General features: G+C 28.3%; 2 protein-coding genes across 4 annotated transcripts in view; both read right to left on the minus strand.

Annotated features, from left to right (window-relative positions):
- Nucleotides 1-15,761: 15,761 nt before the first annotated feature.
- Nucleotides 15,762-57,015, minus strand: LOC100207650 (acid ceramidase). Of its 3 annotated transcripts, none has more exons than XM_065805877.1 (17): nucleotides 56,961-57,015; nucleotides 29,771-29,845; nucleotides 29,425-29,474; nucleotides 29,206-29,290; nucleotides 28,016-28,087; nucleotides 26,550-26,628; nucleotides 26,386-26,460; nucleotides 25,076-25,121; nucleotides 24,844-24,916; nucleotides 24,084-24,155; nucleotides 23,413-23,473; nucleotides 21,842-21,923; nucleotides 21,297-21,428; nucleotides 17,909-17,993; nucleotides 17,547-17,606; nucleotides 17,205-17,258; nucleotides 15,762-16,281 (listed from the first exon to the last, which is right to left on the minus strand). In XM_065805877.1, exons 2-17 carry the CDS (start codon nucleotides 29,825-29,827, stop codon nucleotides 16,192-16,194), a joined length of 1,173 nt encoding a protein of 390 aa, XP_065661949.1. In that variant the 5' UTR covers nucleotides 29,828-29,845; nucleotides 56,961-57,015; the 3' UTR covers nucleotides 15,762-16,191. The 3 variants fall into 3 exon arrangements, with proteins under 3 accessions (XP_065661949.1, XP_065661950.1, XP_065661948.1); XM_065805878.1 differs by lacking the exon at nucleotides 56,961-57,015 and adding an exon at nucleotides 56,896-56,940; XM_065805876.1 differs by lacking the exon at nucleotides 56,961-57,015 and adding an exon at nucleotides 32,038-32,158.
- Nucleotides 57,016-68,422: 11,407 nt separating this feature from the next.
- The window catches only part of LOC100200493 (BRO1 domain-containing protein BROX), a 23,499-nt gene continuing 19,832 nt past the window's right edge, over nucleotides 68,423-72,089 (minus strand). Inside the window, exons 8-11 of the mRNA XM_065805879.1 lie at nucleotides 71,269-71,350; nucleotides 70,783-70,933; nucleotides 69,006-69,156; nucleotides 68,423-68,860 (exon numbers count right to left, since the gene is read on the minus strand). Of these exons, the coding sequence (XP_065661951.1) occupies nucleotides 68,759-68,860; nucleotides 69,006-69,156; nucleotides 70,783-70,933; nucleotides 71,269-71,350 (486 nt within the window). The 3' untranslated portion in view covers nucleotides 68,423-68,758. The remainder of the gene's footprint in view (nucleotides 68,861-69,005; nucleotides 69,157-70,782; nucleotides 70,934-71,268; nucleotides 71,351-72,089) is intronic.

The raw sequence follows: 72,089 nt of genomic DNA on the forward strand, positions 1-72,089 counted from the left end.
CAGAGCCGCCCTTAGAGAACTCGAATGGGAAGTTCTACAGCACCCGCCTTACTCTCCAGACCTTTCGCCAAGCGATTACCACCACTTCCGCTCTATGTCAAACCATATGAGAGGCACTACCTTCAATGACGAAGAGGACCTTAAAAACTGGCTCAACAACTTCTTCGACACCAGACAGGCAATTTTTAGCGAGACGGCATCAACAAACTAGCCGAATGTTGGGAGGTCGTAAATAATAACGGAGAATACATAATTGGTTAGTTATATGTTATAATTAATGTTTTTTTGTTTAAATAAAATTGTCTAATAAAACCGAACGAACTTTCTTTACAACCCAATAGACAAAAGTTTTGCTGCAGTAATATATAGAATGGTCGCTTCAAACGTATTACCGTTTCACGTTTTTTATACTTCAGACGATTTAAAAAAACGTTTTATAATGGGCGGATTCGATGTTCCTAAATCACCCACCAGTATACAGAAGATTGTAATGGGCTTCAGCGAAAAAAATTCGCTATTCAATAATTGCCGAAATAATTTCTAAAAAAAAAGGAAAAATATATTTTTCAGTGTCACGCTTGACGACTTCTTCTTGTAACTGGCGTTTTATGAATGTTAACGCACATGGATCAGGAGGTCATGTTTAGAATTTGGGGCTGTCTCGTTTTAATGGCCAATTTGAGGCTAAGGGTTGTGTAAAAATGTTGGAAAAGAAGCTTGAAACTTGCTAATTAAATGTTTACAATGATATTTTGTGCATTGTGGCTGACTGTGCCTTAACGATGCAAAAAGTGGGTAGATTGGTACCTTGTGAAAAAAGTTTATATTTTCCCCATGTAATTCAAATTGCTATAGTGATTATATTCTATAAAAAGCAAACTGAACTAGAGGAAGAAGAATATAATAGTGAAAGTGGCCTAAATTTTGAATTTGTCTCTTGGTCCCGATGAAGAATCCGAATCTTGTTCCCGATCCCGATCCGAATCTTGGTCCCCATGAAGAAAATTTTACTGATGACGAGGATGGTAAAAATGGTAAGCGGATAAACATGGGAAATGAAACTGATGTTATAAATACCATCGAAAATTTCCAGCTACGAACACAGATCACTAAAATGTGAAAAGTTATTAAAGTATTCCGTCGCTTGCCTTTGAAAAATGCTTCAAAAATACGTAAAGCAAGATCGTAAAAAAGAGTTAAACTTTGTGTTAGATTTGAAAAGTAGATGGAGCAACATGCTGTTCATGTTACATCGTTTAAATGTTTTAAAATCTTCTTTAAAGAAAGCATTAATTGATATCAATGCAGACATACTTTTATATGAAACGGAATATGACACAGTGTCAAAGATATAAAAGAACTGATATTAGTAAAATTAACTTGCAAGATTGTAATCACCTTTGGCAATATTGCCATGATTACAAACACGAATGACAATATTGCCATTGGTGTCGCAGAGGTAACAAGTTTTCTTTTATCTACAATAAATCGGCAGCCGAGAACCAAGTTTTTTAAACAAGTAAATTTAATTTTTGGATTTACTTGTCTAAACAAAGTTTTAAAAGCCTTTTTAAATTAAAATTTAATTTATAAAGTCTTTCTGCCAAAATGTTTGACTAATTTTTTAAATATTTTTAAAAGTTGTATCATTCTTGTGACTAGATTTAGTGGCAGGGTTGGCGAAAACCCGGGTTTTTGAGCAAAAAACTAAACCAACTGAGTTTTTGGGTTTTTGAGTTTTTGCTAAAATTTGATGAAAATCTTCAGTTTTAGAGACAAGGCCATCTACATCTGCAGCATCAAATAAGTCTAACCAGTCAGATGATAATGAGCAAGATTGTTTAAGCTTTATTAGTGATTCTTATTATTCGTCAATTTTTCAGTCAACTGCAATGATGATGCAATGGCAAACACCCATTTCTAAACTTGTTACTACAACAACAAGTAATCAGAAGGATGAACTGGATTTGCAAGTTGCAAGGTTTTTTTTTCCAGCAAATATACCGTTCAAAGTAGTAGAAAATCTTGAATTTACCAAGCTGCTTAAAAAACTTAGACCTCGATACGAGCCACCAAACAGGAAACAGATATCTTCAGAACTCTTAGTAAGGATGCAATCAAAATTGCTAAAGAAACATTTAATAAAGTGTTAGATGTTTAGCTGTTTTATTTAATGTTTATATACAGGGCCGGCGCAAGGGACATGCAAATTATGCGGTCACTGGCGCAGCAAAACTTTTTTTTCTTTTTATTATAATTTTGGTTTTAAAAAAAGGACATATATTGAGTTGTTTACATATTAGGGGCGCCAAAGTTTAAACGCTTAACTATCAATTTTTTACATTTTTTCTCGGCACTTCAATGAAAAAATTAATAGATCGAGGATAGCAGTTAATTATTTGAAAGAATAAGTTTGTGTTTAATTTTTTAAATCATGTTTTTTTTGTATGTTAAATGTTTATTGTAATTGTAAACTCGCATTTAGAGGGCGCCAAAGTTTATATTTTAAACAGCTGATTTTGTATGTATTTGCTCTGCACTTCAATGAAAAAATAATTATAGCAAAAAGTAGCAGTTTGTTAATTCTTTGAAAGAATACATTTGTGTATCATCATTGCAGAAAAAAACAAACAAACTTCAGGTTTCTTTAATAGAAAACCCTAATCAGATACGGATAGACAAAAAACAAGCAAAGGCATTGATTAAATTTTTTTTTAGATTGGAAAAGCAAGATCTTAACGGTGATCAGCATCAATTGCATGTAAGATATGATATAAGAGTACATTTATAACTATCAAGTTTGTTAATAGATACAAAATAATAATAATTTAAGAGATAACAGATTATCCTTTATTTAAGCCTTAATAACCATTGTGTACTATTTTTATAATATTATTTTCTGTTAGGTTTTATAATATTATTTTATGTTAGGTGTTGAGTGTACCTTTAGCCATATTTAAAATCATAACAAATAGAAAAAACAACAACTTGTACTCTAAGAGCAAAAGACGCCAGGAGGAAATTCACAGTCTCAAGATTTAAGAGGCATTCTTGATGAAGCAGTTGAAGCTAAACCTTTTTTTTGTACAAGAGCGCTTTAATTTACAACCAAGTGCCAGTACGAGTACGTCAATTTCGTTTTTATTAAAGGTTAAGTATTTTCTTAAGAAAAATAAATTGTATAAAATTACAGTACAAAGTCTTGTTTGCTAAAACTTTAGTTTTAACTCCTCTCTTTGAGAGAACACGAGGGAACATTTTATTGAATTTGTTCAGGTCTTAGATACATCTGGGCAAAGGTTGAGAGGTTGCTTGTTCGACCCCAGTGGGCACAAGACGTAAAAAAGACGTCTTTTAAACGTCTTTTGAACGTTTTGGACGTCTTTTGAACGTTCAAAAGACGTCTTATTTAGGTCCTGTGCCCACTGGGGAACTTTTAAAAAAAGGAACATCCTTAAATAATATAGGTGACCAAGATTATGATAATTGATCACACATTAAGGGAAAGAACGTAGGCATAGAATAAATAATCCTTGTCCTTAACCCACAAGCTTTCTTCGTTCCTTGTGAAAGCCATTCATTAAACCTTGTTGTCAATGATGCAGCGTTTTTCTGTACTCTAGGTGTTGTCTTTTTCAGCAACATTCAGGAGGTTTATAACTTTTTTCTGAATCAACCCATATATGGAGTAAGCAAAACACTTAACTGTTATTCCGCAGAGCATTTTGTAACTTATTGAGAGTATCGAGACTTTTTGGAGAACATCAGATCGAAAAATGGTCTGTATATTGTTGTTACAGACGCCATAGAACTGACCAAAAACTGGACATTTATCAAAAGTTCTCTGATGAAGATGTGGTCAGGCCAAAATAGAACAAAAAGCAATTTCACTATGAAGGTAAAGATGAATCTGCATAGTCGACAATGGAGTCTTTTAAAGTAAATTTCAATTTTGTAGTTTGAGACACTGCTGTTAATTCTTTTTCAGAACGATTTGAACAGATGGAAAATTACAGCAAACATTTCAAATACCTCTATAACATTAAAAAATAAAAGGGGTCAATCGAAAAAAGCAATTTAACCTGGTGTTTAATTGCTATAATTTATAAAGAAAGCAATTGAACACCAGGTTCTGAGTACAATTAAAATCGATTCATTTTTGAAAGACTTTTCTAAGCTTAATGCAAGAAAGGTTTGTTACTTGATGATACGTTTTTATTTTTGTCAAAAAAAACTTAACGAGTTTGTTCATTTCTTTGTTTAAAAATGTACTTTATGACGCTTACAATTCTGTAGTCGGTTTTTATGTAGAGTACGGTAAATATATATTAGGATATTATGTTTTTATCGTATTTTAGGGGTTTTAATAAATATGCGCAATTAACCAAATCACATATGATTAATAAACATACCGTTAATAATAAACATACCGTTATATTTTGATTTTTTCATATTAATAATTGTCGTCAAAAATTATTAGTTTCATTAATATAATCTGCTTTACTGTTCATTTTAATTTTAAAGAAACATGTTAATATTACTTAGCCTATTATTTTAAAATTTGTAAAAATGTTAAACCCTCAAAATATTTCAGAATTTTCAAAGGATTCACTTTTTTTTTATTATAGCGGGCGCCAAACCTTGATCTCGCATATACCAAAAAAGTCCTTGAACCAGCCCTGTATGTATATACATGTAGATATGTGTGTGTGTGTGTATATGTATATATATATATATATATATATATATATATATATATATATATATATATATATATATATATATATATATATTTATATATATTTATATACATATATATATATATTTCACATATATATATATATATACACATATATATATATACATATATATATATTTCATATATATATATGTATATATATATATATGAAATATATATATATACATATATATATTTCATGCAGAGACAACAAAATAAAAAATGTCTAAAATGGGAAAACTTTTGCCGGCTGATGATTTTAAGTTAATAACATATGGTTGCTCTGCTCATTTTTTAAATTTGGTTGAAAAGGATGTTTCTCTGAAGTCTATAGTAAAGCATATTATAGCAGTTCATAAATATTTTCGCAATCTTCACCAACTACACGTATGTATTTAATTCTAGATTGTTATTAACTTATTGATCATGTTCTGTAATACATTACTATGAAATAAAACAGCTGTGTTAATGATATAAGCCTAATGATAATTATAGCAAAATAGATCCAATCTTTTTTTTAAAGAAATTATTTTTTAATATTTCTTTTGTTAAATTTTCTTAAACAACTGTATTATAGGGATGGTTATTGGAAAAAGGTGAACTGATGCCACAGCTGCCCAATGATACTCGCTGGTAATCCCAATTAGATAGTTTACAGACATACATTTCTAATCATTCTCTGTATGTTGGCATCAGAAGTGAGCATATGGAGTCCATTGATCCTTCGACAGCAAGCCTAATTGACAATCTGTCAATACAGAGAGAAGCAATAAATTTATATGCACAACTGAAAATTGTTGGTGTTGCTTTAGATAAGGTTAATAAAATTAGTTAGTAGCTGTAACTAACCAATTAGTATTAGCTGTAACTAACCAATTAAAAAATATTTTTTTTAAGTTAGTAAAAGTAACTAACCAATTGTAAAAAAATTAAAATATTGCATCTGATCAAAAACAGATGTAAAATTTTCATTTAAGTTTACTACTCTTATAACTTTACTTATTTACTTAGGAATTGAAGAAAATTGGATAGATACTTAGGAAGAACATTGAAGAAAATTGGATAGATACTTAGGAAGAACATTGAAGAAAATTGGATAGATACTTAGGAAGAACATTGAAGAAAATTGGATAGATACTTAGGAAGAACATTGAAGAAAATTGGATAGATACTTAGGAAGAACATTGAAGAAAATTGGATAGATACTTAGGAAGAACATTGAAGAAAATTGGATAGATACTTAGGAAGAACATTGAAGAAAATTGGATAGATACTTAGGAAGAACATTGAAGAAAATTGGATAGATACTTAGGAAGAACATTGAAGAAAATTGGATAGATACTTAGGAAGAACATTGAAGAAAATTGGATAGATACTTAGGAAGAACATTGAAGAAAATTGGATAGATACTTAGGAAGAACATTGAAGAAAATTGGATAGATACTTAGGAAGAACATTGAAGAAAATTGGATAGATACTTAGGAAGAACATTGAAGAAAATTGGATAGATACTTAGGAAGAACATTGAAGAAAATTGGATAGATACTTAGGAAGAACATTGAAGAAAATTGGATAGATACTTAGGAAGAACATTGAAGAAAATTGGATAGATACTTAGGAAGAACATTGAAGAAAATTGGATAGATACTTAGGAAGAACATTGAAGAAAATTGGAAAGATACTTAGAAAGAACATTGAAGAAAATTGGATAGATACTTAGGAAGAACATTGAAGGAAATTGGATAGATACTTAGGAAGAACATTGAAGAAAATTGGATAGATACTTAGGAAGAACATTGAAGAAAATTGGATAGATACTTAGGAAGAACATTGAAGAAAATTGGATAGATACTTAGGAAGAACATTGAAGAAAATTGGATAGATACTTAGGAAGAACATTGAAGAAAATTGGAAAGATACTTAGGAAGAACATTGAAGAAAATTGGATAGATACTTAGGAAGAACATTGAAGGAAATTGGATAGATACTTAGGAAGAACATTGAAGAAAATTGGATAGATACTTAGGAAGAACATTGAAGAAAATTGGATAGATACTTAGGAAGAACATTGAAGAAAATTGGATAGATACTTAGGAAGAACATTGAAGAAAATTGGATAGATACTTAGGAAGAACATTGAAGAAAATTGGATAGATACTTAGGAAGAACATTGAAGAAAATTGGATAGATACTTAGGAAGAACATTGAAGAAAATTGGATAGATACTTAGGAAGAACATTGAAGAAAATTGGATAGATACTTAGGAAGAACATTGAAGAAAATTGGATAGATACTTAGGAAGAACATTGAAGAAAATTGGATAGATACTTAGGAAGAACATTGAAGAAAATTGGATAGATACTTAGGAAGAACATTAAATAGAATTCAAGAAGAAGAAGCTGAGGAATGGTTGAATGAAGTGTATCCTGAATTTATGCCAGGCTATTATGCATTTAAACTAAAAGATGTTAGTTGTTTCCCAACATATTTATTTAACGATAGTGTTAAAACCACAAAATCAACAACAAATTGGTGGAGAATTATAGAAATGAAGGAATCGAAGTCTTCCAAATTGCCTGCAAACTTTGCAAGATTTTTACGGCAGTTGCACACTTGTCCAGCGAGTACTGGATCCATTGAAAGATTTTTCTCATCTTTTAAAATTATTTGGAGCTAAATTAGGGATCGTTTAGAAAGAGAATAAGTTGAAATGCTAGTACGAATTTACAAACATTTAATATCAAAATGCACAATTGCTGATGACTAAGTTGTTTGATAACTTTTTTTTTAATTTTTAAGTTTGAATATTACTGTTCCAAGTAAAATAAAATTCTTATTTATGACTTACAAAACTTTATATTTTGTTCTTATTAGAACAATTTTTGAGCAGCATCAAATCTTGTGTATTAATGGAATTCGATTTATGAATAAAAAAATAAAACACTAAAGACCAAAAACCTATTATATTTGGTTTTTGTTAGGTTATTGATCTTGGGTTTTTGGGTTGGTTTTTAAGTTTGAGTTTTTGGGTACCAACCCTGTTTAGTGGACACACATCCCATTGATTGTTGATTATTTATTAATAATAAACAGAAAAAACACAAAATGTAGACATACGGCCTCTTGTTTCTTGGCTGACGAAATGTTGCACAACCTTACATTGCGTTAAATGTATAGAAAGCGAAATGTTTAATAAGATTTCACATATTGACATAAAATGGATCAGGAACAAGAAAGAGTTACTAAATAATTTATTAAGGAAAAGCTTTATGCAGGAAGTACAGAAGTATTCTGTGCACGTCAAATTCGATACTGAATTTAAGAACAATGTAATTTTTAAAAATGGTTGAACAGCCATTAGAGTTTCGTTTAGTTTAACTGACCAAGAATGTTAATCAAAATACAAAAACATAAGTTCGGCTTATAGACGCTTTTTTAGGAAAAATAAAACGTATACCTTCAGGCTTATTAGAATATAATAATTTATTAAAAGAATTTATTAAAACTTACTTTGTGTTTGAACCTAGAGCAGAATCTAAATTTTTACTTGAAAGTTGTTTTTTAGTATTTAGATATGTACTGTAAGTGGTTAATGTACTCTAAAATGTTTAACTATAATTTTTTTAATCAAATAGAGTAAGAAAAAAATAGCATAGAAAATGGAGGCCAAAATTTCAGCTCAGACAGGTAAAATTCGTGGAAAAAGTAAGCCAAACAAAGAAAATGTCAAGCTTTTGGCCTAAAGCAATGTCCTAATTGACTTGATGTTCTCCGTTCAATTTGCAGCAAAGTGAGTTGCAGAGTTGATGGTGTTAAACAGGCTATGCTTTTACCAGCAATCCAACACTTCTCCACATGTAAGACTGATATACAACCAAAAAAAACTACACACTTTTATAATTGAAATTTTTACTCTTGTGCAAATACCACAGTATTTAACAAATAAAAAAAACCACTAAAGCTGCTTTAATTTATAGGCTGACATATTAGCGATTATAATATATCAAGTTTTTTGAATCATGAATCTTTTTCTATATGCTAGGTCACTTAAGCAAACATTGTGGTTTTTGCGGTACGGTTGTTTTTGCGGTACGGTTGTTTTTGCGGTACGTATACCCGTAAAGAACTTTTTCAAAAGATTTTAACTAAATTCATGTTAACGGCGATGAGCGGAGTTGATCTAAAGACTCCAAAATGGTGTTCTTTAGATTCACTATTACGGATAGTAAAAAGTGAAGTAAGACTGAAGCAAAAAAAAATATATAACATATAAAGATCTTGTTTGCACGTAATATGCTGACAAAACCATGCTAACTCCAAATAAAAGAATTCGAATAATTTGTAAATCGCCTTAACAACAAGTAGTCTCTTTTATAAAACAAGAAATGTAATAGCGTTATGCAAAATATTAAATTAAAAAAAGAAAGGGAAACCCAGTGGGCACAGGACGTAAAAAAGACGTCTTTTAAACGTCTTTTGAACGTTTTGGACGTCTTTTGAACGTTCAAAAGACGTCTTATTTAGGTCCTGTGCCCACTGGGAATATTGGAAACACCAAAACAAAAAGCGAAATGTAAAATTTATTTGGTTTATTTTAAAGACCATGTAAAAACACTACGACCTTGTCCAATTTAATAAAGTTTCGTTAAAAGTATATTCAGAATTGAAATGTTTTCAAGGTGTGTTCAAAATAACATTGTTAAAAAATCTTCTCATCTATAAAGATTCATACGATTTATTCTGTAGTAAAGCATAAAGTAGAAAAGCAAATATATTTAGATTGTTTGAGAAGTTCATAGAACACAAAGTACATAGATACAATGAGACAGGAAATAATTAAATATTTATAAATCATTTTAAACTGTATTTAATTATAAACATTTTAAGTACTTGTTGAAATATTTTAAATGTTTATTAAAAAGGTAATTTAAATTTTATCATATACGTTTGAAAAAAAAAATTTAAAAATGGAAAAATATAGAATATCGAGTATATATTAAAACCCGTGCTCTACTTCAGTTTCAGCACAAGCCATAACCGATGAATTAGTTTTAGCTCATGGTGACCAAGCTCCAAAATAAAGTACAGTTGCCAAGTGGGCTACTTTATTAAAAGATGGTAGAGAGAGTCTCAAAAATGATCCTTGTTCAGGGCACCCTCAAGCAATGTATACAGCTAAAAATATTGAACGTGTGCGAGCCATTATTGAAGAAAATCCGCATGCAACACATGATATAATTGAAACCCTGACATCGATTAATCGTAATAATCGATTAATTTACAATCAACGAAATCATTCACAACGCACTTGAAAAAAGAAAATTAACATCACGTTGGATACCCCATGAGTTAACCGATCAAAATTGCAAAAATAGAGTTGAGGCATGTAAGGAAAATTTAGCCCTTTTCAAAAATAGCCCATGGAAACATGTGATATTATTACAGAGGATGAGCCGTGGTTTTATTTGAGGCAAGTTGGACACAAGTCAGCTAACGCTAGTTGGGTTGGTGAAGGTGTAAGTTTAAGAACTATAGTAAGATGCGACAGGTTTCAGCTGAAAAACATGTTCTACATCTTCTTCAAAACAACAGGTGTTGTTCATTTGGGTTATGTTGAGGAGGGACACCATTACTAGCGAATATTATACAAAAAATTATTTGAAACCTCTTATATGCGAAATAAATAAGCAAAGACCAAAAACAGGCACTCAAAATTTCAAATTTCTCCATGATAACGCTCGACCTCATGTGACTCAAACCATCACAAATTTTCTAAACCAAGCTGGAATTACAATAATTTGCCACCCACCATACTCACCAGACTTAGCTCCATCCATTATTGGCTATTCGACTTGATAAAAAAAAATCTTGATGACGATACTGACGTCGAAAGTCAAAATACTCGCATAACAAAGCTACTTTAAAGTATACCCAAAGAAGAGTATAAAAAAAGGTTTGACAAATGGCTTGAAAAAATGCAACTTTTATAGATAATGATGGACATTATTTTGAACATTTAATAAAATAAAATTTAAAAAAACTCTTTTTTTTTTTGAACTTTTGAACTTTTCTAAAGTAGAAAGTGAAATATTTGCTGTCACAATTGCACCAGATATTTATACCTGGTTATACCCTATACTCGCTTCCATAAATCATCATAAATTGATTTTGTTTCTAATCATTATCCTTTGCAGAGCAGAAAATAATAAAAAATCAAAAGGCAATGTTCATTATAACAGAGATAAAAAATTTGTCTGCCGTGCATATGATGAAAGGAATACATTCGACGTTCGTTTTACCTTTATAACTGAAGTTGTAAAGGTAAAAAAAAACTTTAACTTCAAAATAAACCAATGTTTTTGTCATAAAGAAAGTGTTTGATGCTTAGATTTTTGCAAAAGTGCAAAAATAAGAAATAGAATTCAGATAAAACTGACTTGGAGATGATATAACTTTTTTGAAGATAGTTTTTAAAACTCATGGCTATTTCTGGTATTTTTATCTTCAATTTTTTTTGAAAAAATTTTTAAAAGGTAAAATTAAAAAGTTTTTGATGTCGCGATTTTTTATATATAACTAATATTAGCTAGTTTAAAAATAAAAAGGAGTGGGGAGGAGGGCGTGTGTGTGTAGAATGGAATAGCTTTCTCTCTTATAACTACTTCAATGGTTTAGTATTTGTACAGATAGGTGATTAAAAACAAAAAAGTATATTTTTATATTGTTTTTCTTTAAAATTTTTGCCATTGCAAATACCGCCCCTCTTCCTTTATCCCTCGTGTTTTCCCGACAAGTATTTAGCCATATCACGAAGTTACAGTTGTAAACATTTTGTTTTTACAACAAAATATTTTAGTCTTTATAAGATTAGTAGTTAGACACCAAGTATGTGCAACGAAACTTAATTTCCAGCCACATTTAGAGATAATTGCGTACGGCTTATGTATAATTAATGAAAGTATGAGTAATGGTAAAGAACCGAGTAATCATATAGAATCTGTTGCATCATTGTATCTTTATATTTAAAACGACTATTTGAGGGTTTCTACGTTATCTTTTCCTGCAAAGAATTTTATATTTATATATAAAGTTAAAGTTCCTATGACAATACTTTAAATTAACTTTTGATTAAAGAACTTGAAAGACATCATTGTTATATCTTGCTTTAACACTTTCAGTTTTAGCTTTTGGTTTATAAAAAATACTATTAATTTTCAGATTCATTTGAATTCTGAAAGTCTGGATTACGGTGACGCAGATGTGAGATATGACAAGGATATACCCAAATTGGCCAGGTGGTGGACAAAACCTCAACAACAAAAAAATTCGAAATACTTCTAACTACTTAATATATTATGTATATAAGAGCATAATGTATGGTTTAAAACATTATTTGTAGTTTGATAGTACATCATAAATGTACCATTATTATACATATCATATCTAGGCATCCTGTGATGCAAGAAAAATACCACAACAAACTCCAAGGTCTTGTATTAAACTCACAGTTTTATTTTGAAATATAAGGGTAAGATTCTTATTTATAATATCAAAATATTAAAAGTGGTGCATATAGTTTAGAGTCTGCTGGAACAGCTTGTTAATGTTAAAATAAGTTAATACAATATATGTACATCCTGTTGGTGCTGTTTAATTCTGCTCTTAGTTGCCCCTTTAGGTTTGGTAAACATTTTTAAAAAAGATATTGTCGTAAAATGCGATTCGCAACAAACCTATTTTTTTGGTTTTAGTCAATAATAGATGCTGTGCTTATTATACTGGCCTAATTATTGGTAGCTGAAATGAAAATAATGGCCATATTCATGTTATATTAGTTTATAGTGGTTGCACTAATAATGTTAAAATTATTTTTTTGTAGTTGATATGAAGATAAGTGATGTCCATAAACGTGTACGGCATGACGAACTAAAGCCTAGTGATAAATCATTTTTTTTGTTTGTAGAAGCTATTCTAGTCTCTATGAATTTGGATTCTACTGGATGTGCTGCGTTTTTAAAAGTATATCAAAAGAAATGGAAGGATGCAAACCGGGAAATTATAAAGTTTGAAAGTAAAAATGAAAATTGGTTGGCTCTGGACTTTAAATTTACATACAGTAATAATATATCTGAGTCTGAGAATTCTAGTCAATCACATAAGATTGGTGGAAGACCAAGTTGTTCCTTTGAAGATGCATCTAACAAAACCAAAAGAAGAAAACTCAATGATGATATAAATAACTACTACTGTTGAGTTGCTCCACTCAGCAAGGCTAAAATTAAGAAATGAGTTCAATTATAAGGCTGCCAAGCAAGTTGCTGAGATAAAGGAACCTTCTAGTCAATTTAAAAAGTATGCACCTAATGAAGGTCTGGCATTAATTATAGATAGTGGCATGTCAAAATCAACCTACCAACTTATCAGAAATGGAGCTGAAGAACGTGACTGCCATATATATCCTTCATAAACAACATAAGATTGTCCAAAGCTAAGTGCTATCCAGAGAACATCTTTATTGATGATTATTCAGCACAAGTACCACTATAAGAATTACTAAAACATACTGTAAAAAGACTCTGTGAGGTGCAAGCTCCTGTGATCAGCACAATGCTGGATGGTTTGACCCGGTTGACTTTGCGTTACAAGGCCGGGTTTGATGGGGCTACTGGACAAAGCGTGTACAAGCAAGTGAGTATTGAGGAAGCTGGAGATCGAAGAACTTAAAAAAAAGAAGAATCTCTGTTCATTACCTGCTTAGCATCCCTAGAACTCAGTGAGTTCTGCAATAATAAAAAAATACTATTATGGCGCAATGACAAGCCATCATCTACTGCTTATTGTCGTCCAATAAGATTTTTTTTTCAAAAATAAATCAAAACTGTTGTCCTTTAAGTAGCAAAATATTTAGAATCTGAAATAGAAAAATGTGGTATTTTTAATGTTACTTTTGGCTGAAAAGAACCGGTTGTCAAAAGTATTATTGAACTGACCATGATTGATGGCAAAATTCAAACTATTCTGTTTGATTTGACTAGTTCTCAACGTTGCTCTGTGTGTGGTGTGTCTCCAAAAAACATGAATAACTTAGAAATGGTGCTGAAATTGGACAATGCTAGTAATTAGAAACTGAAATATAGTTTTTCTAGCCTGCATTCCTGGATTAGGTTTTTTGAGATGGTATTGCATATTGGATATAAGCTGGAAACTCAAAAGTGGCAGTCTAGAGCTATTGAAGATAAGGAAATTGTTAAGCAAGTGAAGAAACGTATCCAGACAGAATTTATGAACCAAATGTGACTGGTTGTGGATTTCCCAAAAAGTAGAGGATCTGGTTAGTGAAATTACATAAATACTTGTATATAAATCATCAGGTTAACTATCACATATATGCAAATTGTAGGTACCAGTAATGATGGAAACACCGCCCGACGAGCCTTTGCAGACTATCAATCAACTGTAAAAGTTTGAAAGTAGATGAAACTCTTTTATTTTATTTTTACACCATTATTGTCACTTTATCATCTGGATTTGAAATTGATACTGTCAAAATTAAAGAGTTTTGTATTACTGCTCCTAAACTTTACATATCTAAGTATTCCTGGTATTACATGTCACATTTAGTACACAAAATTTTAGTTCATGACCATGCCATCATTGTTTGACAGTACTTGCCAATTCGACTGATGTCAGAGGAGGCCAAAAAAGCCCGCAACAAGGGTTTTAAAAATTTAAGAGAAGATTTCAGTAGAAAGACTTCTAGAATAGACACAAGTCGCGACCTAGTGGACCGTACGCGTGTGTGTACAGTACGCGTACTACACCTGCTATCCAGAGTGGGTCACATTTTGTTTCTTGAGTTGGTTTTACGCAAACATTATTACCCTCTTTGAGTTTCTTTTTTTTCTGCTTTTTTCCGTGATCGACAGATACACGAGAATTTTGATTGGATAAAAGTGTGAAGTCACTTTAAGATCAGTACCAGTCCTACTCAAATGCCTTAAACAAAAGGACTTTTGAAAAAGGACTTTTTTATGTTTTCAACACAATCTTTAATAAGTTTACATGCTTACTTCTTTTCTTACTTCATGCGGTCTTGCGCCAAAAAAGAGCTATTTATCATTTACATAAAAGTTTCTTACCCATCATTGGGGTTGATACACAAAGTTACTAACTACTAACTCTAGTGAGTGCTGTTTAGTTTGTGGTTCAACACCTAGTCAAATCAATCAGCTTTATATTTTTTTCAATTTGCCATCAACTCCAACCCGATTGGAATACTGCTTGCATGGGTTCACACTTTATGCATGAGTTACCTTTTTTTTGATCGGCATTTGGTTAAAAAACTACATACTGTTATATGTACATTGTTATCTGGTTATAAAGTATATTGATAAGCCACAGCACAACTTTTTATACAAATTTAACTCTGGAATAACATGCCGCACATAATCTTAAAACATGGGTGAAGATTTGTTTGTTAGATGGTATTACCAATTGAGATGATGAGTGAATACCTGAAAAAACCCAATAAAAACTTTGAAAAGTTTTGCGAGTTTGATTCAAGGAAGTGTTTAGGTTCAAAGACAAATGACCTTTTACGACGCTTTATGTGCTTATCGGATGATCAGTGCGTTATCAAAGCATTCTGCAAACAAAATGAGGGAGGGGGGGGGGGGGAATTGTTAAAAAAATCCGGTTCCTAAAAAAAAAAGTTCCTAAAACTAAAATTCAACCGTCTGAGTTGTGTCAAATACACGACTATATTAGTCAAAAAACCGACTATAACTTAAAAACTACATTCTTTTGGGAACCCTTAAAGTAAGGTAACGTTTTAAGGTTGATTTTGCGCTAAAAAGATAACTTAACTGAACAAAGGATTTGTAAACAAAATAATCTTAATTCTGACCCACAAGTTAAGGTAATTTGTACACTATTAATCTTAACTCTGACCCACAAGGAAATCCTTGAAAAAAATTGTTTATAACTAGATTAGAGTTCTGCAACATGCTATTGTCTCAACTCAAAAAACTTTCAAATAATATTTTGGCTTCAAATATATTTACATTCCTTTTTTATACAGGAGTATTAAAAAAACATAAAAGCAAGGCCGATGATGTTTACGCGACATATTTTGCTGTAATATCAAAAAAAGATTTGTTTAGTATCTAGTGAATATTAACTAGTAAACATTTATGTTATCATGCGTTATCGTTATGAGACATTTGTCGCGCTTCATAACAGGAAAACTTCTTTTTTATTTGTTTATGAGTTTTTAGTCTTCATAAAATTGAAGAATCTTTTCACCTTTGGTAGATTTAACTCCACTAAAAGTACCATAAATAAAATTCCTTCTCTTTTTTGATAAAAACATGTAGAAACAGTACAAAGCGTAACCTTGTAACAAGCTAACCACATCTGCATTTGTGCAAGGATAATTCAACTCTCTAATTTATTTACCAAGGATAGCATGTTCCAGGGCAACTTCTAAGATAACTATCAACCGTACCTGATTTGGCGTTCATTATTGCAGTGTATATGGTAGCCTAAAAACAATAAAAATATTTTATAAATTACAAACAGCGAACACAAAATTTATTACGCGCATATTATTTTATTAATCAATGTTTAAATTTTCAAGCTTTTTTTTGTTAAGAATTGTTAAGGAAAGTATAAATAAAACCAAAGAAAAAATATGTAAAAAGATTAGTAAAAACAAATTAACAAAGGTAAGCTTTGTTGACTCATACAAAATATACATCTTAAATATAAAAATAATAATAACACAGGTCAACAAAAACAAAATTTTTTTCTGGTGCCAAGAAAACAATGTTTTTTTTTTTTATGTAGCATTTCTTATTTTGATTTCAAATGTGCAACTCATTTTTTACCATCACATCAAGTTGTAAATATATTTGGGTTCAAAACCTTAGTATTTGGGGTAAAGTCCCTAATATTGTCGAAAAAAAGTTTTTCAAAAGTATGTCAACCTGGGTGTCAAAAGAAGCGTATTTTCATAAAGATTTTAAAAATGTTATTCGTTTGTAATAAAAATAAGTACTTTTTGTATTATTGCTAAAAAACATTTTTTTGAAATTTTATTAAGAGTCTTTAGCATTTTTTCAAATAATTTTTTAGCCAAAAAATTTTAATGAAAATTTTTTATGTTTTCTAAAATCTCTATGAAAATATGATTTTTTATAGACCCAGGTTGACATTCTTTTGAACAACTTTTTTTTTGACAATATTAGGGACTTTACACCAAATACGAAAGATCTGAACCCAAATATCTTTACAACTTGACATGATGGTAAAAAATGAGTTGCATATTTGAAATCAAAATGAGAAATGCAATACAAAAAACAAATTGTTTGCTCGGCACCAGAAAAAAAATTTTTTTTGTTGACCTGTGTAATCATTTATTTATTTTAGGTATTTTCAAAATTAAATGAAAAAAATATACATGAACCTTATTTTCAATTGGTATTGTTGATAACACGTCATACAAAATTGAGTGTTGACTCTAAATTAGGAAAAAAAAAATTATACTGTAAGTCATACTATTATCTAAAAAAATAGTACATAAATATCTTATTATGTAGATTAAGTTCAGTATTAAATGTTAGTGATGTCATACTAAAATAGCAATTTGCAGGAACTTCATTGTACATACATTGCTTAAGGGTTTTGATTAAAAAAGCCTTTTTAATCAAAATCCTTAGTCGATGTAATATAAACATAAAATGGAGGCAAAAATAAGATTAAAGAGAAGTAAAAACCAATTCTTTACAAATATAAATTAATTATTTACAATATCTGTTCCATTGTTGCTTTTTAAATTGTCTGCAATTTCATTCAAGCATAATATTGTCTAAAAATAACCATAATTAATGAAATAATAAATAACAAAAATAAATTAAAAAAATCAAAATAAATACTTGGAAAAATTAGTTAGATATATGAATAATTGCAAACAAAAAGACTACCACCATTAACCATTATTGAGTTGAACTATTAAGTCTAATAATTATTAAGTCTAACAAGGAAAAAGAAAATATTTCTTGAGTTCAATAAAATTTATTTAGCTTGAAGAATAACAAATTTAGCTCGCTAAAAAATATTAAATTTGGCAATGATTACTAATGATTAGTCTGATATAAAGCTTATTCTCACCGGAGTTCTTCTATCATCATAAAATGGAGCTCTTTCCCAATGATCATAGTTTGTTTGCACTAAATACCAATTAGTTGAGGATAGCCTTTATAAATAAAATACACATATTTTAGGTAATATTTATAAATACTTGTTTAATTTTAAATATATTCTGAATGTATTGCAGACTTTGCTGGAAATGGCATTCACCAGTGCTTATGCCTACACCACTGTAAATCTGTTTACAAAGAGAAATAAAAGTCTTCACAAAATAGATAATTCAAATGCAAATAATCGAATTTATATAAAAACTAATATAAAATAGGATTTATTTTCTGTAAAAAAATACCTGATACAAATGTCTTTTAGTTGATTTAGTTTTCTTATTTTTATTTCTTTATTTTATAAAAGTAAAAAAATGTTACTTTGTTTTATTCGAAATAAATTTATTTTGCTAGTTCAGGGGCGTTTACAGGAAACTTTTTAGGTAAGTCTAATAAATACTACGCCCACTCTGCCTCCCCTCCTATTTTTTTAGGGAGGGGAGGAAAGGGGAGGAAACAGATTTTGACCGGATTGAGTGTATTTTATGAAAATGTTTTAATAATTCTTTAAGTGACTTATAACATTGCTAAAATGGTCACTAAAGCTCAAAATATGTTTTTTGCAAACTAAAAAAATTATTTTTTGAAAATACTCAGTTGTCGTAATGTAAAATATTTACAGGTTATAATTTTTTAAATACAAGACTTTGCTGTGTAAATTTTTTTATATAACTTTATAAATAACTTTTAATTATAAATAAACTTTATAAATACTTAGAGTCAAAAACTTATTGTAATAACTGCACAATGCTAAATAATGTTTTTACAAAGATGTCTGGTTATGAAAATAGCTGTTTAACAAAAAAACTAAGGCATTTTTTGAAGTTATACTTTTATTATATTCGAATTTTATTTAAAACACAACTCATAAGTATTTATAACAAACTTGTTAAAAACTTGTTTACTATCTAAAGACTCTTTGTGAAAAGCTAAACTAAACCATTCAGACTTTATCTACCATTTTGCTTTGCAACTTCTACTTACTATTCTCTTATAACCTTTGAGGGGCCTCAGTAAAGAAAAGGTTTGTTGCTCGTAATGTTTCAGTACTATTAGATTGGAGTTCATTTTTTAAACTCAGGTAGTTAAGTGAAACTCAACTCAACTTCCCATAGGTCAAACTCACGTAATAAAACCTTTGGTTTGGCAATAATAAATAAACCTAATAAAGTCTTTGGTTAAATAAAAGGGACTAAAACATATGATTTTTTCTTTTCAACTAGTATAACAAAACACTGAATTTCTGCAATTGTTTTTAGAAGAAACTGAAGATTAGAATAAAGAAATTAAAACACAGGTGCTTTATAACACTTTAAAATTGTATCAATCAAACATTGTGTTAAAATCAGTAATCAGATATTCTAGCAAAGAAACAGTGATAACCAAGTTAGAATAATTTGTCATAACCAAGTTGATATGTGATATTACAGTGATAATCAAGTTAAAATAATTTGAAATGCATTATTTAGGTTTGTTTAAAGCATATTTGGAGGTGTTGATTAATAATATTTTTAAGTATAGAGACAAAATCTTTTAATGCTTGAATAAGATTTAAACTATAAAAAAATACCATTATTACTTGCTTGTACAATCGTGTAATTAAAAAAGTTATATTAAAAACATGTCTTGTTATACACAGTGCAACAATAAAATCAAAATTTGTTATTAACTTCAGTAGAAGAAGCAGTAGCAGAGGTTGCCCCATTAAATGTTCTATTGATATTTTATGACATTCTTTGAGACAGAAAACCACCGGAATAAAAAACTTTTGTAAAGTATATATGCCACAATTTCACATTTCATAACATCCAAAGAAAAATCAGTAATAGCTTTTATTATAATACTAAATAAACAAGTCTTTCCTTTATGTGGTTCATCATAGTTCCTATTATGATTATCATGATTCTCATAAAGGATAAACAATATGGCTAACTAAAATTTATACTTAATAAGTCTAAAATCTTGATATAGACATTTTAATTTTTTTGCCACAAATTTTTGATTATCAAAGAAAACCAAGGAGCAAATACTTGTTTTTATCAATGCAATTATTAACAACTTCTACTTGTAATAATTGTCTGTCTTCCTTTCTTGAATCCAAAGAATATCATGATATCAAAAATTCAACACAATTAATATAAATTTGGTTGCCTAACTTTAAAGGAAATGATTTTTTTCTTTAACTCACTAACTTTTCCTTTAAATTGCTATAAAAACTTGTGAATTAAGCAACATTTTGAACTAACCAACAGTCATGTTATATGTTTAATAAAATTTAATAATTTAATAAAACACCAATTAAGCAGGGCGTATGTTTAAAGGGAAACCTGAATTTTATTTTCAATATTTGAAACCTTTTCTCTCCTTATTTATTATTTAAAACGCAAGTTATTAAAATGATACACAGTCTGGTGTAATAAAACTGGGGATGTCCATTGATATATACTTTTTGTTACTAACTAATTTTACCTCCTGGTGATAGTTAAACAATAAAACTTGATAAAAATTCTACTCAGGGTGTATGTAAAAAGAGAAGTTTAAAGTTTGTTCTAACTAAAATAATCATTTTGATTTCTTTTAAACTAATGAAAGAAAAAATTTAAAAAATGAAGTTCTATATAACAAAATAAAATAAGGTTAAATAACTTAATTTGACATTTAACTTAAATTGACATTAATAAATGCCAATTCAAGTTTCGAATTAAGTTATTTAACCCTATTTTTAGTAAATTATGAAACCGATATACTATAATGTTTTCCGGTTTTTTTCCAACCATTTCAGATAATTAACCATGCATAATTTGTTTAGTTTTAGCTGTAGTTTAATTTTAATAGTTATATATAGTAAAACTTTTTTCAACAACATAATCAAGTTGAAAAACTCTTATTTAATTTTTTTGGGTACGTTCAACAACATAGCAGACATCCCCTAGACACACCTCTGTAGTTGTTGAATGAATTTCAACAAAATTTATTCAGTGAACAACCTAAATATTGGTTAATAAACAAATTTTTCTATAAAACATTTTTTTTGTTAAAAGCATATAATCTTAAAGAAACATATAATATGTTTTCATGTAACTTTTATCATATCACAAAATTTTGTTAAGTTAACTTAAGTTAACTGAGCCAAAAACCTTCCCAGCAAACAACCCACCCCAAACCGCCATGTTTTAGACAAGAATTTTAATTTCTGTGCTTATTTATTCCCAGGAAAGTTTGTTATTATATTAAAAGTTATAGTAGGCAAGAATAAAAAAAAAATCAGTTAATGTTAAAAATCTTCAGATAAAAAAAGTACTTACTCAACAGGATTTAAACTCTCCGTATTTGATCTTGAAATTATGACACCTTCATTTAATTTTATTCCAGCAAGTATATAATAAACAGGTGCTAACAAAGGTTCTGTTGATAACATCTCCTTAGCATGTTGATAGCTGGAAACAAAATGTATGTCATCATTTTTTGCTATAAAAAATTTTCAAAAGTTTTAAAAAAGTGTAAAGACTTTTTTAAAACTTGAGAGCATTTAATATGAAACAAAAAAAATCAAAACAATTTGCCAACTTTCCTTGAAAGTATTCTTGTAGTATTCAAAATTTATTTAGATTTAGCATAGTGAATTTTAAAATATTTTACAAACCAATGTAACCATTCAAACTCATCACCTGTGTGTTCTCCTATTTCCTCTGAGATTTGTTTTGACATGATACAAAAAAAAATCTTTTTGTCCAAAACTGTTTTGAGACACAGTTGTCTCAAAACTGTTTTGAGACACAGGTGTCTTATGTAAACCCATGTAAACAATATAAAATAATTAGAACTTTTAACAACTAAAAAAAAAGTAAACCTTTGAGCTTTTTCCATCACAGTTCTTGCCCAGAGACTAGCGAATTTCTTTTTCTCAAATGATACAAGCCAAGTTATAACACCTTAAAATTTTTTTGTGATATCAGTAAATAATATTTTATTTACTAGTATAAAAAGCATATTATGTAAGTCATAACTTGTAGACACATTTAAAGTACAAGGGAACTTTTGTTTATTGATCTGTTTGTGTCATTGACACAATTTTTTATCATTATTAATTTCCATAAGGTTTTAGAGTCATTACAGTCGAGAAAGCTACTCTTTTTTTTATTATTAATAATTTTTTTTTTTTGCAACTCTTTCTTGCTCTAAACTTCAAAACATCACTCATGCCACTGTGCAAAAAATTAGTTGCCGACAGAAAGTAATTTTTTATTTAATTGTAAAACTATTATATTAATTAACATTATTTGATATAATATATTTATATATTTATTTATAGTTATTCATTGTTATAATTAATTTATAAGATTGCCAATCACAATAGTTATTCTTTAAAAAATGATATATTTAGATAGCAGTATTTAGATAGCAGTATTTAGGAGTGACTTCATCAACTTTAGTGGCCCCTTCTGGAGCTTTTGAAAAGAAAATTTAATTAAAAAAAAGGAAACTAACTTTCTTTGTTTTCTTTGTTAAAATATTGTTTAACTAATAAACTTTCCTTTTATATTTATTATTTCTTCCTCTTATAATTTGTCTTGTAATTTTATTTATTATTTTAGTTATTTCAATTGATAATACTATTAATACAAAAAAGGAAGAATTACACAAAAAAAAATTAGAAGATAAATTGATGCTCAAATTTATTTATCTCAATAACTGCATTGGCTAAGCATTTGATAAAGTTGCCAACACAGCAGAAAGTTATAATGGTGTGTGAGTGGTGTAATTAAAAAAGATTTTAATTGGATTTTTTAGTTGCAGTCTATATATTTTTGGAGTTAATTATGTAGAATTATACACAGAAGCAGTTTTTATCTTGGTCATAACATTAAACTGATTCTATATTAGGGTAGGTAAGGCTTTATAACGATGGTGAAGATGACTTACCAAAAGAAGAAAAAGTTTGATCAACTAGCATTTTAAATGAATTATGTATTTTCACATCAGCTTCAATAGATTATTTAGACATTCAATATTTTAAAATATTTGAAGGTTTTTATCATTTGACTGACAAAACAGTTGAATAGTTTTACAATACTGAAAAAAAACAGATTTAAAATATTAAGTTTGGATATCAGTAATACAAACAATATTTTCCAGAAAATAAAAAACAGGTTCTATTTTTATGTTCAAACTTCAAAATTTGCAGTCTTTCATTTTAAACATTTCATTATCTTATTATTTATATATATTTTTTGAAATATTCATACCATCAATATTTAATTACTTATAGATATATTTTTTATTACTTATATTATTAATGTTTAATAAGATCAAAGTTTCTGAAATTTGAATGTAAAAAATAAATAATAATAAAGCTCAAAATCCAAGTGTGCATGTGTGTAAAGTAAACAAATTTTTAAAATAAAAACATATGTAACATACTTTTAGGCCCTGCAAACAGTTCTTTAGAGCTTCTAGAATTCAAACTGAATGAAAACTTTCCCTAAAAATAAAAAAATAAATGAATATATATATATATATATATATATATATATATATATATATATATATATATATATATATACATATATATATATATATATATATATATATATATATATATATATATATATATATATATATATATATATATATATATATATATATATATATATATATATATACATATATACATATATACATATATATATATATATATATATTATATATATATATATATATATATATATATATATATATATATATATATATATATATATATTTTCTACAGATTTAGATACACATGATTTGTCACTGATTAAAAAAATTAGAGATGAGTGGGGGCCTCAGTACATACATAAACAAAGGGTTATAGTTTGTTCAGATAGCATCTATGTATGAAGATCCACATGGCAAAATAAAATAATAACAATAATTTTTATTTATTATTCCTTTTCTGAAAAATGTGTTTGGATTAAAATGCACAAAAATTAAAAGTGTACATAAAATTATAGGTAATAGCTATAATATTCTACTGCACAGAAAACTTTAATTTAGGTAAAAAATTTAATGACGGGTATTAATGTATTAACTAATCAGATTTAAAAACTTACAGGTGCAACTCCTGTGAATATACCAACTGTTCCAGCAAACTGCACAGATTTAAATAGAACTTTTCCATTTAGCTAAACAATAACTTTAAATTTAATTTAAAAATATTATAATATAAATTCTAGAAATGCCAAGTCACACATATTAGATAAGTCACGCAATTATTCTAATTCTGCATCTCACAACTTACTAAATCAATTTCACATTTCACAAAATTAATTTGCCATATTTAATCTATGTTCACTTAACAATGTTCCCATATCTAGAATTGCAGTTCATTCTCAATTGATTAGAGTTACTAATTTTTTATTAGTTTATATGTAAAATTAATAATAATAAAAGAAATCCTAGGCTTCAATGTAATCTTCAAAATAAACCCAGAATGAATTGTTTTCATGTTTTAAGTTGCACTCAGATCATACTTAAAGTTTAATCAACTAAAAACTTTATATTTATAGCCATTCTCCTAATAATATATTTCATCTTTTATATTTTAGTTAAGAATGTATTATCTTAGTTCTATACAAAACCTAGATTTTCAAAGATCAAAAACACTTTTGTAAAATGTGACTGAGCCAAAATGGTCAAGGTGGCAAGTTTTATTTCAATTCTTTGATTGAGGTTATATCATCTTACAGTGAGGAACTTAGCATCTCTCATAAATGATTAACATATATGTAACAAAGCATAAATAAATATATTTTATTATGAAAATATTGTTTATTATTGTTTATTATCTAAATTATTTTTTTATTTATTTACCACAAAATCAACGTTGATGGTTAATGGCTTTAATAATTCAGCAACTTTCCATGAATTTTTTTTCAAATCCCATCTAAATAAGAAAAAAAGATTTATACAAGAAAATTCTACATTTAATATAACATCTTTAATACTACACTAAATTATTTTTGAAATATTAATAGCAATTTTTATTTTTATCTCTTTCTCATTTGTTTTAAAAAATTGTTAAGATTTAAAAAAAAAACATTACCCCATAAAAACACCGAGATCTAGATTTCTTCCATGATAGATATTACCTACATAAAAACAATCATTTAATTAAAATCAAAAATTAAAAAAAATAATCGGGCTCATCTAAAATTAGACAGGTGATCAGCTAAATAAAATGTCTTGAGATTAAAATTTGGCCTTGTATATCAAGATTTGCATTTTGAGTTATTGAGTGAAAAAGGTTTGTAAGACTTATTGGAGAGAGAGAGAGAGAGAGAGAGAGAGAGAGAGAGAGAGAGAGAGAGAGAGAGAGAGAGAGAGAGAGAGAGAGAGAGAGAGAGAGAGAGAGAGAGAGAGAGAGAGAGAGAGAGATTGTTCTCTCCTTTATTGTATTTACCAATAAAATGAAGAGAGATATCTTTTCATTTTTTCCTATTTTTTATCTTTTTTTTGTTGGTCTTATTTTATGTATGTTTTGTGCAAATTTTCTTACTTAAATTGAACAAAAGTTTAACCCAATTTAATATTAATTTAAACTTAACTTTCAAATTTATAAATGACAACAATACTATTAGTTGTCATTTGATAAACTTATCTATTAAAAAGATATTTGTAAGTAATCAACTGTAGACAAAAGTAATATCAATTTGTTTGATTGTAGGCAGCAACAGCAACTGGATAAATGTTTTTAATTAATCAGATATCAATATATTATGTGTTTTATTATTTACAATCTGCTTGTTATTAAACTTTTTTTTTTTTTTTGACCTCAACATAAAGAAGAGACCTTAATCAGAACTAGTCCTACATTATAAACAAATACAACACAAACAATGACTGCGTTAGAACGATAGCATACAAAAAGTTTGATGGATTAATAAATTAAAAAAAAAAAATCAAATACTAAGAACTTTTATACTTATTACAGGGCTAAAATTTATATTTTATACAATCCTAATTATGTGATTTTGATATTTACCTATTACTTTATACTCAGCTTGATAAACTTTTAAAAGAAATATATTTACAGATATAACCCAGCGTGCACAAAACGTGTTTAAACGTATTAACAAAAATTAATACACATTTTAGACGTTTTAAACACGCCTTGCGCCCACCTAAAACAGACTCGGAAATCATTAGTTTTATTATAATAATAATAATAATATATTATTCTAAAATTATTATATAAATATAATAATTTCAGAATAAACTTTGGGCGCTTCGTCCTAAAGGCAAGCCTGGCGTATTTAGTCATTAGTTGGCAGTTGGGACGCGATCCTCAAGATCAATGGTCTCTTGCTTATGAAAAAGTTATTTTTGCTGCGTTTATAATAAATGCTCTATTACCTTGATCATCAGTTGTTATAATTGATGTGCAAAGCTTCTCTAATTCATAGAAAATGTTACAAGCCATTATGTCCCCTAAAAATAAAACCGTCATATTAAAACATTATTTAAGTTTTTAATAATTTTTTATACAACTTGTGTCTGATATTCTTTATATTACGCACCTATTGGCATTTGCAAAGTTTTGGCTATTCCTATGATTTCTTCGTCTAAAGGTTTTGGAAGCTTATGTACTGCCATTCCCTAAAATATTAAAACAGTATCAATGCAAAGATATAAATAATTGAAGCGGGTCTAGAAAAGGAGGGTAGAATAAAACGTCAAAATTGTAAAAACGTAATAGTGTCGCAAATAGTTAATTTCAGCAAGTACTTACTCGTTTTGCTTATCTTTATAGCATACGGTTTTTACAGAAAAAAACCCAGAAAAAACAAATAACAATGAAAGAAAAGATTGCTACCAAACCACAAACTCTTAGTCTTGTAGTGGCACTCCTTTGCAGCAGCAGGCTAAAAAATAGTTGGTGTATGTACTGAAGTCCCCGGCAGCAGGCTATTTCAGTATGACATTTTATCTAAACACACATTTATAGTTATTATTATTTTTTTTATTTTTGTTCTATTTTCAGCACTATTCATTAAACTTATTTGCGACACTATTCTTTTTTCATGTTTTCGACACTATTTATTAACCTCCTTTGCGACATTATTTTTTTATTTATTTTCGACACTATTCATAAAATTCATTTGCGGCATTATTCCTTATTCTGTAATTCGATAACCAATAATGCGACAATTTGCGACACTATTCCTTTTTTACATTTTAGACAATCAAATTTGCGACGATAAAACTTTGCGACAATCAAAAAATCAAAATATTGCGACATTAATTAATAAAGATTTTTTTTTTAAAGTAAAACATTTTTATCAAACTATAGATTAACGAAAATTTTGAACTAGATATTTATATAAACATAAATATCTCGAACGAAATATTCTTATAAATATAAATATCTTGTTCAAAATTATACATATAACTGTTTTATAAGACTTTTAAGTTTAAACTTTTTATTTTAAACTTTACTCCATTTTTTTTATTTTAGATGTTGGAAAATTGTCTCCCAAAAAAATTTAACCTAGTATTCTAGTTAAAATTTAAAGAACACACATATTTACTCACTTTTCTTCAAAACAAACACTTCACTCTAAACCGAAAACCTTCAAACCGTTTTACAATCGTTTTGTTGTTGTTGTTTGTTTTTTTCCAATTATATTTTACTTTATGCAATAAGTGACGTTGAAGAAGAAAAGTTATGTAGGACATAATAGCATATTAGGGGTCGTCCACAAATTATGTCATACAATTTTTGAAGGTTTTAAACCCCCAACCCCTTCCTCCCCCCTTCCTCGCCCCCTCTCCATCACAACATTGTAACTTTTTAGTAACAAGTTCCGTAGAGTCGTCACAAAACCCCTAAACCCTCCCCCCCCCCCCACCTCCGATAGCGTGACGTAATTTATGGATGACCCCTTACGTTTTTAATAACTAGTTTTACAAAATGAAATCATCAAATGAAAATAAAAAACTTACATTTAAGTTGACAAAAAAATAAAAAACTTAAGGTACTTACCAACCAAGTAGACACTGCGTACGAAAATAGTGAAGGCACAAATTCTTTTATATAATTTACGAAGTTTAAAATCTAAAAAAAAAAAGTCAAGAAAATTTAGTAAAGTAAATAAAATTTTTCTATCGAAAAAAAAAAAAAAGGAAGTATTTTCGTTACACATGTTCTCTAGTAAAATTTCACTGTTTGTGGAAAAATTTGTGGTATTCGATATTAAATTAAATTTATGTAAACTTTTTAAAATGTTTTATCCGCAGAAAGAAGCAAGGGTGGGGGAGTGGAGTTTGAACTTCACCAAGCTTTAACCTTTTTTAATTTTATTAAATTTGCTGTTTTAGATAACTTATGCTTTTAATTATAAAAACAGAGGAGTAAATAAAATGCATTGCAGCAAGTTTTTGAAAACTTTTGAAAATACTCTTTAAAGTTAAAATGTATTTAAAGAAATCTAAATCAATAGGTGGTTTGTTTATTTTGATATTATAGAGTTTTTTTAAATATTATACAATTCAGTTACATTATACTTTGTTGCTACTTTCTATTTCATCATTAATACACATAAATGCATAACACACATAATTAATACACATAAATGCAAAATAATACAGTTTTAAAGAATTTTAAATCAATTTTTATTATAACGCAATAATTTTCTGATGTGACAAGGATAAAATCGTATTTGTTACTGCAACGTTTAAAACTCTATTTAAGAAATTTTACTGTAAAAAACTAGGATTTAATCAGCGTAAAACCAGGCGTTAAAATGAATTCCTTAAAATAAAAAACGGATTTTAAAGACTACGATATAGATTTTTATTTTAGTTTTTGTTAATAAAGGAAGTATTAAAGAAAAGACCAAATGCAAACACACTCTGTATAGCGGTGCACAATTAAACTTCAATCAAAGCATTATCTTTCGTTTTGTTGACTAAAACTTACAACAAATCTTAAGTTTAAGTTCTGTCTCCAGTTAGATACTCTTTGTTTTTTAGTAAGTACACTCTAGGTTACAAAGTAACTATAACTTTGATTTATTATATGCGCGGGAACATAAATTATATGCTTGCTTGGAATGTAATTAATGATACCAGGAAACTCTTATTGTTAAAAATACAATAAACTAGTTTCATTTTTGAAATTCTTAAAAAAATTTGCTTTATAGTAATAGGTTTTTATATATTTAGAATATTTACCTGTTCTTTACGAGGGGCTACAATATGTTTCCAGCGCTCACTTGCAGGCTGGTCTAAATTTACGGCATATGTTGGAGGCTGAGAGCTAAAAATGAACACAATTCAAATAATATCATGAAATCATTTTATGTTTATATACTATTTATACGTCTTTATTATTACTATTACTATCTTATAATAGTTACAATATTTGTTTCCAAAAACATAAAAAAGCAATACTTTGAAGTTTCAATTGTTGTATGCGCACTCCATTGGCACTTTTCTATGACCTATAACATATACAAATAAACTTTAAAATAAATTTAAAAATTTATATTTATACTTATCTGTGTCTTTATTTATATTTATGATTTATATTTGTGTATTTTGAATAGTTGTATTTTTTTTGGATGATTTGAGGTTTATTTGAGGTCAATCTGTTTGCGACAATTCTTAATTTAATTTTGTTGCTGTTGTTGTTGTAATATACAATAGATGCCTTTTATAATCCATACCAAAAAAAAATTATTGTATTAGATCTAGAAAAATCTGTTACTAACTAACCTGGTATTAGTTGCAAACTTACCTGACAATCCATTGCATTAAAAACACTCGTCACTAGCAAAATGTAGAACGATTTCATTTTTTATTGCTTTATTTACTAAAAATAAGTTAAGAATTATTTTTTGAATAAATAGATTTATTTAATACATATTTTAAAGTGAAAAATGATTTGTGTCACAAAATGGTACATTTTTTCTAATCATGCCATTTGTGTTATGTTAAATACGATTTTAAGCGATTGTTTACAAAATAATTTTCAAGTATATATAAACAAAAGACTTAGAAATCAGCTAACGAATTAACAACTTTTTTGCACTATTTTTTTCTTTCACCGAAAGTTTAACAAACAACTTATAATTTTGGAAAGACTACTAAACAAAAATAGAAACAAACCGACATAAATTATGAGCCCATTTGGGTAATCAAACTTCGACATTTGGTTAATTTCTGATAAATACTTAAAAACTTAATAACATACACTTTTCTTTGCATTAACAATTTAAAAATTTGCTTTTTTTTTTTTGCATAAGTTTCTTGAAACACTATAATTCAGATCCCACTTGTTTCTTTTTTTAATTTTTAGATTTTCTAAATGTGGAGACTAATGAACATATATAATTACTTGAAGACACTAATAAAAATATAGTTAATCAAGCCGATTGAATCCTAAGTCACAAGTTAGGGAATATATATTTTTAATTTCAAGTTGTAAGAACGCATTTAAATAAAATGAAAGTATTGTAAAAATATATATATATATACATATATATATATATATATATATATATATATATATATATATATATATATATATATATATATATATATATATATATATATATATATATATATTGTCAAGTATTTGTTTTTTGGTTAAAATCTACATTATTTAGTATATTGGCTCGGTATATTGTTTTTTGTTTTAAATCTGCGATATTTAGTATATTGATTTAGTATATTGTTTTTTGTTTCAAACCTGCAATATTTAGTTGGCTCAGTATATTAGCAAATCTTTTGTTTTTGTTTAGTGCAAAAGCATTTTCAAAAAAAACAATACTTTAGCTAAAAATACATGACGAGATACTTGTAGGCGACTTGTCAAAGGGTAATCTACAAATAGTTTTAAAAACAAGTCAAGCCTTATCTAGAATAATCAAATATTGTATAAATAAGTATATTTTTGTTTGTGTACTAAAGCTGGGTGCCGCAATCGGTAAAAAATTTTTTTTTTTTTTTTTTTTTTTGAGACAACTTATACGATGCCTTCAAAACATCTTTTGTATAAACTTTTTTGTTAAAATTTTTCTAAAGTTTACCTTTTGGCTCATGTTATAAATTATATATTATAAAATATTTTATGTTATAAAGTTTTCATTCTGTTGTTTTAAACTTTCCTTATACTTGTACTATAAATTTAAAACTTTATTTTTTATTCAATACTAATTATCGTGAGTATTTTCCTTAAAAATTTTTACCACCAGAAAATCCTATTTAATTTTTTTTTTTAATTTGTCGTTCCATTCATTCATCTAGATTCATTCATCCAAGAACAGGGGTGGTTTTAGTAACAAAATGAGGGGGGAGGGGCGAATCCTTAAAAACTGCCGACAGCTTTCTAGATAATAAAAAAGAGACCATCAAAACTAAAAATCTGCGGACTGAAATGTGTCAAATGCCGACTATCCGACTATATTCCGGAAAAAACCAACTATAAGTTGAAAATCGCCTTCATTCGGGGTGTCATACACCCTCATTCAAGGAGTAAGATCAAAACAAATCTTTAATCTGAAATATAAAAGATTAATAAACAATTATAAATATAATTAATTATTAATCAAATTATTATAGTGCCTTATTATATAACAATATCATATTGCCTCATAAATCACGTTACAATGTTATAAATTGCAAATAGTTCTTATTAAATTGCAATATTAAATACAAATTTTATTTCTCAATGTTCCAAACTTAAAACGCATTTATTTTAAAAATATATTTTTATAGTTCATATTTATATATTCAATTCATCTTTTCTTTCGTGTTTTCCTTTGTATATCATATTTACCTAATTATCTTTCTATTATTCGATAAATCTTAGTACACATGACAGAAAAAAAATAATATATCGGAAGTAGCCATTGAAAGCAATCGTTTTCAGAACTAACCGAATCGATAAAATCTACGCTTCTAACAAGTAGCACATCTTAAGCTAACCTTACAATAAATTTGTATAACAAAGTTTTAATAATAAGTGAAATCGATAAAAAATGATAACTAAATAATCTGTACCTGTATTTTGGTGGACCTTTGTGCTTCTATAACTATTTAAATAAAATGGCTTTTTTAGGCTCCTTTTATATTTTTAAAAGAAGTCTCGTTTAATTACTTTGAAACGAAATGCCATTAATCCGCAGAGCAATTATTGATTCAGCAATACGTTGAATAAGAGAAAATATTGTCAAGCTCGTCAATTTACTTTTATTTTTATAATAAGTTTTGAATACAAAATAAAAAAAAGAACAGAAAAAAGTTCGTTTTTGTTGGATTTTAGGCTTTTTGCTCTTAACTTGACACATAAAGGACTTTTTAATTCTGCCGAAATTTTTCGCGCAATTAAATAAACTTTTTTCTTATACTACAATTTTTAAAATAAATTTTTTAATATATTTTTTTTTTATATATATAGTTTTAAATATAAAAAACAATTATTTAAACAGTGATTACAATAAAGAACAGTTTGCTACACAGCAGAATCAAACTGCTTTGTTTTTTAGACGACATTGCCAACATTTGTGGTTACATAACAATCATTACGAAACTAATTTCTTTTAAAAATTCCAACATAAAATTAGTAAACGGATATGATATATATAAAACGGAAATTATGAACAAATTTTATTTGCTTATTATTACGCACTAAAGGTTTTCGAAATTTACAGATTAAGCGTTATATCCTTCGGAAACAGAAGGAGAATACTATAGAATGTAAGAGGTGGATGCACCGTTTTTTTGTGCTTGAGAAAATTAAGACCATATAAAGTTTGAACCCTCTCCCGTTAAAATTGAGGGGTGGGGGGAGGAGGGGAGGGGCTGCAAATGTTTAGTGGCAATAATTTTTGAACGCTAAGAGATTACTTTATGAAGCTAAAAATTTATTGATCAATAATAGTTTTATTAAGAATAGTAAAAAAAAAGGAATTAGTTACCTCAAAACGCAATATCTATATAGTGCAAACTATATCACTATATACAACAAAAACATTGATTAAAAGCATTGTCAACTTCAAAACGCGATATCTATATCACGCAAACAGAAATCAACATTTTAAAATAATACATTTATCAACCTTGATATTTAACTATCAACTATTTAATTGGAGATATAAGTTAAAAGTAGAAAAATTGAGTTTCTAGTAAAGAGTTATTATTTCTACAAGAAACTCAAAGCTCTAACATTTCTTTTAGTAACTTTTGTTTTTATATATCCATAAATCATGGGAACTTGCTTTATTTTTAGCCTTTTCAAAATGAAACTTTTTTTTCTTAAGATGTACTTAGTGTATGTTTCTATTATACTCACACCCAGAAATCTCCCCAATATAACTTCGTATTAGTTTCATTGAAATACATAACAAGAATATATCAAAACAATGCTCTTTTTTTATAAAGTCAAAAGCTAAACCATTCCTAGCTTCCTACGGCATCCAGTTCTCTTTTAATCCTAGGCCACGGCCTCCAATCTTTTCCAATTTTCTCTTTTTTTTGCAAAAAAAATTTTTCAAAGCTTTTTTGTATGGCTATACTTTATACACTTTAAAGGTCTATTTTATCCGCTGAACATATTGTTTAACGAATAAAGTAGACTCTGTATTCTAAATTTATAATTTAGTACCTTTACCTTATTTCTTAATTAAATTTAGATTTAAAATTTATAAATAAAATGTTATGATATAATATAATATATTTGGTTACAATAATGACTTTTATTAATAAATATGTAGTTAACAATAATATATATGCAGTAGCATACAAAAATTGCAGTAAATAAACTTTCGGTATTACAAAAACGTGGGTTTGTTTAATAATATAGCTATTGTTATTTAAAAGAGCAACCTAAGAATGAAGAAAAAAGATAATCAGCTATTTTTTAAAGTAGGCGTGTTATTTAATATTGCTTTGATCGTACATGAGACTGCAGGTCATTGTACACAGCTGTTGTAGATATTAAATGTCTTAATTCGATTCTTATAGAGCAATCGAAAACATGAAAAAGGATTTTATTTAATCCTTTCTTTTGAAAACTTTGATTTTTTATTTATATTTGTGGTTCCCGACATGTAAACAAACTAACTACAGCAAAGTGCATGGATTAAGTAAAACGGTTTCTTATAATTTAGTTAACTACGGTAAAGTAAAAGTACTAAGTAGCACTGTTTCTTTTGTGCTTTTTTATGAGTTTTTTTTGTGCTTTTTTATGAGTTCTTTTGTGCTTTTGACGAGTTTCCACAAGAAATTTTCTGCTGAACGTAAAGAAAAGAATACTATCCAATCATGTAACATAAAAATTGCGCATTTTAATTTTTTTGTTAGTTGATTGCAAAGTATTTTTTTCTCTTCTTTTTTCCGTAGAAAATCTCCAATAAGTGGAAAACCACCATTAACCCACTAACTACGATAAAGTACAAGGATTAAGTAGCACTGTTTATATCGTGCTTATTTCGAGTTGAAACTGAAGTACAATCCAAAAACATTACGTGAATAAAAATTGTTAAAATTATGAAAATTGTTTGTAACAATCACAAAATCTTAAAAAATACTTATTTTTTATTTATATTTTAATTTTAATGTTAATTATAAACGCAATTACAACGTTTAACTTGCTTGCTTTTTTATTTCAATAGCACATAAATAAATAGGAACGAGGAGGGGGTAATCTTATACCAATTGGATACTTTTTATATAATTGATATACATTTTATTGACTTATCAGAGTGTTTGTACTTTGTTGTAAATACGTTAATGCGATTATTTATCTTATAAAAAATAATACTGAAAATCTTATAATATTACAAATATTACTTAGGCCATATCACAGACATCAAGTATTATTATTTTTTTAAATTTTGTGCTTAAATCCTAGCTGTTCATTTCAAGTAAAAACTATAATTCTATAACTACTTTAATATTCTAAAGCTTAGAAACCTTGCATGCACTCGTAAAGATATGGATTGATCTATAAACTGACGTGCTATGTAACATACTGTCGCACGTCCGCGCAACAAAACCATTTACGATTATTTTTCCTGCATATACGTCATTCCTTGTTAATCTGAAGTATATAAACATATAACTTGTTTACAAAATTTTTTTACATATATGCGTTCATATATATATATATATATATATATATATATATATATATATATATATATATATATATATATATATATATATATATATATATATATATATATATATATATATATATATATATATATATATATATATATATACTGCTATCGAAAAGTGTAGTAATTGAAGCTTGACAACAAAAAACTCTAAATTGTTAAACCCACCTAACCTAAATATGAGGGCAACAAACTTTCAAAAGAAACTATGCTCTTATAAAATTTATTTTTATCGGCAATTTTCATGTTTCATTTATGATTTTTTTTTCTTTGAAAGTTAAAACCATATAAAACTTACAAAAGTTTTTTAGGTTGTAACAAACCTCTAGCGATAAAAAGCATTGTGTGTGTAGTACGAACCAGTATTCACACGGTGATGATATAAATCACTGACAAATCACAATTTAGGAATGTTTTTTAGTAAAAAAGTTCAAACCAATAAATAAAATTTGAGGTTTTTGCATTATAGGTGGTTGTCACAAAGTTTATTACAAGATATTTAGAGTTTTTAAATTATGCAACATGAATATTATTAATAAGACATTTTCACAGATTTGGAAAAAATTGAAATTTTTATACTTAAAAGTTTTCTTTTATCAAAAAACTTTTTTTAGAATTTATAAAATTCTATTTATTTGAGAAACTTAATTTATGAAAAATATTTATGAGGTTGACATACGTTTAGGTAAATTTACAGGTGTTATGCTTTTAACATAAAAGAGGTTCCCAGTAGGCACGGGACTTAAAAAAGTTGTCTATTATACATTTTTTGAACGTTTTGAATGTCTTTTGAACGCTTAAGACGTCTTTTAAACGTTCAAATTTTCTACGATTATGAAATTATACGCCACTCTTTAAAATTCTTTGTATATTCATCTGCATTTATTGAGGAATGTTTTAAAGCTTAAAATATCATTCCTCAATTTAAGCTCAAAGTTTTATGTATAATTTTTCTAAACTTAGTCGCAGTAAATAAATACTTTTTTTTTAAGCATCATGACGAATTAACCACATTTGTGAAAAACATAACTTTTTGTTTCACGACAGGAAAACTTCTCTACAATAACAAACTTATTTTTATTATTTTTTTTTTTTTATCAAAGAATACGAAAAGAACTGCCAGACATACCGGAAAGACATAGACATCAAAGAATAGCGAGACATACCGGAAAATATTGTAAAAAGAAATAAAAATTAAATTAGGCGCACAAACTTTTTGATCGATTTTCGTTCTAATTTTCTTCTCAACCCAACTCATAATAATCTGTTTAACTTATATGACGTATAAAAGATTGCATAAAATTGCTTATGATGACCAGTTTAGTCACATTTGAAGCTTTTTTTAAATATTTTGATAAAATCGATAAAATTGATAAAAAAAAGTTACGGTACACAGAAATAGATTGAAAAAAAGGTTAAAATCCACACAAAAAAAAGAGAAATAACAAAAAGATTAAAAACTTCAGAAAATTAAGTCAGAAATACTCTAAAACATTTAAAACAACAAGTGGCATCTAACGTTATGTAGAATCCAAGAGGTTAAAAATACTATTACGAAATCAGTCTTATATTACTTCAAGTAAAAACCAATCCAAGGTTAAGTTATCGTAAACGTATTTATAAATACAACGCAAACCATGAAAAACGTTTTTTCTTGAAAAACAGTAATAAAATTTTTTTTAAGGAAGAACATTACTGTATATGTAGCGGTTAATAAGCCCATCGTTGTACAATTAGTACTTCAATAGATATAGTACTTCAAATTTGTTTATTGCATTTACGGAAACAACAACGTTTATTTTTGCTAATTTACTTGCGTATCCAGCAGTTCTATACAAAAAAAATTGCTATCACGCGAATAAATTTGCAATAAATAAAAAGTGATACAAAATTTATAAATTACTTATTTATACCTTTAAACAATTAAAATCAACGTTCAATATTTTTACTTTCTGTAACAAGAATATCGTTAAAACTTATATATTTGTAAAGGAACATACTTTTCTCAAAGTACATAAAGTACATACTTTTCTCAAAGAAGACATGTACTTTGTGTTCCTTAATATATATATATATATATATATATATATATATATATATATATATATATATATATATATATATATATATATATATATATATATATATATATATATATATATATATATATATATATATATATATATATCTGTTAAAGGAGCATATAAATTATTAAAACGTCGTGTTCGTTGTCGCACTACTTATTATTATTAAAAGTTTTAGGCTTAAAGCAAGAGCCATTATCAAACTAAAGAAACCGTTAATAAACCGTTATATAAAAAACTATTTTAAACATCGCAAAAATAATATCTCTGTGACGTAACATTTTCAAAATTTTTTAATTTAATAAAAATTATTTTCAATGATGAGTTTTCGCCAAATTACCATTGTCACGATTTGAAATATTTTGATTAGATTTTGAGCGTTGCATACGTTGCGTTTCAATGGACTCACAATGAACGTCATTTTTTTATGTTAATAGTAATTTTTTTATATAACGGTTTATTAACAGTTATTTTAACTTGATAATGGCTCTTGTTATATGAGCCAAAAAAACACTTTTTATAATAATAAATAGTATGATACCGAACATTGTGTTATATTAATATATATATATATATTTATATATATATATATATATATATATATATATATATATATATATATATATATATATATATATATATATACATTCTTCTTCAAATGTTTCAACGACCTCTGAAGAAGAAGATAATAATTGGGTGAGTTTGGGACGCATTCTTATTTCATGAAATATCTGCAGATACTAAAAACATACCATAATTCTCAAATGCTGTTTTAATTTATGATCAAGAGGCGATTCAACTGGGCGATCATGCAGTGGGTAAAGGTTCCGCTTTGTGAAGAGAGTTTTATCCAAAGTCGAACGCGATCTAGTTATATTAAATGAACCACCTCGAAATTCGGCACTTTTTCCTAGAGATTCTACAAGTAAAAAAGTTACTGTCTCCATTTTTTACAAAACTTCGCTCAACGGAGAGAAGATCAACAGAGACTGGCTTATTTGGAAAGAACTGCGAAAGTTTTCGTTTGTTTTCCTGCTTTATTTTTTGGACAAAAGCATAATTTCGGCCCTTAATTTCAGTCTTTCCTTTTGATTGGATTGGCGAAATAACAGATAATTGGCGAAAACTAGGAAAAAAGATTAAAAGACACCACCGTCTAACGTTCAGCACAAAAATCACTACATATTCTGGATATTAGCTTTTGAAACCTTTAAAAATCAGACCGGGATCGATTCAGAATTTAAAAAGTCAATAATAAATGAGGCATCTAAGTTTATGAAATTTTACGCTACGCCTTGGACTAATTTTCAATTAGCTTTTAGAAACCTAAGTTTTCAAGGTATGTTTACACCTTATATCCATAAAATAATTTTTATGTTGTTTTGAATATTAATCTAATTGTAATCTTTATTTAAATATTATGCTCATATTTATGTAGGTTCATCAAATATTCAGGACGAAGCTGAAAAATGGTAATTTTTTAGCCACTCTCAACCAATTGGGGAAACACAATAAGACACTCTACTTACATTTAGGAGAAGTTTCTCGACAACAAAAACAAGGAACAAGAATGCAAGCGCACTATTTTAGCTGGAGAACTCAAAATGAATTCATTATGACATGAGAGAAAATTTTTTTGCTGCTATTGTTGAAAAGATCCACACAACTATTTAACTTTCCTTTATTATTATTGGAACTCCGAATGTTTCTCATACGGATCAAATCACTTTTGTTTTTCGATTTGTCCGCCTAGGATCTGACAACCAATGGGTAGTATAAGAGCATTTTCTGAAATTTGGGGAAAAGAAGGTATTGCGAAGCTGATTATTGACGTTTTGGATCAGAGTCGAGTTGATTGGAAGAGCTGTAGAGGTCAGGGGTATGATAACGGGGTTAACATATCCAGTATATATAAAAAAGTGCCGGCCATTATCCTCGAAAAAAATTCTCAAACTTTGTACATGCCATGCAGTGCGCATAAACTCAATTTAGCTGGCGTTCATTCTGCGGAATCCTCTAGTGTAGTTAAGAACTATTTTGGCAACATCCAATTGTTGTATAACTTTTTTAGTCGTAGCCCCATGCGCTGGAAAATTTTGACTGGAGCAACTTCACTAAACGTCACAAACAAGATAGTGTGCATAGAGGCTGTACGCCCATTGTTGAAACGATCGAAAGAAATACTGAAGTCATTGCAACTTCTTTAAGAACTTGATTTAGAAGATCACCAACTGATTTTTCAACGTATATAAGGCAGTCAAAAAAGGGATTCAATTATTTGAATTCATTGTCTTGACTTCTCTCTGGTTTATGGCTTTCCTATGTGTCAACTGTGTCTGCCTCCTTCTTTAATCAGAAAGCATTTCTTTGGACAACAAGACAAAATTTTTAAAGGCTCTAATCAATAATCTTGACAGACAACGTTTTTTTTGGTGCCAAATCCTCCAAGAAGCCAAACTGGTTGCGTTAGATTCGTTTAGGTTCCAAACTGATTTTTTTAAGAAGAGGACAACGAAACGAAAAACGCTTCTCGACAAGTCGATAAACACAGCCCACTTAATGTTGCTCTTGACACGCTACTCCAGCAGATAGGAAGCAGAATGGATACAGCTTAAAAAACAACGGACTTGTTTTTGTTAATTTAGTGGTCTCCAACTCCTTCTAGTGATGAAGAAAAACAATGGGAAATCTCTACGCAAATGACATTGATTGAAAAAATCCGTCATTTAGATGTTATCAAGCGATCAAACTCTTTTGGACAAATATAATCTTTTTTTTCTATCAAGATGCTCAACGAAATCTACCAGAATTCTGAAGGCCAGAAAGGTCTTTAGTCAATATTTCTTTCCATCTCTTTTTTGCTTCGCATTTTTAATACAACACTGGCTTTAGTGGCTGAAGGAGAGCGCTCTTTAAGTAAGCTTGCTCTCATCACCCCCGAATTGTGATCAACTATGACTGAATAACGAATTACTAACCTTATGGTGATTTCAATTGAAAACAACCTTGTCAAGACTTTATTGTATGAAAATGTTATCTTTAGTTTCGCGATGAAGAAAGCCCGCAAATTGAAGTTAATGTGATCTGAATAGTCTTCATAATTAATACTTTTTTACTGAAATATATATATCCATTCATTTTAATTTATATTTGTGTTTTCGTTTTATCATATATAACCAAGTTCAAATATCGAGTGTTGTTATGTTTAACGATGCCACACCCTGTAAATTTTGGGTCATAATACCAAAAACAATTTCTTACAAAACCCTTTGAGCCGTAGAAAGTATATGTTAAGCCAATCTCTAAATGCCTAATTTTAAAATCTATTTAAACTTCTTTTTAAACTAATTAAATTCTTGAAGAAATATTCACTTTTTAAAAACCACTTTAAAAGTCCTCGGAAAACATTTTTTTTAAATAAGTATTTTATACAAAAAATAAGAATAGATTCAAAAATGTTATTCTTTAAAAAATTTTAATTATCTAAACTTCATATAAGTCAATTCAAAAGAATTTTTTAATATTCATATTGATTTACAAACATTCTATGACAATAACTTTAAACTTTTTTGCTGTTGTTATCCAAAGTACAGTTTAAAAGTTGTTTGGGGTAATCTGGTGAGAGCTATCACGCTTATATCTCTCCCAATGGGTTTTGAAGTAAGAGTGTATTGTCTCAGTTGCCTGTTCACTGAAGAGCCCAAGTGCTATATGATTCTTTTTGATGAATTGTGGCACATGGAAAAAAATTGCATGAGCTTTTGGTGTAATTAAAATTTGCAACTTCAGGTAACTTGTCTTAAATTTTTTTATTTTCAACTCACATTTCAGATCCAAGACACAGCCAAAGCAAGCAGAAACAACATCCTTGGACAATGTCAAACAGTTTCAAAAATCTAATGCTTGTTTTGCACTCTCAGACTCAGCTAAATTTTTCAATCCATCTACTTTCCTAAATAGCTTCATGCAGCCATTGCGTTTAGGCAAAAGAGGAATATGAAGTGAAGCAAGCCAATCAACTGTCTTTAGCCACATCTTGGAAAGATTTTTTACAACACCAATGAGCAAATGCTTACAAGATTGACAAAACCAATGAGCAAATGCAATTCCATTGGTAGAATCACTTCTAAAACACTTGTTTGGTCTTCAAAAGGAAAGAGTGGAGGATGCACAGCATTTTGGAATTATTTAGCACTCTTTGTGTTTCCTCCGCTGTCGAGGAAGTCCTGAAAATATTTTCTGATTTTTCCAAAAGTTCTCATCTCACCACATCCATAGAATTTTGTTGACTCAACTTCACACCGACAAAATGGGTGCTTGATGGCATGTGATTGAATTCCAAACATGATATTTGCCTGTTTGAGATTACATGAGACAATCAAGGGGCTTAGTGAGCAAGCTTTTTCTACTTGGATAAGATCAAAATTTTTAACATTTTCATATGTTTTTCGAGTATTTTGTGCAACTGCCACAATCAATTGCTTTTTAACACCAGTGCTCAAGACCTTCTTGAAAACACATCTTAACAGTCTTTTGAATAGGACTGTGAGGCTCAGATTCATCTAGCTTTGTGTCTAGCAAGGTCAAAATCACTTTTAAAAATGAGCCACCGTCATCTATTCCAAGCTTAAGGATGGATTCCTAATCAAGGCAGCTTAGATGCCAACAACTTCTTTCAAGTCATGGCAATGAATAATATGATACTTGTCAGTTTCAGACAACTTAATGGTGTTCACAGTAAAATTTTCTTGTAAAATTTTTCCATAGTCTGCAAGCTTTTGTTGAAAATTTGTCTCAACCAATCGTGTAGGGCTAATTTGATTGAGAGCAGATCCAAGTTTCCTTATGCCTGAGTATTTTGTTGAACGGCAACCATTTCTTGAGTGCTTGAAGGTGTTTAAAAGAGTGGCTGAGATGTTGATGAGAAACCTAAAAATTGTTGACCATTAACTAATGTGATTTTACAATTATTCTGAAAGTTGTTTTTGAGTTTTACCTTTTCTCACAGTCGATCTTGGTCCATGGAGTTGACTAATTTGAATTGTTACTCTTGGTGATGAATCTTTAGATAAAATCACTGATGACGCTATCTGCTCAGCTCTATTAGGATCTGCTATTGCTAATTTTCTGAGGTTTTGATGACGAGTTCCTTGAGTACAATGATGAGGTAGACCGCGGGCAACTACTGAAAGGCAACTTGTACAACGTTTCTCTGTTGTTTGTGCTTGATGATTGCATGCTTCTTCTTGTTTTGCTTTTGCAATGGATGCTTTTTTTTGCCTTTTGTTTTTGTCATTTGGCAAATTAGGCAGATACAAGTGCGTGTTTGTCGTGTCAAAGTTGTAACTTGAATTGATTCAAAATTGAAAAGTTTTGGCAGATTTTGCACTGATTACTTGTCACTTGATTGATTTATCTTAAAACGACCTTGTAAACTCCTATTGGAACTCTGTCATCGTCAAATATTTTTTGAAAAAGCTTCCAAAATTTTTTTCCTATAGAACAAAAAAGCAGACAGATTTCCTGCACTCATTGTGACCTTTTGCAAACGTGGGCATTTTTGAAATTTCGTTTACCGATTTTTGTTTATGGTTTATGGACGAGTAAGCGCTAGAGATGTGTTGAGCCAAGAGATCAGCTCAATAAATTAAGAGTAAACTTTATAATTTCATATTTTTATTATAATTATAGTTTATCAACATATTCTATATAGTTAGCTTCCTTTTTACAATCATTTAAAGATAGAAATTATAATATTTTTTAGAAAAATGAAAAAATAATGGTCCCCACGGGTCCGAAAAATTAGTTGCATGCATCAAACTCAAATAACTCCTTTGGATTTTAATCTGCAATTTTAATTTTACCATATTTTTGCATCTAAACATATTAAGAATCATCAATCAATACATATACATATATATATATATATATATACATATATATATATATATATATATATATATATATATATATATATATATATATATATACATATATATATATATATATATATATATATATATATATATATATATATATATATATATATATATATATAAATGTACAGGTTTTCACTGTTAAATTAAAATGCACAAAATTCGTATACTTTAAAGGAAAACAAAATCTTAACAGAAAATTAATTAAAAGGTCTTATTTGACTAGTTAGTTCTTTCATAGATCATTAGAACAGGTTAGTATTGGTAAAAATAAAAATTGTAAGTAAAAATCCTTAAAATTAAATGTAATAAGGAAAAATATGAAAAATATAAAAAAGAAAATTATCAAAGTTTCAAAAATGGAAATTCAAGATTTTAATATTAAAAATATAACAAGTAGTAAGAAAATTACAGCGAGTACATTTGAATATTTTAAAGCAAAAATCCATAAAAATAAATAAAAGAAAAAGTTAAGGAAAATAAAGCTCAATTTAATCCTGATACTAAAAATAAAAAAAATGGTTGCAAGCTTGTAATATGATATTTTTCAGAAAAATCACCAACGTGAATATGCAAGAGAATGAAAAGACATTACAAACAAGAATAAATATTTTCAACATGTTATTGCGTAATATCAACACAGATAATATTTGACTATTTTGCCAAGCAAGTTTCATGTATTAAGATATATAAAGATGTCTAGGACGTATAATAAGAGCAGGTTTGTCGTTGTTAAGACCGTTACATTCCATTTTTTAAAAGCAAAGATATTTACGCTATCAATTGTTATAAACAACAATAACAACAACAAGAAAACAATTGGTGATAGCTGCGTCACGTGGGAAAACTTCTATTTAAATTAATCTCAAATGTCCAATTAAAAATAAATGTAATTAAAATATTTTACTATTTTGTTTAAAAATATTCTATATCTTTAATTATTTCTGTATAATACTGTATATAAAACTATAGATATATATATATATATATATATATATATATATATATATATATATATATATATATATATATACAGTTAAATCCCCTTAACTCGGACCCTGGATAAGTTGGACTTTTACTAAGTCGGACGGAATTTCCATTCCCCTTGACATTCTCTATCAACTTACTGTAAAAGCTTAAGTCGTACCCTGGTTAAGTCGGACGATTCGCTAGCTCGTACTTTTTCTTGAGGTTCCTTTGACAAAAACTACGCTTAACTAGGACTTTTATTTTGAATTGCATATAAGTGCATATAATAACAAAACTTCAAATAATTCAATAAAATTCCAAACTTTAAACGCTCGAAAATAAAATACTTTTGCGTCAAATATAATTAAACATAGCTAAACATTTTCACAGAGAGCTTTCGATTCAGTTAAGCTTCGATTAAATTCTATTTGTTAATTACTATTACATTAAAAATTCAAAAATATCAACTAAAATTCAAAACTTAGAATGTTCGGAAACTGCCTAAGCGTCAAACATGACTTTAACGAACTAAACATTTTCACTGATATCTTCGGTTCGGTTATACTTCGATCAAGTTTTATTTACTAAAAATGTCGAAGGTTGCTAAAAAGAAAGCTATCAAGTAAAACTATAACAGAAAAATCCAAAATACTAAAAGAACTTGACAAAGGAGAATCATTGATATTTACATTTTTTCCAGTCATTTGTCTTAAAATAATAATAAGCATGGAACTCTCATTTCTATTCCATCGCCCATAAACCAATAAATTATCAATCCATTTTTTTTGTTTTACTTTGTTTAAAGTCATTACCACGTTTTGGCTTAATACCACGCACTGCATGAAAAGCCAATAAAGTCCTAAACCAGAGCTAATAAGATTTATGATAATTTTAAAGTTGCTTTTCTTATTTTTCATAGGTGAAAGTCAAGACGTTACTAATGAAATGACCGCTCCTTGGAGGGAAACAACTTTGCCGACAATATTGTCTCGTTTTAACTCGCGTGACGTATTCAATGTAGATGAGTTCGGTTTGTTTTATAAAGCACTTCCAAAAAAAATTATGCATTTGAAAGGTGAGAAATGTAGTGGAGGCATAAATTGCAAGATACGACTAACTAGGGTTGCTGCAGCTAAAACGTGTGCAAAACTTCCAATGTTTGTGATTGGAAAATAAAATAGACCCCGTTGCTTTAAAGGAATTAGAATCACTCCATGTTGTTACTGTGCGCAAAAAAAAAAACGCTGACGATGACCTCTGAATTATTTGAGAAGTGGGTTAGAGAAAACGACAGAAAGTTTGCATTAGACGGCCGTAAGGTAGCATTGGTTATTGATCCGAATATTGAGAATCTTAAATCGGTCACACTCTACTTTTTCCCTCCAAACACAACTTCATGTTTGCAGCCAATGGATCAAGTAGTTGTTTGATCGTTGAAGTGTAAGTATCGAACTAATTTAATTAACAAAATCATATATTCTATAAATAACGGAAAACAAATGCCTTCAATCTCCATACTTGATGCTATGAAAATGGTTGTTCATTCTTGGAATGAAGTTTCAGAAACCACTACTATTAACTGCTTCCGCAAAGCAGAATTTAGGGAAGGAGTAGGAGTACCAGACAAAGATAAAGAATACTTCCCTGCATTAAAAAATTCAATTGATCAGTTACATCAGCGTAATTAGGATCTTGTTCCGGAAGATATGTTAACAATTGATGATGACGTTTCAATTATGGGAGGAGTGATGACTAACGACTGAAGAAGTTCGTAAAGCAATTGATACCCTTGTTAATTTTTTGATGTTTACTCAGAGTGGTGAAATTGGAAGAGTGGCTTTGAATATTTCAAAGCTGTTTAAAAACGAATTGTGCGAGTCACTAAAACAAATATCAATTTCGGACTTTTTTTGTTTATAGTATATATTATATATACAAAAATATATCTTTCATATAAGATTATATTGTTCTATATATATATATATGTGCATGATATTTATATATCGAAGAACATTCGATGTCTCAAAATCTCAATAAGTCGGATATTTTCAAAAAGTCTCACTTAACGAGAGCTTTGCTTAATTCAGACATTCGCTAAGTTGGACAATAAATATATACCCCTTCAGAGTCCGAGTTAACGAGATTCTATATATATATATATATATATATATATATATATATATATATATATATATATATATATATATATATATATATATATATATATATATATATATATATATATATATATATATATATATATATATATATAACGCAGTAAATTATTTTCACTTTACAATATTTGAGTATACCACTTATTCCGTTTTTACAATGACATTTTTAACGTGATAGCTTTTATTAAACGAAGCTTACATACCAATTAAATTATTTTCAAACACATTAAACTTTCTTAATCACATCAAAGAGGTATAATAGACAAGCTAGAGGGTGAACAAAGCTGAAAGAGGTTTTGTAGTATAATTTATCTAGTGTTACCCAAGACACTACTTTAGCTTAATGATTACAGGAGTTTTAAAAATGCCATAAATTTAATATTCTCTAAGTTTATTTGACAATTATTTATTTACAGTTTTAAATTGAACTATGAAGCGAAAAAATAGAAATGAATTATAAAAATTAATCTATAAATGTATTGAATTGTATTAATTAGTTAGGTAAAAGCAATATTATCGAATTTAAAACCAAAAAAAAATTTTATTTTTGAATTTTATTTTGAAGGGTCGGAGAGGGAGTTACAAATTTTTTGCATAATTTTAGCAGAGGGGCAGTGGCGGATTGAGGTTTAGTGTTGCGGGGGGGGCCAAGTCAATGAATAGGAGTGACCGAGGTTGGGTGTGGTATTTTAAACCCCAGAAATTATTTTGATGACTAAAAGACAATGTAAGTGTTTTTATGTGACTTTTATTATACATATTACACACACATATAAGACACCTAAGAATAACCTAATTTTGTTTTGAGTTTCCTTTGTTTATTTTAGTTAACAATTATCTTTTATAAAATAAGAAACATTTAATATTACTAAAATAGTTTGGTCATTTAAAAATGTGTTTAACTAGACATATTACAAAAGTTAGCATTTAGAAAAAAAATTCACTTTTCAGGTGGTTCACACAAATTTTTTTTTGCGAGATTTCTTGAAGCAAAACGATTTATCAACAAGTCAAAATTAATAATTTTAGCAAGCTCACGTTCAATAGAAACTAATGCTAATCCAGAAAGACGCTCGTTTGTCATTGTTGATCTAAGATAATTTTTTATAATCTTTAGTTTGCTGAAACTTCTTTCAGCATTAGCAGATGTAACAGGAAGAGTCAAGTAGATTTTGTAAAGTATAGACAAGTAAGGGAGACCGGGTGCCATCTGTTTCTCAATCAAGAACTGAAGTACATCTTTCAATTGTAGTCAGTTGTCAGTGATGGGAATATCGATGCATACACTTCACTGAAAGTCTCATACTCTACGACTGCTTCTTCAGTATTTACGTTATACAAAGAAATTATAAATCATAAAAGTTATACAAAGAAATTATAAATCAATTTTCCTAGCCCTTTTGCAGTTGTATTTTCTATCGACACTATTATAAATCCTGAAAGTCTTTCCTGTGACATTGTAGAGCGCAGATAATTTGCAATTGATTTTGAATTAGTTTGAATTAGTTTTGAAAATGATTGTTTACAATAAACAACGGTAATGAGTATTGTTAAAATTATTTGATATGCGCGATACATACATTTGGATATAATTCTTTCAAGTTCCTTTCTAAATTGAATTCCAAATTCTCTATAATTGTATAATTATCTTCTAAAATATATCTTAAAATAAAAAGTTTTTTTTTGAATTCCTCCTTTTCAACATCATTTCCTATGTGTATGACCAGATTTGAACTCATTTGTACTCATAGTTTTTAGCTTTTTTTTTTTTTGAAAAGAAAGCCAAAAATTTGATTTAAAAATAATGCGTTTCAAATCGTTCTTGCAATGAATCTTTTACTTTATCGATTAGTTTATTAAGATAAGATTCTTTAAACTTATCTTCAGCCGTTTGAGTTAGATGGTTATACTCATCATCAATTTCAGAAACGAGATTACGTACGTGTCACATGATAGAGCCGAAATTATTTATCCTCGAAAATATCACCGAAATATTTCATAACCGAAAAATTTAGACCCGAAAAGTATACTTTCATTGCAGGATCGAATTACAAAATCCTTTCTTGCGCCGAAAGTTTTAGAACCGAATTTTACTACCGAAAAAATTTGGATCGAATTACAAAATCCTTTTTTTTTATATTTTAATTTAATTTAAAAACTTTATTTTACGACTTTTGATCGAAAATTCGATCGAAATTTTTTCGGTTCTAAAATTATTTATGACATTTTGATTGACGGTTTTTATACTTTTAAAGCAATATTCTCGTCGAGTATTGCTTGGCGCCTCCAGATTAATTTTTGAATATTTTACTTGAATAGCCTATCGATTTGTTGATGCAGCAAAAATCTTTAAATCATTTATATAAATTATTTAATGTAGTTAAATAATTCTGACTTTTAATAGTGTTTTTAACACTATCATTTATAACTAAATTGATGTTATGTCCACCACACGGCGTATACCATGCTTTGTTGTTGACTTCCAAAATTCAACTTTTCACTCCCTTATATTCTCCTTTCATATTGCTTGATTAATCATACGACTGACCTCGGCAATCATCAATCTTGATTCCTAATATTTCTAATTCCTCAATACGAACGTTTGCTAAATTTTCTCCGATTGATGACATTATATTTACAAAGTTTAAGGAACTGTCTTGAACACTTGGCTTTGGTCCGCTATTATAACATACCAAATAATGATGGACAATAATGACTCGTCTTTTTTGCGAAAATCTGGTGCAGAATCTATGATTACGGAAAAGTATTCTGATGATTTAATATTACTTACTATTGTATGTAAAACTCTAGAAACTAGTTGTAAGATAATTTCTATTTGACTTTTCACAGAAAAATATGTGACTCTTTTTTCTGCATCAGTGATTGATTTTAAATGCATTTTGAGTCCTGGAACAAAACCAGCAAGTAATTCAATTACTCCTAAAAAATTACTATTACTTGACTCAAAGAGTTTTTTGTTGCTAAAGCTAAATTTTGTTCACTTAAAAACAAAACCGTTTTTACAATATACTTTAAAATTATTTGCCATCTTTTTTCAGCATTTTTCTTATTTGAACACATCTTCATTGAGATGATCTATTCCTGTTCTGTGTTTAATGTAAAATTTTAGAATTCGCCATTTATACGCTGACTCAAAATGTTTCTTTATAGATTCATGTTCAGATAACCGTATTCCTGTATTGGCATAATCAGAAAATCCACTTGAAGTTAAGCTTATCTTTATCGATGAAAACAAACGACAACAGAAGCGGAAACTTTTTCCTGTCGAGTAAGAATATAAGAACCAATTTCTTAATTCTTTTTTACCATTTTTTATTTGTCGGTAAAAAAAAGTGTCACTGAAACATCTTTCTTGAAAATTTCTTCTATAATGGATATCTTTAATACTTTTTGGTGACTGCTCTGCCAAAAACATCCGTTGTTTGTTGTCGATTTCAACAGACCATGTTGCAGGATTTAATATATTATAATTGCATTTTGGTCAAGTGGTGCTTTTCGCTTGTAAATTATCACTTGTTTCTGAAATCTTGTTAGATAAAACATCCTCAATATTGAAGCTATTGGATCCTGATTCACCATCTACGTTCTTGTTCTGATTATCGATATTTTGAAGTTGTGGCTCATTCATATTTTCTTCAACATTATCGTTTTCAAATTGAGGTTTACCATTAAATTTTGATTAAAGTAATGTTCGAACTGACGAAATTTTTTTTGTTTCCATTTGATTGATTTTTAGATTAAAACTTTTCCAAAGGGAAATTTTGAGCGGAATTCCATTTTCATATGAATAGAGTTTCATTCAATTGCGCGTACAAAATTAGAAAATATTCCTCGAATTCTTTATAAATTAAGTTTCTAATCGAAAAGAAATTTAGTACTAAAGATTCTTAAGATTTGGCTTCTAGTGCTAGTTTCTTATTAATAAGTTTCATATTAGAAAAACGTGTTTGTAATATTTAGGGCCCTTTAAATATTGGGGGCCCAGTGAGGTTGCACCTGTTGCACTTGCAAAAGTACGGCTCTGTAAGTTACTGTGTTGCTAAAGTCGTGAAAGCGTTTATTTATTTGAGTTATAATTTTATTCAAAACATTGAAGTCGATATCATCAGCCAATATTGTAGCCAAATACCATCAGCCAATATTGTCGTTGTCGGTGACTTTAATGCTCATCACAATAAATGGCTTTGCTCTAGTGTCAGTGAGTCTGCAGGTATTAAAGCTCACAACTTTTGCCTTTCTCAACCCCTGACTCAAATAGTCAACTTTTCAACTCGCTTTCCAGACAACCCGAATCATTTACCTACTCTACTCGACTTGTGTCTTGTTTCTGATCCTAGTCAGTGCTTAGTTTCTCCATATTCCCTCTTAGGCGCTTCTAATCACAGTTTGATCTCTCTAAAACTATTATCTCATTATTCTTAATCATCTGAATCCCCCTATCATTGTACCTCTTACAACTACCTTAAAGCTGACTGGGACTCTTTACGTGATTTTCTTCGTGATAGCCCTTGGGTAAAAATCTTTCGCCTTCCTGTTGACAAATGTGCTTCTTACATAACTTCGTGGATTCAGGCTGGCATGGAATCTTTTATTCCCAATTGACGATTCCCGGTCAAGTCTTACTCTTCTCCATGGTTTTTCCCACATGGTGCTGCTATAATTGCCAATCGAAACCGTCACTTTTATATCTATCAACAAAACAATTCTCCAGAAAACAAAGTCTGTTTATTACTGCTAGAAACCATTATAACAAGTTTTTGCTATTCTCAGGTCATGAAATCTCGTATTTCATTACAAAAATTAGGCTCTCTTTACTTCTGGAGAACCTTTATTCGGATCAATAGTAAGGGGAAATCTGTAATCAGCTCTCTTATATGGTTCAGACTTTGTCTCCTTACCTAAAGACAAAGCTGAATTGTTTGCTAAGAATTTTTCATCAATATCATCTCTTGATTTCACTAGTTGCGTTCTACCTGATTTTACCGTCAAACAGGTTGATCCATTGATTGACATTCATATCACTCTAGCTTCTGTATCTAAAGTGATTTTCTGCTTAGACTCTTCTACACCTTGTGACCCGGACAACATACATGTTATAGTCTTGCAGAAGTGTTCTCTGGAGGTGTTGTCTATACTTTCAAAACTATTCAACAAGTGTTCATCAGAGTCTTATTTTTCAGCCTGCTAGAAAGCGGCACTCGTTATCCCTATTTTCAAAAATTCTGGAGAGCGATCTAATTCGTCTAACTACCATCCCATTAGTCTTATTCCTATCATAAGCAAGGTTTTTGAACCTTTAATTAACAAACACTTAATTTCTCATCTTTAATCTAATGACTTACTTTCTGACCATCAATATGGATTTCGATCCTCTCGTTCTACTGCTGATTTACTAACAGTAATAACCGATAGATTTTATCGTGCATTAGATAAAGGTGAAGAAGTTAAGGCTATCTTCTTTTGACATTTCTAAAGCTTTTGATCAAGTTTGGCATGCTGGTTTTCTCCATAAGCTTTCTTTTTACGGTGTATCTGGTAGCATATTTAAGAATATTGAATCCTTCCTTTCCAATTGTAGTATAAAAGTTGTCCTCAATAGACAGCACTCTTCTTCATATTTTATAATTTCAGGGGTTCCTCAAGGTTCAATCTTTGGTCTTTTTTATTTATATTAACAATCCTACCGATATACTTACATCTAGGTGGCATTGTTCGCTGATGGTACTACCATTTATTCTTGTCATGATAAAAAGCCAACACTTTCTGATTGCTTGGAGGGGACATTTGAGCTTGAAAAGGATCTCTCTTCTACTACATATGGGGCTCACAGAGGCTGGTGAACTTTAATTCAGATAAAACTCAATTTTTTTGAGCCAATCGTTATTGCAATAATTTAGATCTTCCGGTATTTATAAACGGTAATGTACTCGATGAGTCATCTACCCTTCATCTTCTAGGATTAACTCTTACTTCCGATCTTTTTTGCATAATTAGCATCTGCTAAGGTTGCATCTCTTTATCAAGCTCGACACTTTTTTTCTTTGGATTCTATTCTCTATCTCTATATACCTCAGCTCTCCTGTCATGCGTTTCTTTTTCTCATAATGTTAGACTAACTGAATTTAAAGAAAGACGAGTTTTCTTTAAATTCAGTTTCTACATCTAGTTCGGCACATTTTTCACTAATAAATGATTTAACTGCTAAATGTAGAACTTCAAAAGCTTCTCATATCTACAAACTTTTTTTTGTAACTGTTTTGCAAATAAAACATCTATATCTTCTTGTTGCAATTAGTTAGATAACACAAAAAGATCAATTAACAACTTTAGCAAAATAACATTAGAAAAAAAAATAATTTTCTTATTAAAACTGATAGTCCAATAGCTTCTGCTCTAACATTTCCTGCATGTTCTTTATATTTTCCTAGATTTATATCTTCTAGAATGGCTAGAATAGCAGAAAACATCATCATCAACTGAATGCTTCCTACTTGCTCATGTTGTATCAGAAAGTTGTTTCAGAGAGTCTATTGTTGATTCATGAGACGTTTCTGGTGCTCTTGGAGAACATGAAGTTATAGTAAACTTGACGTAAGGTACGTATCCAATTTTCAGCTGTGCCTAAAAATATCTGGACATCGCTGTTTACAGACATTGCTTCGATGGTCACCAAATTTAAAACATGAGCACAACAATGAACATAGATGGCCTTTGATGAAAGCGCTTTTATTCGAGTTTGAAAACCACTTTTAATTCCAAACATTACATAAGCACCATCATATGCTTGTCCTCTGCAGAGTTTAATGTCAATGTTTCGAAAGCCATTTATGTTCATTGTTGTGCTCATGTTTTGAATTTTGCAAAAAACGCAGGGATTGTCCATAAAGTACGTACGCTCTGAGGGGGAGAGGGGGTCTGCAAACGGCGTACATGAGATGGGGGCAAGGGATCAATTTTAAAAGTAAGGAGACACTAAATTAAAAAAATATCTAAAATGTTGGGTATGCAGATTAAAAGCGTAGATACTTTTAGGGAAGTGGAGGGTACTCAAAAAAGCGTATAGCAAAATGCAGGGGTGGGTCTTTAACATCTTTAAGTTAAATCTATAAAAATCTTTAACATCTTTTGGTCAAATCTATAATGTTTATAGATTTATGGAATAATAATAAAATAATGTTTATACATTTAACTTAAAGATGTTAAAGATTTTTACAATCTTGTTGGCAAAATCTACAAAAAACTATATTTGGCACACCATCATGAACTATTTTACAATGTCGATGAATCTGGATTGCAATTAAAAACGGCCGACGCTCATATAGTACTTGCAAAAAAAGGCAAAATGTACACACACAGCTACTCAAGCAGATAGAGGAGAAACTATTACCTTAGTTTCATGTACAAATGCTACTAAAACTAACTGGATTCCACACAAGATTTTGTATAAAGGCAAAAATTTGAAACATGAGTATTGAAACGGAAGTATTTTTTGCATAACCTTAAAAGGATATATTACTAAGGAAGAATTTTGTACTTTTTTGCGTCATTTTAACCAGCATCGTTTACCAGAAAAAACTATATTAATTTGTGAAAGACATTGCAGTTATTTAAATATCGATGTAATAGAGTAAGCCGAAAAGTTAAACATTAATATGCTTTGTCTTTCAGCGCATTGTAGTCATGACAAAAATCTAGACAAAAGTATTTTCAAAGCATTGAAAACTTACTGAAATGTTTCCATTGATAATTTCCGAGGAAACTTTCAAGGACGACGCATGGTTGCGTACTGTCAAAACTGCAATTTCAACTATTATTTACAGAAGCATGGTTGCGTACCGCTACACCAGTAAATGCCATATCAGAATTCAGATTTACGGAATTTATTCTTTAAACCCTAGTATTATCCCGCAAGTTATCTTTGTAGCTCTTGCTCTCAGTGAAGTTTCTAATTGTACAAACATTGAAAATCCTGATGTTTACAAGTTTTTTACGTTGGAACCTGGATCTTCAAAACTTGTATCTAGTGCAATAATTTAATCAACTAAAATAATTAGAAAAGTAACAACTAGAAGGTCCTTTTTAAACGTGCATTTGTTTCTCGCTGGTCAAGCTTTGTTTGAGGATAAAATGACTATAATACCCGAGTCACACAAAAATGGTCACGAAACATGATTCGAAAAAAGCTCTAAAATTATTGAATAAAGAAGTATGAGTGATGAAGATACGTTTTGTGGTAATTGTGGACATTTTTACCACAACAAAAGAAAAAATATGATTGAATTCGATGCGGGCAAAACTTAGTTCCATTAGCACTGTGACAAAGGAAGCACCATAAAAAGTGGCTTATGCACTTTGTGCAAAAAAGGGTGTGCATCTTTTAGCAAAAGTGACTAAAAAGCAGGGTTGGCAAAAACCCGGGTTTTTGAGCACAAACCCAACCCAACTGGGTTTTTGAGTGGCTTTTTGGGTGGGTTATTGGGTTTTTGGGTTTATACTAAAGTTCGGTATAAATCTTTAGTAACAAAGTTTAAGTTATTTAAAAGCTATTTTTTATTTTTTAAAGTTATATTGTCTTATACAAATGCTTAATTAATAATCAGATTGCATTTTTTTTAATATAAAGCTATTTTTAAATTGAGTTATCTTTCTAGTTAAATTTAAAATATAGGTAGATTATAGGTCTTCATTTGACATTAACATGTCAAAGTATCAACCAGAGGGAAGAAATTAGGCTAGTGGGTGGAATGAAGTGGTCATATTAAGTGATCAACCAAATTGAGTAATATGTAATTATTGCAAAGAAAGCATAATTAAAAAAATAGAGAGAGTTAAGATTCATTTTGATAAATCAAGAAGAAAGAAAAAAGATACGCTAATGATTCCTCAGAAGTATTTAGCGATATATCAGTTTTAGAGTCAAGGCAATCTACATCTGCAGCATCAAACAAGTCTAACTAGTCGGAAAATAATGATCAAAATTGTTTAAGCTTTATTAGTGATTTTTCTTATTCGTCAAATGTTTATTCAACTACAATGACAATGCAATGGCAAACATCCATTTCTAAATTTGTTAACAACAGCAAGTAATCAAAAGAATGAACTGGATTTGCAAATTGCAAGGTTTTTTTTTCAATAAATATACCATTTAACATAGTAGAATATCTTGACTTGACTACCGAGCTGCTTAAAATATTTAGACCTGAGTGCGAGCCCCAAAATAGAAAACAGATATCTTCAGAGCTCTTAGTAAAGGTAAATGAAGAAGTAATCAATATAATGAAAAATGATCTTGATGATAATTGTGATGTTACCCTAATTCAAGATGATTAGAGTACAGTAATGATTTCATAATTGCTCATAGTATCCAAGACAATACAAAGATGATATTTTAAAGAAGTTTTCAAAAAGAAGTGGTTTCATATCATTTTCTGGCCAATTTAAAAGATCCCAAATATAACTAAAAATAATGAAGGTAACTGTAAAATTGTAAAAAAAATTAAAAACTTGTATCAGATCAAATTAAAATAAATAAAAAAAAATTGTTAAGTTTATTACCCTTATAACTTTACTTATTTACTTAGAAAAAACATTGGATAGAAATCAAGAAGAAGAAGCTGAGGAATGGTTGAATGAAGTCTATCCTGAATTTATGCCAGGCTACTAAACATTTAAACTAAAAAAAATTTGTTGCCTAAAATATTTATTCAACGATAGTGTAAAAAGCACAAAATCAGGAACAAATAGGTGGAGAATTATAGAATTAAAGGAAAGTTTTCCAAATTGCCTGCAAGTTTCGCAAGATTATAACATTTGTCCAAATAGTCCATTAAAAGATTTTTCTCATCCTTTAGCATTATTTGGTGCAAAATTAGGAATCTTCTAGGAAGAGGAAAAGCAACAATGCTTGTACAAATTTATTTACATTAAGGTCAAGATGCACAGTTGCTGATGACTAAATTGTGAAATAACTTTGTTTTAAACCTTTAAGTTTGAATATTACTGCTTCAAATAAAATAAATTCTCATTTATGATTCACTAAACTTCTTATTTTTAGAACAATTTTTGAGCAACATCAAATCTTGAATGTGAATGGAAATTAATTGATGAATATAATAATTATAAATAAAAAATTTAAGACCAAAAACCCATTAAGTTGGGTTTTTGGTGGGTTTTTGCTCTTGGGTTTTTGGGTGGGTTTTTGGGTTTGGGTTTTTGGGTGCCAACCCTGCTTTAAAGTCAAAAATGATTAGATTACAATTATTTATAATAAAAAGTTCAATAAAAAATATGATTTAATAAATAATAATTCATTTTAATCTTTAACTTAGCTGAGTTATGAAAAGTATTAAAAAAATATATAAAAAGTTGTGTTTACATCCTAAAATTAAAATTAATTTTAAAATATGTAAATTTCGTAATACACAATTAAAAATTATAATTAAAAAAAAAACATGGCAAATAATAAGTCTAATAATATAAATAAAACGAAACGCTGACGCTCGCAGTAGATCCCATATAAACGAAAAAAATAAAATAGTATACAAAATAAACTTACTAACAGTCAATAGCATTGCAACTTTTAAAAAAAGTAAAACAACGGCATTTAAATAAATTACTCACATTTCAAATTTACATGTACAAAAAAAATATTACTGTGTATAATGAAACTGGGTATAATTTTAAAGCATGTGAGTATATTTTTATTTTTTAAAAAAATACTTTTTTATTTGTCTTTTGAACAAATAATAATTCCAATTCAATAAAAGAAGCTGGAGATGTCCAAGGTTCGACGCCGACTCTGGCTTAACAAGCAACATTGGTAAAGAAGGAGGCGTGAACTTTCTAGCTAAATGCTTTTCCGCGGTGCTCTGTGATAAGACCGGAAGGATTTCTGGGAGCACCTTAATAACCACAAAAAAATTAAAAATGAAAAAATTTGACAGTTTATGAAAAAATAATTTATTGAGTTGACAATTGTTTGTTTATAACGCTTCTCGCTTTATATAATACTTTTTGCAATTTTGCTGCATAACTGTCCGATGTGAATCTTCACCGAAAGATTTTCATCTATAATAGAAAGTTTTGTGAACATTATTCTTTTTATTTGAATGTTGTTAACATGAAGATGAGGCATATCACTTGGCAGTAATTTTTTTTTAAACTTTAATGAAAGAGTGTCCATTTAGTTTTATCAATATTGAGTGAAAGTTTATTAGATTTGAACCACTCAGAGATTTTTAATAGTTCAACGTTCATATCATATAAAAGATTATCAGCTCGATTAGTGATACCATAATATTCGCGTTTTTAAGCATAAAACAAAAGCCTGCGCGTCAAGTAGTATGCAATAGTAGTAGTATGCGCGTCAAGTAGTATGCAATAGTAGTAACAGATATGCCTAAGCCAAACCATTGTTTAGGGAGATTGGAGCTTCTAATATTTTTGAATCTCCTCCACAATTTAATATTTATGTTTCAATTGCAAAACGACTGGCTACCATAATATTTTAAAAATTAAACAGTACTTATTTGACTTAAATGACGTCAACATTTGGCATGACGCCAGCATTTTCTTAAATAACGCCAACATATTCTTCTATTTTTGAAGATTAAATTAATAATAACAATCTAACAAATAATAGTTTATCCCATTTGGCACCATAACGACTACAAATAATTATTATATTATAATACAAATAGCTTTGATCGTAACGTATATGGCTTTTGTTTTTTTGTTTTTTATTTATTTACGAATAAATAAAAAACAAAAAAACGAATATTTTTTAATATTGTTAAACTTTTTTTTATCTCACTTGAAAACTAATAGTAAGGTTGCGAACAAAAGGGGCTTGATGATAAGACTACGGTCTTACTTGCTTCTGTCATTATTTTAATTATTTATAAATATATATATATATATATATATATATATATATATATATATATATATATATATATATATATATATATATATATATATATATATATATATATATATATATATATATATATATATATATATATATATATATATACTTTTGGCGTCTATAAAGACGCCAAAAGTAAATTCTGACTTTTCAGATGAATTAATTTTACTTCGAATAAAATTAATTATTGCATTCTCAGAGTTATTTCTTTTAAAAGTTCAGAGTTATTTCTTTTGAAACCGTATTAATTTTTGTAAATTATATCATTAATAGCGAGATGATAATAATAAAATTCTTTCTAAATTTTTGAAAAAACACAGAAGACAGATATTGGTTGATATTTATGGACATTAAATGATTCACCACCTTTAAATATAGGAGAAGTTTTAGCTATTTTCAATTGATCAGGGAAAATTCCTTGATTTATTGAACATTTAAAAATTTTAAAATAAGTATGTTTATAGAATCGTATGAATCTATGAAGCTAGAAAATGAGAGCCAAAAAAACAACTGGACATCACCCAACGGACACAGATTGTCCACTGGACGTCTTAAAGACATTCTACGGACTTGTGATGTCCATAATACGTCGTGTAGACGTCCTATGGACGTTTGTATCCACTGGGCACTGTTTACTGATGTTGCTGTAATTGACTGAAGTCTATTTATGAGCATGTAATAAACATAGATAGAATTTTAAAAAAGTACTTTTAAGTTCGAAGCGGATGTGTTTTTGTGAAATTTTAATTGGTAATTAGATTTCATCAAATATGAAAAAGTAACAATAATTGTTCAAAAAATGAATAAAAAAAATTCATTAAAAAAGTTTAAATAATAAGAAATAAAAAAAATAAATTAAAAAAAAATAAGAATTCAAAAAGTTTTTTTTATTTTTTTTTGACAGTTAAAATATAGTTTAAGTCATTGTTTTTACTTTTATTAAATTACTTTTTTATAAATTATATTACTATAATACAAATAATTAAAGACCTTTTCATAAAAAAATAAAAGCAATGGTTCAGGCTCTGAGTCATTAGGCTCAAGGTCAGATGACGGCTCTGGCAAGATAAGCGATATTGATAGAGTAGGAAGCGTGAATCTCCTGATTAAATGCTCTTCCCCAGTGATCTGTGGTAAAACTGTAAGGCCTTCATGGAGCAGCCTAATAACTAAAAAAAACATTATACTATAATTTTTCAAAAATCATTACTAACGAAGTTTTAGAATTAACTCTCCATTTGTTCATTCAGATTAATAGTTTTAGCTTTTTTTTGAACTAATCTTGATCTGCATATGATTTATATATCATTACTGATCATTTTACTCGATACATTAAATACTCTAATTATGTTTTGGTGTATTAGAGACGCATCTCTCATTAATCACTTTTAAGGTTGTTATCAAATAAACACCGTCGGTGGTGTTTATTTGATAACAATCTTAAAAGATATTTGATAACAATCTAAAAAGTGATACTCTGTAAAAAAAAATCTTTTTAGAGCACCTCATGATCCAGAAGAAAAACAATGTTGTTAGTTTTTCGATTGCTGAATGAAACACATTGTTTTATTATTAGATAAGAAGCTTTTAAACCAAGCTATGTTTTTCCATAGTATTATAATGTTTTATTTTTTCAATGAATGACATTCCAAGTTATTTTCCGTATCGTCTTTTTTTTATATTTTATTTGACTAGTACATCTTTTTCAAATGTATTACAATTGATTTAAAGATACGTATATATTTTTATGCTTAAATTTTTTTATTTTTTTTTATTGGCTGACCAATATTCCTAGAGTAACCATGGGATTTTAAGATTTTTTAGTTTTAATCAATCATTAAGAAGCTTTGTTATAGTGTTTTTCAGATATCTGAAGAAAACTGTCACAACCAATGTCCGACTAATGGAAATTTAAAATTTCTCCCTAGTTTGCAAAAAATAAGAATAATTTAAAAGTTTCGCAGGGTAATAGTTTGATAATGAAGAGCTGAGCAAGTAAACAACATTTTTAAAAGTCAAATAAAAAATACTAGAAATGTTGAGTTTGGCAAAGGCAAACGTGGTCAAGCGGGCCCAAGAATTTATGCGGTTCTCGCGTAACTTCTTAGGTCAGCAAGAAGCTACGCGAGAATTGCATCGTCCTTTTTCCATTTATTTTAGAATTGTCTTTTTCGCAAAAAAAATATTATTATTCAGTATTCGTAAAATAATCAACAAACTAATCTTCAGTCTTTTTGTGTATGGTTTCACAAATAAAGTTTTTTATGGAATCGTTTGATTTAGAGTGTTTAAAGTTGATTAAGCTTTGAGATGTAGTTTATTAACATTTTGTATAAATCCAATGCAACCGTTATATGATATTAGTCTCTTATTAAAGTAAATATTTTTGCTTATACTTCCTATGAATCGCTTTTAATAATGTGTTTATTACTCTTTTCATAGTTATTGTTATAAATTTATTATGTAATTTATTATATTATATTATTTATTATACCATTTATAAACGTCTTTAAAATAGAGAAGCATTGATAATAATAATATAATATTTATTTCATTAGTAATAATGATAGTAATAAATTTATATTCAAATAAAGAAAATAACATTATTTTAATGTAAATTAGATAGAAATAGAATAATTTTTAAAATATTAATCATATATTCGAGTAGGACTCATGACATAAAAGTATGAAATAGATAACATTTGTTATCTATCTATACCCCGCAACGACAAAAGGGAAAATGAAAATTAAGAAATAAAAGTGCGACGAAAAACTGTTTAATTAAGTTTGGTAGGTATAAATGAAAAATTCAAAGTAAAAATTAGGATAGAAAAAAGTAAGCGCATATTGACATCAGATTCGAAAAAAAAAAAAATGACCAAATTTTGGCATCAATAAACTGAGTAATAAAGTAAGTCAGTATAATCATAACCAAACTGAAATAAATTTGAATTGTTTAATTATTGAAATAATCTATGTATTTTAAAAAACTATGCAGCTAGACAAAGTTTTAAAACGCTTTTACTTTATGCTTTTTACTAATTTGTTTTGAGTAAAATACAAACACCCATACACACACCCACCCACCCACCCACCCACCCACACACACACACACACACACACACACACACGCACACACACGCACACACACGCGCGCGCGCACGCACGCACTCAAGTTTATGACTATATAAAGTTTGAACTTCCTCAATTTGGTGGAGTTATATATTTTAAACACCCTGAAAATTTGAGACCCTAATGCTGATGAAAAATCCCATCGAAATCCTTTAAAGTGGTGATACTGTATACCATAAAGTATCCTTAATGAATTATTTCAAAATCTTGCATTAAATAATAACTCTGATGGATCAGAGAACCGGACCAAGATGTCAAAAATTTGAACAAGAAAAATCTGAAAATTTGTGTTTTTATAACCAATATGTTTGTTAATAAGAAAAAACGAGTAATAAAATAGTTCAGGAATCAATTCTATTTCTATTTAATATTTAGACATTTTTTGGTAAAATAATTTTTTTTAAGAAAAAACATATGGTTATAACTTGAGATAAATATCATTTGTGGTTACAACAGCAAAAGAATAAATAACTTCTCATCCCAACTACTTTCTTATAAAAGTAATCGGGATAAGAAGCATCTCTTTTGTATCTTTCCCAATAACTTTTAATACAAGAATATAAAGCTTTAGTTTAGTTAGTTCACTGTATAGTCCCAGGCTAATATTTTTCATCTTGATAAACTGTTGAATATGGTGAAAAACAGCATAAACCTTTTAGAGTGACAGAAATCTGGAGCTTCAGAAAACTGGATTTGAAATCTTCAATTTTCAAAAGATAATCAGGCGAAAGAAAATAGCCAAAACAAGTTGAAACAACTTCCTTGATGAATTCAAAGCATGGTAGAAGTCTAGGGCTTGTTTATGACCTTCAGCTTCAGCAAGGAATTTCAGCTCATTTACTTTTTTGAGCAACCTTATGCAATCATTGAATTTGTAGTGACCACCATGGTAACTTTAAAGCGGCACTTGAATGGCTTGAAGCCAACCCATGGCCTTCAGCCATTTTTGTACCAGGTTTTTTACTATTAGATTGACTATAACAAGAAGTAAATGCAGTTCCATGGAAGAAAGTTCTTCTAAAACAACTGTTTGGATAGGAAAAGGTGAGTTGCAGTGAGTTTTGAAGACTCAATTTCACGCCAACAACATAAGTGTTTGCGACTATGAGATTGAAGTCCTTTTGAGAGCAAGATTTGTATACATTAATAAGTCTTGACACTTTCAAAGTTTTCTTACTGGGCTTATCTGGTTGAAAGCAGATCTAAGTTTTCTCATTCCAGTATTTGAAAGCCCTGTATTCTCTTGAATCGAAACTTATGGTTAGCTGATCCAAGCTGTTTCTCTTGGTGATACATCTTTGCCTTAAATCACAGTGAATGCAATCTGCCCTGCACCTATTGGGTCTGCCGATGCAAGTTTTCTGAGGTTTTTGTGACATTTTCCTTTCGTACAATGGTAAGGATGTTCACAAGCAAGCACAGATAAGCAAGTTGTGCACTTTTCAGCAGCTGGAATTTGTGGACTAGCTTTTCCGTTGGTTTTGGCATTTTGCAGATCAAGCAATCACACTGTGCTGTTTACCTTGTGAAAATTTTTTTCACTTTGCTGATTGATTTTGAATCGATAATTCATGCTAGTTCCAAAAGGCACACGATCATCACTGAAGTTCACAGTATTTGAGATAATCTCGTTAATTTTTTTCTTGTAAGATTATGTCAATTGCCTGTCTGCTTTTTTCATACAGATTAAGCAAACATATTTCCGGCAGTCAACTTTTAAATATGATCAAAACACAGTAAAATTTATATTGCAGCATATTTATGTAAATACGTATTTACAGAAAAGTTTATGCAACATATTACAATAAGCTTCCCGTAAAAAAATAAAAGTAAAAATATACACACACGCATACAAAAATTGAGATTTGTTTAAGTTTTAAAAGTATATAAGTATATTTTCAGTGGAATAAATGAGTTTTTTAAGGTTTTTTAAAAAAGAATCAAAATAACGTTCTTGAGAAACGTCTTTTGCAGTATTTAAAACCTAATTTATTACATAAAAATGGTCCGCAAAATGAAATAAAAAAACTTTCAAAATTAGTTTGAGAAAATGGTTGTTAAATTAAATTTTCATTCCTTAAAATATATTTGTTTGTATCTCTTTGCAAATACAAGTCGCGGAAAGAAACGGGCAATAAGTTGTTTTTACATTTATACATACAACAAAGAATATTAAAAACATTTAGCTCGTATATATTTAGAGCTTTCATTCCAGATAAAGAGGCTTTGGATGAGCAAAACGGTCCTGGAAATTTATAAGGCGTGTAACATGGTTCTGTTGCTGATGAGAGGTTCAAGTTTACCTTTATTTGTACAACCCCATGCAATGTTTGCATAGTTAATATGACAATGAATAAAAGAGTAATATAATTGAATTAAGGTACGTTGTTAAGAACGCTTCTTGTTTTGAATAAAATACCTATACTCTTTGAAATTTTACCGCACAAGTTAGCAATGTGGTTTTTCCATGTTAAATTTTCGTCGATATAGACACCTAAAAGTTTTGTCACTAAAACTCTTTCAATTATTATATGAGCCCATGAGATGTAAAGTGGTATAAGTCACTTTTTTCAATATTTTAAGCTATTGCCACCAATGGTATGCATTTTGTTTATTCAATTACTTGGCAGAGTGGTATAAGTTTAATGATATCGATAATGATGCTGGAACTGTTTTTTTTATGCTCCTCACTAATCAGCTGTTTTTGTTCACAGTCATAGTGATATTAGTCAGACTTCTCAAAACTAGATACGAGTGACTTATACCACTATGCATCTCAGGGGCTCATATTATCCATATAAAGAAAAGGCAAGTGTTTTTTACCGCTTGGATGGAAAGAATCGATTTAGTTTTATCAATACTTAATGACAATTTATTTAATTTAAACCATTTGGAAGCTTCTATTAGCTCAATGTTCATGTTTTTAAAAAGTTTTATAATGTCATTATGAGAGAGAAATAAGTTGGAATCATCAGCAAACATAACTGTTGTTTGATTAGAAGCTTTAGATAGATCATTAATATATAATAAAAAAAGGAGAGGTTCTAAAATGGATCCTTAAGGAACTCCACACTCCACATTCAACAAATTAGATGATATATCTCGTCCGCATAAATAAATTGCTTTCTATTACTTAGGTAGCTTTTTTGCCAAATTAAATTATTTCCAGTAATTCCGTACCATTCTAACTTTTTAAAAAGAATTTCGTGATCAATAGTATAAAAGGCTATGGCCAAATCAATAGAAGTACCCAATGTAAATTGATTTTTTTAAATGAATCAGAAATTTTTCTTGTAAATTGAAGAATTGCATGTTCAGTAGAGTTGTTTTTTCGGAGTCCATATTGATAACTGTATAACAAATTGTTAATAGTAAGATGATTATAAATTTTGTTGTACAAAATTCTTTCTAAAACTTTAGAGAATACTAAAAGTATTAAAATCGGACGATAGTTACTGATGTTTTCAATGTCTTCACCTTTTTCACCTTTTAATATTGGTATTACTTTTGCTAATTTTAAAGCTTGAAAAAAAACTCCCTGTTTAATTGAAATTGAAAAAATCTTAAAGAGTATATCTTTTATAACATTAAATGAACTTATTATAACGTTGCCATTAACATCATTCGGACCTGCTGCTTTGTTACACTTTAACATTTTAAAGGCGTTTTCAAACTCCTCAATAGATAATTCGAAAGAGTCAAGGTAAGAATTTATTGGGAAACTTAGGTCTTTTATTAAAGTGTTAGATTTAGGAATTAATTTGGCAGCCTTTGGTCCTACAAACACAAAGTATTTATTAAAGTCTTCCACAATCTCTCTTTTATCATTTAAAAAATTATTATTAAGTTTAACTGTATTAGGCAGAGACCGTGATGTGAACCTTTTGCTGCCAGTAACTTCTCTTATTATAAACCACGTGCGTTTAGAATTTAATTTATATTTATCATGTAAATTTCTGTAATAGTTTTTTTGAGACGATCAAAAAGGTTAGCGTAATTTTTATATATAATTTTATTTTCATTTATTTTAGTTTTTAAGTATTTAATGTATAATTTGTGTTTGATTTTAGAAGCCCTCCGCAAACCCTGTGTAATCCAGGGCGATTTAATACTTTTAGCTTTGAGATTTGAACTAACTTCATGGAAATTAGTATTGTAAATATCATCAAACATTTTAAAAAAGGAGTAGTAAACTAATTCTGCATCATCAGAAAAGTTAATGCTACTCCAATGAATTAGAGATAATTGCTTTTTAAAAGAATCAAGGTTATTATTTGAAAAATTGCGCTTTTTAAAAACTCGTGTTTAGTTGGATAGTAAATTTGTATCAACATTTATAGAAAAGAAAATAGGAAAGTGATCAGATATGTCATTTTTAATTATCCCCTTTTTTAAAGATTCGTTAAAAACATCCTTGGTTAAAATATTATCAATTAAAGAGGAAGTTGATTGAGTAATTCTGGTAGGTTTGTTAATCAAAGAAATTGCTCCATTTTCAAATATGTCATTATAAAACCTTTTAATGTTATTTTTAACGTGATATTGAAAACAGTTTAAATTTAGATCACCCAATAAATAGATAAACTTCTTCTTGTGGTTACTTTTTTTAATAACATTATTACATAAAAATAAATTAAAACTTTTAATTTCACCCGAAGGTGGGCGAGAACAACAACTTAGAATAATTTTTTTTTGTTTTATTAGTTGAAATTTCTATCGTTAAAACCACTTTATCGGCATCATAAATGCTCATATCATGCCTGGTAATATATATTTAGTTATTTCTAACATAAATAAAAACGCATCGCCAACGCTTATTTGTTTTTCGTGGTAATAAAACTAAATTGAAATTTGTAAATGAAATTTGTAAATGAATTTATGTCATCCGAATTTCTGTTAAGCAAATTATATTAAAAATATAACAAGTTTCTTCAATAAAATTACAAAAAATTTCAAAATTTTTTTTTAAACTTCGTATATTAATGTGAATTGCATTAATTTTATTTTGGTCAAGAAATCCTTTAATTTCATGGGTATAAAAGTAGTTGCATTTATTTTGCAAATTAGATTCAGAAAAATAGTTTAGATCAGGGTCAGATTCATTGTCTAATAAAAAATCATTAGTTTGAAAAAAGTTATAAAAACTAGACTCATTATTAATGGTTTCAATAGAATCCATTTTAATTATGTTATAATAATAAACCAATGAGATTTAAGACTTTCTTTTATAACTCACGCGTGATTAATTTATTATATACGACTTTAGCGTACTCAATTCTTTTGCTTCGATTAGAAGTTTTCTTCGCAATCCCAGTGTATGTTCACTATAATCCTCGTTTATGTAAACCTTTTCAGTCCATTATTTCATTGTAGTGTATTTTCTTATTATCGTTGATTTGTCTTCATAATTTAGAAATCTGACGACAATGGACCTGATTTTTTTATTATCATCCAGTAATTTTTTCCCAACTCGATGGGCTCTTTCAATTTCAAAATTTTCTTCTAAATAAAGTTTATTATCTAGAAATTCCCTTACTTTCAATTCACTGTCTTCCCAACTTTCATTTTTGTCTCCCACAATCCAACCAAAATCTCAAGTTGTTGCGCCGACTTCTATCTTCGAGTTCTGCTAATTTGTTATTTATATTGTTTTCATTTTCATTATTTGTTGATGTTTTAGGTGCTCGATGGTCACCAACTAATTTATCCATAATTACTACTCATAAATTCAACAGTTTTTTTAAGTTCGCCTCCTTCCTTTTCTAATTCCTTATTCTCGTCAATTATTATATTTAATTTGTTTTCAAGTTTATCAATTCTATCATTAAATATCTTCATAAGAGTATTTTCATGAATTTCCAATATGCCTTTTAATTGCCCATATGAAAATTTGTTAGCCAATTTGAAATTTTTTGTAGAGCAAAAATAACCACATCCGGTGAATGATGCGATATATGCGATCTGTTACGGTCTAATATCGATATGCTGTTGGATTTCATACCATGATTTCAATTTTTGGTGTTATGAGAGCCTTATAACATATACAATAATAGGTTAAAAGTATTTTGATGGGATAATTTTTCAGCATTAGGGTCCTAGATTTTCAGGATGTGTTTATAAGGTCATAATTTTTGAACGCTTAGAGATTATCATACCAAACTTAAAATTCATTGATAAATATAAATTTGTTAAAAATAGTTAAAAATGTTTAATTAACTTTTGATTTCACGTTTGGGGCAGATGTTTTTTTAGACAAAAGCATTTGATTTGTTGATTTTTTGAATAATCGAAGTCTACGATCCGGCTTGTAAACTTATCCATGGTTTTACAACGGCGTTTTACAATACGTCCGCGTCTCAGTTTCTAAATCAGCCTAATAACCTTAGGCGGTTATAAAGGTTCTGAGTAAGTTTTCCCCGAATTTTAAATTTTTATTTAGTGTTTCATTTAGCAAAAAAAAGCTTTCATTGTCAATATAAGTTTTGATGTCAGTCAAACGCCCTAACCCTTATTGGTGGTTATTCCTACATACTTTTGGTTACACGACTTAAAATTTCTAATAAATTTCAATGTCCAAAAAGTTCGTAATTTATTGGACCAAATTTCGTTACCAATTGCTGAACTGTTGGTAAAGGTAGATTTTGTTATAATATTTTGCTGCGTAGCTATTTATCGAACTTTTTTTTGAGTTCATCTTCAATTTTCTGAAAATATAACGCAGAAAAAGTGATGGTTTAAAAGCTTTGAGTAAACAAATCAAGTAGTTACTTTTGGGCTTTACCATGTATTTTCACGAACATGCCAAAGCGCTCAACCACTAAGACGCAAACTTATATAAGTGCACCCAACGCAAAATTATTTTAACAATGCGTGTTATCGCTAGTTAAATTAACATGACTTAACTAAAGATTTTATATATATATATATATATATATATATATATATATATATATATATATATATATATATATATATATATATATATATATATAAATTTTTACAAATGTAAAATATAAAACCAAAGTAACGCAAATAAATATTTTCCTCAAAGCATAAAACTAAAAAATACAAACATTAATCTTTATATACAATTATTTTACATCATTCAAGATGCTTGAAAAAATCTGAACAGTAAAAGTGAATATTAAAAGTGCATACACCTTTTAAACATCACTTCAAATCAGAATGTGTTTTAATGTTTACAATTAAACCTTTGAAAATATTTCTGATAAAAAAAATTAATGTTCTAATAAAAACTAGAACATTCTCTATTTACTAAAGCTTCATATTTAAATATTTAAATCAGTAAGATGGTACTTTGTGTCACTCAGAGAAGTTTGTGTTGTGAAACATTTAATATTTATGATACTATACACCCAGTCTCTCCTTTTGAAGAACTTGTATTCGGATCTTTAACTTCTTTTATTGGTTCTATTATTTCTTTATTATCTTTATTGGTCATCTAAATGAAAAATGGCTGAACAAATTATATAAAAATAGTAAACTGTTAAAAAATAAAAAATAAAAACAAGTTTTTATGAAGCCTTTAAACTACATATAACTACAAATTATATAAAAAATGTTTATTTAGTAAAACTTTATATTACGTGTGGCTTATTTTCTTGAGTTTGAAATGCAGTTAGAACTTCGTGCTTCCAGCGAGTGCTAATTGGGGGAACTATATATTCCACAGGACTTGCCATTCCAATTTCTGTTGTTTCTAACTCAGGCACTTCTGAAGGAACTTTTTGGTGGTAACTAATAATATAAAAAACATGATTTTTTTATGACATAGAAGTATTTAAATAAGAAAACACATGCAAACTTTTATGTTTGCGTTTTTTATGTTTACGTTTTGTTTTAAAATAAGATTAGTTTTATGAAGTAAAATGTGGAGTATAAAGAAGTGATCAAAAATCACTGATAGGACGTAGAATGAGCAAAAAAAAACTAGTTTCTTAAAAATCACGTAAATTTTAGGTTATAGCAAAGAAAAGGGTTTCAAAATTTGTTTCTTAAAAAAGAATTATATTTCTTGTTTTAAAATTCGCAGCAAAATCATTTTCCATAGTTAAGAAATTTATTTCTCAATACAAGAAATATATTTCTTGATTTGAGAAATAAATTGCGGGGGTTGAAAATTTATATCTTAAAACAAGAAATTTATTTTTTGTTTTGAGATTTACAGCAAAACCCTGAATCCATTTTCCATAGTTAACACGAATATATTTCCTGTTTTGACAAATAAATTTAGTAATACCGAGCTTAACTTACCTAATTAAAGTGTCAAAAAAAGGTTGTAACAACAATAAAAAATAAATTAAAAAAAGATAAGCCAATTTGAATGTTGCGACCCATTCAGAATTAGGGAGAAATACAGTAAGAAAAAAAAAAACTTTTTTACTGCAGCCAAGAATAAACTGCAGTCATGATGGTATATACATGTTAATGAATTAAACTACTTTAAAAATAGGTTTAAACTAAATTACTTTAAAAATAAGTTTAGATAAAATTATTTTAAAAACAGGTTTAAAATTAAATTGCTTTTAAAATAGGTTCATAAATAACTAGAAATTTTAAAACCTTATTCAAATAATAATTTAATAAGTTTAATTTAACAATTTGATAAGTTTTATTTGAGTTAAAGCTCTCTCAATACTAACTCTAAAATACATGCCTTGATGGATAAATTCACCCTGCTAAAAAAAGTCATATATTATCCAGGATGTGGTAAAGTTGGATCGCGGTACCGCTCGCTTATAAAGCGAGCACTCCACTGCATCTTCTTATTTCTTTTTCAACACTTGTTAAGAGTTAAATGTGCTGGAAGAGAAAATTTCATGATAGCGGAAAAATTAGTGCTTTCCGACAATATATTTTGCCAGCAACTACCTTTTCAAGTGTGTATTTAAGGAGCATATGCTGTAAAGATCACTCTGAATCACTGACTTGCAAGTAAAAAAGGCTCGATAAACAGTAAACAGTTTATTTACCACAATTCATTCATTAAAGTATTTTAAAGCCTAAAGTTTGCAAAATACTCAAGGCTATGCATGTGAATACATACATACATACATACATACATGCATACATACATACATACATTTATACATACATATTTATAAAAAATATATATGTATTTATACATAAAAAATTAAAAAAAAAATTTTTTAAATTGATTGATTGCCTTCCCAAAACAAAACCCTCAGTCGACGTAATAGCACTGCTCCCATGTTTTACGGATTTGTCAGTCAGCAAAAAAAGTTATTTGTTTCATTACTCTTTATTGTTCTCTTCTTTTACTGAAAAAATGCTTGAACCTAAATTAAGAATTTATAACTTTAAGTGTGTAAAATATATTAGGACAAAAAAAAAACTACTAACATGAAACCATTTTCATGATTTGCTTTTTCTAATTTCATTTTTATAATTGGTCCAAGTCGAAGAAAAAATTGATGTTCCCCAGGTCTTGCAGAAGATCCTGGACCTTTGACAGAAGCATATTCTTTGCAGAGTATGCTTGCCATAGCATAACCTAAGAATAGCATAAAAGTTATTTAAAAAATACATGCAATATCATTCTTTAATATAAATTTTCTCTAATGTCTCTTTGCGTGTCTACAAAGATCTCCATAGTATCTCTTAGAAAATCTATGTATTTATATATATATATATATATATATATATATATATATATATATATATATATATATATATATATATATATATATATATATATATATATATATATATATATATATATATATATATATAATTTATCTATAATTCATAATAATTTTTTGTTTTATTTAAAAAAACTTCGATATTTTATTTAAAAAAAGCATTATACAGAATAAAAAATTGACTGACATTTTTCTGCTTCTTGTAATGATTTAATTGCATCACCACACTTGTCTTCACTTAGTAAGCTTTCACCTTTAAAAGCATGAGCCTTAAAATAAAAATAAAACAATAAATGTAATTTCAATGTTTCTTATAACAATTTTATAATAATCCATAGTAGTACACACTAAAAAGTTATTAACATAAAAAGTAATTGAAAAATCTATTGTGATATGAAAACAAGCTTTACCTTATTACTTTAGAATATTTTTATGCTGAAAATATTTCGAACCTTTTAATGCTGACAAAGATTGAAAGTTAGTGTTAAGCAGGGGTGCAGAGTCCCAAATGGACTCCAGCTTTATATCTTTATTTTTTCTCCCAAAAATTATAAATAAAATAAGTTTCATAAGTTATAAAAGTAGTCAAACTCTACAAGTCTCTTAATATTTTTGGAGCTCCAGATTCCAAAATTAACAAAGAAAAATTTGTTTTGAAACTTTCAAATCTGGAGTCCTCTTTGGGACTGTGCATTTATGGAGTTAAGGATAATCTAAGTATGATAAAGATATAAAGAAAGAAAAAAAGTTTTTCCGCAACTGATTTAGTATTAGTTACAAAAATGAAAAAGTTTATTTGTAAATTATAAGTTACATTATATTACATATACATACATACATACATACATACATACATACATATATATATATATATATATATTTACATATACATACATATATATATATATATATATATATATATATATATATATATATATATATATGTATATATATATATATATATATATATATATATATATATATATATATATATATATATATATATAT

The sequence above is a fragment of the Hydra vulgaris genome, chromosome 09 (genome assembly GCF_038396675.1).
Source record: "Hydra vulgaris chromosome 09, alternate assembly HydraT2T_AEP".
Taxonomy (NCBI): Eukaryota; Metazoa; Cnidaria; class Hydrozoa; order Anthoathecata; family Hydridae; genus Hydra; species Hydra vulgaris.

Coding starts and splice junctions, on each gene's coding strand:
- LOC100207650 (XM_065805877.1), bottom strand. CDS start 29,827: ATGAAATCGTTCTACATTTTGCTAGTGACGAGTGTTTTTAATGCAATG. Junction 21,429..21,841: donor GTGATGGAAAAAGCTCAAAG/GTTTACTTTTTT, acceptor TTTTGTTTCCAG/CTATCAACATGCTAAGGAGA. Junction 17,259..17,546: donor GCAACAATGGAACAGATATT/GTAAATAATTAA, acceptor TTCCTAATTTAG/AGTCAACACTCAATTTTGTA.